At 38.6% G+C, this 72,089-nt stretch overlaps 3 protein-coding genes, 1 long non-coding RNA gene and 1 other non-coding gene across 9 annotated transcripts; 2 read left to right on the top strand and 3 right to left on the bottom strand.

Annotated features, from left to right (window-relative positions):
- Positions 1-16,323: 16,323 nt before the first annotated feature.
- Positions 16,324-19,143, bottom strand: LOC110866215 (aluminum-activated malate transporter 9). Its single transcript, XM_022115487.2, has 6 exons — positions 18,700-19,143; positions 18,451-18,591; positions 17,871-18,140; positions 17,651-17,790; positions 17,130-17,276; positions 16,324-17,043 (listed from the first exon to the last, which is right to left on the bottom strand). Exons 1-6 carry the CDS (start codon positions 18,968-18,970, stop codon positions 16,684-16,686), a joined length of 1,329 nt encoding a protein of 442 aa, XP_021971179.1. The 5' UTR covers positions 18,971-19,143; the 3' UTR covers positions 16,324-16,683.
- Positions 19,144-25,200: 6,057 nt separating this feature from the next.
- On the top strand, positions 25,201-25,272 carry TRNAG-UCC. Its single transcript has one exon. It is a non-coding gene; the product is annotated as a tRNA-Gly (tRNA).
- Positions 25,273-25,921: 649 nt separating this feature from the next.
- On the bottom strand, positions 25,922-30,320 carry LOC110867811 (CSC1-like protein RXW8). Of its 3 annotated transcripts, none has more exons than XM_022116821.2 (9): positions 30,157-30,320; positions 29,076-29,468; positions 28,820-28,963; positions 28,683-28,746; positions 28,392-28,601; positions 28,103-28,297; positions 27,154-28,008; positions 26,515-26,748; positions 25,922-26,400 (listed from the first exon to the last, which is right to left on the bottom strand). In XM_022116821.2, the coding sequence occupies exons 2-9, from the start codon at positions 29,351-29,353 to the stop codon at positions 26,158-26,160; spliced, it is 2,223 nt and encodes a 740-aa protein (XP_021972513.1). In that variant the 5' UTR covers positions 29,354-29,468; positions 30,157-30,320; the 3' UTR covers positions 25,922-26,157. The 3 variants fall into 3 exon arrangements, with proteins under 3 accessions (XP_021972513.1, XP_021972512.1, XP_021972514.1); XM_022116820.2 differs by having other exon boundaries at positions 30,130-30,320; XM_022116822.1 differs by lacking the exon at positions 30,157-30,320 and having other exon boundaries at positions 28,820-28,968; positions 29,076-29,162.
- Positions 26,282-26,864, top strand: LOC110867813. The gene is made up of 2 exons (XR_002551910.2): positions 26,282-26,437; positions 26,561-26,864. It is a non-coding gene; the product is annotated as an uncharacterized LOC110867813 (long non-coding RNA).
- Positions 30,321-32,572: 2,252 nt separating the features above from the next.
- On the bottom strand, positions 32,573-38,823 carry LOC110867814 (translation initiation factor IF-2). 3 transcript variants are annotated; one of them, XM_022116823.2, is made up of 8 exons: positions 38,698-38,823; positions 38,362-38,417; positions 37,247-37,346; positions 37,076-37,145; positions 36,678-37,005; positions 34,652-35,755; positions 33,755-33,904; positions 32,573-33,209 (listed from the first exon to the last, which is right to left on the bottom strand). In XM_022116823.2, exons 2-8 carry the CDS (start codon positions 38,386-38,388, stop codon positions 32,775-32,777), a joined length of 2,214 nt encoding a protein of 737 aa, XP_021972515.1. In that variant the 5' UTR covers positions 38,389-38,417; positions 38,698-38,823; the 3' UTR covers positions 32,573-32,774. The 3 variants fall into 3 exon arrangements, with proteins under 3 accessions (XP_021972515.1, XP_021972516.1, XP_021972518.1); XM_022116824.2 differs by having other exon boundaries at positions 38,504-38,701; XM_022116826.2 differs by lacking the exon at positions 38,698-38,823 and adding an exon at positions 38,509-38,649.
- Positions 38,824-72,089: the final 33,266 nt, after the last annotated feature.

The raw sequence follows: 72,089 nt of genomic DNA on the forward strand, positions 1-72,089 counted from the left end.
CTACTGAAAATTATGATTTCTAGAGTGAGAATTCGTTTCTGAAAGAAACTTTTGACACCACTGAACTGCTCGTAGCCTGCTATATTTATAGCTGGAATTTGGGTCTCTCGCGGCCCGCGTAAACCTACAGCTGATTCTTACGCGCCCCGCGTAGCCGCCTAGTCTACGAGTAGGTTACCAGGTAGTCGACACGTATCCCGGCATGCTTATCCGGTCAACTTTAAGTTGACGCGGCCCGTGTAACCTTCCCTTATGGTTTACGCGGCCCGCCTGAAACCTAAATTTCTTGTTTTCTTGATTTTTCAAGTGGATTAGGGTTTCAGGGGTCCTGGTTTTCACTTATGGGTCGATTTGGGACATTTTTGGGTGAGTCATTACATTCTCCCTACCTTGTTTAAATCTCGTCCTCGAGATTTATTGGAATAAGTTAGGATACTTTCGCTTTATTTCCGATTCGAGTTCCTAAGTATATTCCGGTTCTTTTTTCGAAACCTATTTGACTTTGACCAGTACTAATCTTTTATGCTCGAGAAACTTAACCTTTCGGTCTTCTATCTAAAGTGGTTTCTCAACTAATCTTTAAATTTTTCATTCACTTATATGTCTTGAAGAGGTACTACCAGCGATTCGCCAGATAGATATTTCTTAAAGTTAGATACATGAAATACTTAGGGAGGACTTAACCTTAGCCGTAATACTTAAAATGAATATTATAGAACCCAGTAAAGTATTGAGTCTTGCACTTGGAGTGAAGCATCGTTGCGGATCATTGAGCACTGTACAGGTTATAGTCTGGTTTTGCCAAAAAGCTTTTCCCCTTTTTAAAACCAAGTTCACTATAACCAATGGCTCTGATACCAATCTGTCACACCCCCAAAAACCCCACCCCGCCTTGGAGGCGTGACATGACCAGGATCATAGCCACCAATCATATTGAACAAGCATGTAAGAAATTTATAAAATCCAACACAATACAATTAGTGTCAAAACATAGTTTAAGTTTACAGCGGAAGCATAAAACCAAAACATAAGTTTAATATAACTTGATATGTTTTCCCACAACGACCACGCCTCCTCGTGTAAGCTCCTTAAGCTAGGGACCTAACGACCTGCAAGGCATGTCACAACGAGTCAACAACAAAGTTGAGTGAATTCATGGTTTGTTCACTGGCTTACTAGCCGTGGGGGTTACCCCATAGTTGTAGCTATCCTACCCAAGGAGAACGAACGTACGTAATCTACCCAAGGAGAATACGCAGGATTTATAGTGGCATCCTACCTATGGAGGATGGCCGTACATATCCTACCCAAGGAGAATATGCAGGAATTAATACTGTTGGCATCCTACCCACGGAGGATGGCCGTGCCTTGTAGAAAGTGTGAAATCACCTTTGCTTTGCTTGGTTTGTGTTTTGGTCAAAAATCACACAAGGATAATGTAACCAAACTATATGTAAACGGGGTATGATGCTTGGTTAGCTAGGAAAGTAAAGGATCACTTCTGTGATGAATATGCAAAGACACAACGATTTATACGAGGAAAAAGCCCTTGATCAATGTATGATCTCCGGCATAAAAAACCTCGGGTGATGGCAACTACCGATCACCAACTTCAATATAATAAAAATATAGTTACAACTTCGGATGATAATGAGCTGAGTACAAGGATCACTGAGTGTCTAAGTGTTGAGAGTTGTGTCGTATGTTGTGTGTGTTCTTCCGAATGAGGAAGATGGGTATTTATACATGTGTAGGTAACTTATTTTAGGTAGATAGACCACTAATCAGCTCATTACCCCTTTAGAAATAAAGATAATCTAGCCTAAATTGCTGCCCTTAGATCAAGCCATGTTTCCATATCCGGCACAACGTTCATCTTCAATTCAGCTCTTGCCATATTTGTAAAAGCGCGTCCCTGGATCATGATATGTAGGGCATATCCTGCTAGATATTCCTGCAAAATAATATTGTAGTAATCGAAAATGACCGTTAGTATAAGGATCACCTCAATGTCCCGTGATCCTGATCCTGAGGTCCGGCTGAGGATCACTGCCTGCCAAAGAAATAAGGATCACTGGTTAGGATCACGTATAAGGATCATTCATAGTAAAAATCCAGCCCTAACAATTGCCCCCAAAATATAAGGAGTTAAATGTAAATGGATGAGTTATATTTTGTTTTGAGCTTATCTCTAACGGACGATTCCGATTTACTAGCCGTTGCACATGGACTAGCCGTTATGATATTTACGTCACTGATGTGACAATCCCTGCGAATCATCATTATAAATAGGAGATAGGGTTAGGATCACTTTGTATTTAAATTCGAAGTATCTCCCTTTATAATCGTCACCGAAGGCTTTGATCAGGTATCATTTTCTTCTTTCTCTTCTTTGCTCTGTTCTTTCTTGCTTTTCTTCTGTTTTTTGTCTCGAACATGCTTCTTCGGAATTCACCGCACAAAGGCTCTAAGAAGGATAGTCCCTTGAAAAGCCAGGGGATTATCAAGGATTCCCCTATGGAGAGGTGCTGTTTTACCGATATCCAGATAGACAAGATTCGCCATTGCTTCCCGGCGAATGTTGTTTTTAAGCCTTTTGACCCTACTGCTTTGAGTGATTTTGTTTCGGACACCTGGGTGGCCTTTCCTGCTACCCCTTTCCTCATCGGGTACTCATATCCTTTTCCGACATTTACCCAATCCTTCTTTTCTCTTGCCGGCATCTCATATATCCAGGCTATGCCGATGATCTGGAGGGTTCTATATACCTTCGAGAGGATCATCGAGCAAGAAGGGATTGATTTGGGGATGTCAGAGTTAGCTGAACTTTATGATCTCACCACCTTTGGTTCTCACCGGTACTTGTTGAAACGGAAAGCTGGGGAGGATCATCCAATCTTCAAGGTTACCAAGAATGATACCAACTGGAAACGTCGATTTTTCTTTGTTAAGAGGGATTCCATCCCGGATGGAAAGGATCTGCCCAAGGAATGGGCCACTCATGGTAGGGTAGAGGATCCTTGAAGGATCACTATCAGTCCTGTCTCTTATGATGAGGATCACTGATGTCTTTTCTTTTTTGCAGCTATCTCTGTTGCTCACTTAAAGTTGACCCCTGCTGCCAAAGAAAGAGTGTTAGCCTTCAAGAAGCTTAATCCTGAAGTCAGAAGCTTCCAAATCATTATCCAAGATTCTCAAGAGATATCCTCTGCATCTGCCACAATGTCAAGTAAGTATCCTCATAGGAAATAAGTTTTATGTGAAAGTATTTAATTTAACAAGGGAACTTATCTTGTTTTTGAATTGTGTAGGTGCCGGAAAGTCTGCCAGGTCTGTTAAATCTGCCTCCATGTTTGGGATAAGTGACCTTGCCAATGTCACGTCTTCTAAGAAGAAGAAGGCTCCTGCTGCCAGCCCTTCAGTCTCAGCTCCTAAAGCGTCCATTCGGGGCAAAGGAAAAAAGAGGAAAGCTTCTGATGAACTCCAAGGATTCCCTCTCCTTCGCCAGCAGTTTCTTGATTACGTGAATGAGGTAAGGATCACTGCCCCTGTAGGTTATCCGCCTATCATATTTTATGTATCCTGCTTTTCTTGAGGATCACCTGAGTCTGAGCTTGTCTTTATTCTCTTGTTTGCAGAAACTTGCTGAGATCGAAACTTATCTTGGCAATGTTGAGGACCAGGAGAGCCAGATTGCTGATCTTCAACAAATGGGCGTGCTTAAGGATCTCAAGATAGGAGATCTTGAGAAGGAGCTCCGGGTCATGAAGGCTGAGGCTGCTCAGAGGTTGATTGATATGGATAACGAGAAGCAGGAGATCACCCAAGATGCTAAGGTCTCCGCGGCAATTGCTATGTATAAGATTCAACTTCAGATGGCCGATGAAGCTCAGGATCCTACCTTTGACAAAGGCTCGTGGGATGTTGAAGGTTGGAAGGCAAGGCTGGCAGACCTGGAGGACGAGGATGAGGCTGAGGAGATCCCCATGCTGGAAGGTGGTGATGCTGGCAAGGATCAGGGTGAAGCGAGTGGAGCTGGTGGTGATGGTGCAGCGAAGGTTTGAGCTGCAAGATTGGGCAATGATGGAAACTTCTAGACATAGCCGGAGCCCAATTTTTTTTGTTTAGTGGTTGTGATGTTTTTTAAAACAATGATGGTCTGTATTTGAACAATAGTTTAGGGTTGAGGATCCTGGATCCTTTGAACAATAGGTAGGATTACAAAAGGTGGAGGGATCCTCTGTTTGGGGGATGAAGCCTTTGTGATCCTGCCGCTTCTACTTTCCTGCAAAAATGCTAAGACCGCATAGACAATGGACACCCTTTGCCAACCCATGTGGACGGGCCACGTTTTGCTGGTAGAAATGTGGGTTGGCAATTTTGACAACTTTTTTGAAAGGGTTAATGATCCTTTGGTTTAATAATATAACTTTAATCTTTCTGGCTTATCTTGTGTTGTTATCCTTTCTGATTTTCAATTGTTTTGACACATGTTTGTTTGAAAAGTTTGAGCAAATTATGTTTAAGAAATTTAGGATATGATCCTGGATCAAATATCCTATAATCGAAAGTTTCCAAGATAGTTTATTTTAAGGATCATAGGTTCAGTTGTCAAGGTCTAAAGGTCATTCAAATGAATAATGAAAAAGTAGTTAAGGATCATACCTGAGGATCCAAGTTTGGATCCTAACCTTTAATTGGAACAACCGTAGGTAAAACTTTAATGGATAATAAGGATTAAGGATCCTTAATCGTTTAACTTCGAAAACCTGAAAAAATGGAATATAACTTGGGACTAAGCCAATATAAAAGATAAGTTAGTAACTGGGGACAAGCCCAAAGGATAACTGAGAATGATCCCGGAGGATCACTGGGGACAAGCCCAAAGGATAACTGGGGATGATCCCGGAGGATCACTGGGGACAAGCCCAAAGGATAACTGGGGACAAGCCCAAAGGATAACTGGGGACAAGCCCAAAGGATCGTATGTAAACTGGAGTATGGCCCTTTCTGGCAACTATCCAAACTTAGTGACATGAAAATGTCAAAACCTTAGCTAACGTGAAAACGTTAGAAACCTTAGGAACGGATGTATGGTGCGTCCACCATTATACGTAGGATCCCAAGTATAGCCAGTACGATGAGGTCGCCAGCCCCGAAAATGGGTACTGATCCCAAAGACGTGAACTATATCAGGATCATCGTGCGCTGCTGGCGGAAACTGGGGATAATCCCAAGGATAACTGGGGTTGTACCCAAGGATCTGTGATGCTTTTGGTGATCTTTGACAATTTGCTGAAGATACCTGAACTATCATAACTCAAATGGTTTGTGAGTAGAGGATGAAGGATACATGATCCTTATCCTTAGGCAAAAAGTAAGAAAATGCAATAGTTTTAGGATAAGCATATTACCTGAGTAAGGATCACCGATATCTCCAGGATCCTTCAAGGATACTTCAATGTAAGGATCACATGCAGGAAGGATCATGTTCACATGAAATATTTCTTTAAGTGAACAGCATTCCAGGCTCTTGGTAACAAGTTTCCTTCCATGGTTAGCAACCTGTATGCCCCCTTTCCTGCTTCAGCTTCAATCAAGTAGGGACCTTCCCATTTTGGTGCTAGCTTCCCGTCAGCAGGATTGATGGTATTTTGAAATGCTTTTCTCAACACCATATCTCCGACTTGGAACTTCCTTATCCTGACATTCTTGTTGTAGGCACCAGCCATCCTTTGTTGGTAGCTTGCCATCCTTATCCTAGCTAGATCCCTGTTTTCCTCAATAGTATCCAAATCCTGAGCTAGGATTGTAGCATTTTCTTCAGGATCACGAGCACTTGTTCTAGCAGTTGGGATCACCATCTCTGTTGGGATCACTGCTTCTGCCCCAAATACTAAAGAGAAAGGTGTTTGGCCAGTGGCATTCTTGGGAGTTGTCCTATCAGCCCATAGCACATAAGGTAACTCCTTTGCCCATTTTCCTTTCTTGGATCCTAGCTTCTTCTTCAGATTGTTGATGATGATCTTGTTGGATGATTCTGCTTGACCATTGGCTTGTGGATGAACTGGTGTTGATGTTATCATCTTGATTCCCCAACTGTCACAAAAGTTAGTGGTTCTGCTTCCAATGAATTGGGAGCCATTATCACATACAATTTCAGAGGGAATGCCAAATCTGGTTATAATGTTTCTTTTGATAAAGGATATAACTTCCTTCTCTCTGACTTGAGCAAAGGCTTCAGCTTCTATCCACTTGGAAAAATAGTCAGTCATGGCAAGCATAAATACTTTTCCACCAGGTGCTTTAGGAAGCTTGCCAACTATATCCATTCCCCATCTCATGAATGGCCAAGAGGATGGTATGGGGTGTAGTAATTCAGCTGGTTGGTGAAGGATATTGCTATGTCTTTGGCAGGGATCACATTTCTTAGCATACTCCGTAGCATCCCTTTTCATGGTTGGCCAGTAGTATCCTGTTCTAAGGATCCTTGAGAACAAAGCTCTGCCCCCAGTATGGTTTCCACAATCTCCTTCATGGAAATCCTTCAACACCTCTTCAATTTCAGGATCCTCGATACATCTCAAATATGGTCCTGCAAGAGATCGCTTATATAATACATTATTCAGAATTGTGAATTGAGATACCTTAATCCTGAAAGCTCTAGGATTTTCTCCCATCGGGATCTCCCCGTGTTGCAAATATCCCATGATCGGTGAGATCCATGATCCTGAATTAGGTTGGGCTTCTTCACTAGGGATCATTGCAGTATCCTCTTCTATTTCCATGGCCACCTGTTTTTCAATAGCAGGAGCTAGGATATGGATGATAGGGATACTTATATCTTCTGGAATCTTCAAGGATGATCCTAGGTTGGCCAATGCATCAGCTTCCGTGTTATCCTCCCTTGGTACCTGTGTTAAGCTAAAAGAAACAAAAGAGAGTGCCAATTCTTTGACTATCTCTAAATATTTGGTTAGTTTTTCACCTTTAACAGCATAGGATCCATTAAAGTGATTGGTGATCAATAATGAATCTACATATACTTCGAGATATCTTACCCCCATATCCTTAGCAATTTGTAAGCCAGCAATTAAGGCTTCATACTCAGCCTCATTGTTAGTTGCCTGGAACTCACAAGCTATGGAGTGGGGTATTATGTCCCCCTGTGGCGATTTTAGTAGGATCCCTAGCCCTGTGCCTTTGATATTTGAGGATCCGTCGGTGTGTAGTATCCAAGGATCCTTGGTCTCATCCAGCTGCTGGACCTCCAATTCTGCTTCCTTTTGTAGATCACTACTGAAATCAGCCACAAAGTCAGCTAGTGCTTGAGATTTAATGGCTGTTCTTGGTTCGTATCTTATATCATGGGCACTAAGCTTCACTGCCCACTTAGCCATTCTCCCTGACATATCCGGTTTCCTGAGGACATTCTTAATTGGAAAATTAGTTTTAACAATAATAGTATGAGTTTCAAAATAATGCCTTAACTTCGTGGATGCCATGATTAATGCAAGGATGAGTTTTTCGAGGTGTGAGTACCTGGATTCGGCATCAAGTAAACTTTTACTTACATAGTAGATAGGATATTGTGTACCTTCGTGATCCTTAACAAGGACAGCACTTACAGCGGTTGAGGATACCGCCAGATATAAGGATAACACATCTCCTTTTTCCGGTTTTGCTAGTGCTGGTGCTGAGGACATATACTCTTTTAGGGCTTGTAAAGCATTTTCATGCTTCTCAGTCCATTCGAACTTCTTATTCTTCCTTAGGATATCGTAGAATTCTTTGCACTTTTCTGAGGATTTCGATATGAACCTGTTCAAAGCTGCTATCCTGCCTGTTAGTCTTTGAACATCCTTGGCATTGGCAGGAGACTTGATATTTATTAATGCTTTGATTTGTTCTGGGCTTGCTTCAATGCCCCTCTGGGTTACCATGTATCCTAAGAACTTTCCTGCCTTAACACCAAAATGGCATTTTGAAGGATTAAGTTTCATGTTGTAACTATCAAGGATATCGAATGCTTCTTCCAAGTCCCTTAGGTGATCCTCAGCTTTCTTTGACTTGACCACCATATCATCTATGTACACCTCCATAGTTTTTCCAATTTGATCTTTGAACATCATATTTACCAGCCTTTGATATGTTGCACCTGCATTTCTTAGTCCAAAAGGCATGGCAATGTAACAATATAAACCGGTTGGGGTCATAAAGGCTGTGTCCTCTTGGTCAGATGGTTCCATCTGGATTTGTTGGAATCCGGATGATGCATCCATAAAAGTTAACAGTTCATGCCCCGCTGTTGCATCCACCATGGAGTCAATGTGGGGTAATGGGAAAGGATCCTTGGGACATGCCTTATTCAAATCAGTGAAATCGACACATACCCTCCACTTTCCGTTTTTCTTTTGGACAACAACCACATTGGCTAACCATTTAGGATACTTTACCTCTCTGATCATACCTGCTCGAAGTAGTCTCTCTACTTCTTCTTGGATAATGGCATTCCTTTCTGGTGCAAACTTCCTCCTTTTTTGATGGATTGGCTTGATAGACCTGTCAATGCCAAGTTTGTGAGTAATAATATCCTTAGATATACCTGTCATATCTTCATGTTTCCAAGCAAAGGTGGATTTTCTTCTTTTGAGGAAGGATATCATGTCTTCGTTCATTTTGCCAAGGATCCCTGATCCGATATAGATTTTTGATTCAGGATCACTAGGATCCAAGAGGATTTCATCTACATCTTGTTCCCTTGCCTCCAAGACGTTCCTCGGAGGATACTGTAATTGCTATTGCTCCCTTGGCTTCGAGGTTGGCTTCATGGATGAGGTATAGCAATCCTTAGCTTCTTGCTGGTCACTGTCGATCTTGATTATCCCCCATGGGCTAGGGAGCTTCACACATTGATGGTAGGTAGATGGAACTGCTTTCATGTCATGTATCCAAGGCCTGCCAAGGATAACGTTGCAACATGACAAACAGTCAATAACACAAAATTTTTGGTAATTATGTAATCCTTCCACGTAGATTGGGAGTTTGATGTCCCCCAGAGTTTTCTTCGTTTCTCCACTGAATCCTACAAGCACGGAGGATCTTGGTGTGATGTCTGATTCTGGGATTCCCATCTTCTTCAAGACATCAAGCTGGATTATGTTCACTGAGCTCCCTCCATCGATAAGGATCCTGCGGACAAAATGGTTAGAAATAAAGAGAGTGATAACTAAACTATCATGATGAGGATCCTGGATGTTAATGCGATCATCCTCATCAAATGTTATCATCTTTCCTTCTGAGACGCTTGAGGTTCTAATAGGCCTTTCTCCATTATCCATTTTTGATTCTTTTGCATGTCTTTTGGCCGCTGAGAAGGATGTTCCACAAATGTCTGATCCTCCGGATATGAAGTTAATCACTTGTGCGTTTGCCGGAGGTGCTGGAGCCTTTTCAGGGATCCTTTCAGGATCCTGGGTCCTTTGCTTTTTTCTCCCCAGCAATTCTTTTAGATGCCCCTTGCTTAGCAGGTATCCAATTTCCTTTCTTAAGGCTATGCAATCTTCAGTCAGATGGCCGAAATCCTCATGGTATGCACACCATTTGGACTTGTCTTTAGTCCCGGATGGTTTATCATTCTTCCTGGGCCACCTAGCTTTCTCACCTAGACTCTGCATTGCAAGGATTAGTTCATGATTATCAACGGAAAAACAATATTCTGAGATTGGAGGATATTCTTCATCATCCTCCTCTTGGTCGACAGCATGCACATTCTTGTTCTCGTTTCTATGGTAGGATTTGAACTTGTTGCTTTTGAAGGAGGATCCTTGCTTATCTTGTTTTGAGGATCCTACTTGTCTCTCCTGGATCCTCTTGTCATCCTCTAGCCGGATAAACCTGAGTGCTCGAGTTCTTACTTCATCTAAATTCCTGCAAGGTGTCATAACAAGATCATCATAGAATAATGAATCCTTAAGAAGTCCCATTTTGAAGGCTTCAACAGCCGTAGCCATATCCAAGTTGGGAATATCCAAGGATTCTTTACTAAATTTAGTTATATAATCCCTTAATGATTCATTATTATTTTGAGTTATCCTGTACAAATCACTGGTTAATTTTTCAAATTTCCTACTACAAGAGAATTGGTTGTTGAATAAATTAACTAAATTAGCAAATGAAGTAATAGAGTAAGGGGGAAGACTTAGCAGCCACTTAAGAGCTGATCCAGTTAGAGTGGATCCAAATCCTTTACATAGGCATGCTTCCTTCAACTTTTCTGGGATAGGATTGATCTCCATCCTTTCCCTGTATTGTGCTATATGCTCCTCTGGATCCGTTGTGCCGTCATACAACTTCATGGTAGGGATATGGAACCTTTTGGGTACCTCTGCATCACAGATTGGTGGTGCAAAGCGAGATACCTTGTGGCTCCCATCTGCAATCTCTGGGATAGGCTTGACTACCCCTGGAACACTTGAGATCATGTCCTTTAGTTTCTGTAGTTCCCTGGCCATAACATGATTGGCACCTGTATCCTGCATGAATCCATGGTTAGTGGTAGGATAATTATTTAAAGTGTTACCTCCCATTGGGTTCAAGTTAGGGAATCCATATTGCTGGGATTCTGGAACAACGGAAGGACCAGTGGAAGCAGTGGTCTGCATTGGAATGAAGTCCCCTTGATGGATATCTAAACTTCCTGTTTGCAAACTTTTTAGGGATCCTGGCATCTGTAAGGATCCTGGTATCTGGGATGATCCTGGAACGAAGGAGGATCCTTGAACCTGGGATGATCCTGGAACAAAGGAGGATCCTTGGCTCTGGAATGATCCTGGAATAAAGTAGGATCCTTGAAACTGCTGTGCCCCCGGATAGGCTCCCGGATTCATGAAGGATCCCGTGTACTGAGGATAGGATCCTGCTGGCTGAAAATACGGGCCCGATGTCTGAGTCATTGCTGCTGACTTGAGATGTAATCCTCTCGTCTCCCCTGTGATCTGTACGTCTGGGATCCCTGATGGCTGAGAGGTGGCCATTGGAGTCTCAAAACTCAAGGATTTTGGCATCAGTGGGGAATGATCCTCTGCCGCTTTCTTTTGTCTTTTGAGATCTCCAATCTCCCTGAGGATTCTGTCATTAGTTTCATCCTGCCGCTGCATACGATCCTTCATCTGCAAAATTAAAGCAAACACATCACTAGTACTGGGAATAGAAGAATTCATAGCAGAAGAAGATGGAGGTTTAGAGAAAGAAGGGGTTGGTCTCTTCTCAGCATTTCTCTGGGATCCTGCCGGCGGAGGAGGTAGAGTGGTTTGTGCTGAGGTGACTGCAGACATCGCCGTGGAAGTGTTCTTCAATGATGAAGCCATGTAACTCTTTGAAATGATTTTGAACAAAAGATTTTCTTTATGAATGAAGCACCAATTGCCCCACGGTGGGCGCCAAACTGTTTTGGTCAAAAATCACACAAGGATAATGTAACCAAACTATATGTAAACGGGGTATGATGCTTGGTTAGCTAGGAAAGTAAAGGATCACTTCTGTGATGAATATGCAAAGACACAACGATTTATACGAGGAAAAAGCCCTTGATCAATGTATGATCTCCGGCATAAAAAACCTCGGGTGATGGCAACTACCGATCACCAACTTCAATATAATAAAAATATAGTTACAACTTCGGATGATAATGAGCTGAGTACAAGGATCACTGAGTGTCTAAGTGTTGAGAGTTGTGTCGTATGTTGTGTGTGTTCTTCCGAATGAGGAAGATGGGTATTTATACATGTGTAGGTAACTTATTTTAGGTAGATAGACCACTAATCAGCTCATTACCCCTTTAGAAATAAAGATAATCTAGCCTAAATTGCTGCCCTTAGATCAAGCCATGTTTCCATATCCGGCACAACGTTCATCTTCAATTCAGCTCTTGCCATATTTGTAAAAGCGCGTCCCTGGATCATGATATGTAGGGCATATCCTGCTAGATATTCCTGCAAAATAATATTGTAGTAATCGAAAATGACCGTTAGTATAAGGATCACCTCAATGTCCCGTGATCCTGATCCTGAGGTCCGGCTGAGGATCACTGCCTGCCAAAGAAATAAGGATCACTGGTTAGGATCACGTATAAGGATCATTCATAGTAAAAATCCAGCCCTAACAGTTTGCTTATCTTCTTTAATTGTGAGGGTATGGGGTAGAGTTTTAGCTTACTGATAAGCCTAATAACCTAATTTAAACAATGATGCACACGAAACTAGGTAATTAACTTAATACCACATTTACGATAACTCACGAGATCAAACCCTCACAACGAATGACAAAGTGCGATACTTAAACATCCAGCGGATTCGCAATCAATGACAGAGTATAGCCCGAGTTCGGACAACACTCAAACATCCCGTCGGAATCACGACAAATGACAAAGTATAACCCAAGTTTGAGCAGCACTTAAACATTAATCGGATAGTTTCAATCGATCGAACATTGAATCGTAATAGCGATCGAATTAATACCCTGTTTCTGCGGCAGCGTTTCTCTACTAAAAATTATGATTTCTAGAGTGAGAATTTGTTTCTGAAAGAAATTTTTGACACCATTGAACTACTCGTAGCCTGCTCTATTTATAGCTGGAATTTGGATCTCTCGCGGCCCGCGTAAACCTACAGCTGATTGTTACGCGCCCCGCGTAGCCGCCTAGTCTACGAGTAGGTTACCAGGTAGTCGACACGTATCCCGACATGCTTATCCGGTCAACTTTAAGTTGACGCGGCCCGCGTAACCTTCCCTTATGGTTTACGCGGCCCGCCTGAAACCTAAATTTCTTGTTTTCTTGATTTTTCAAGTGGATTGGGGTTTTAGGGGTCCTGGTTTTCACTTATGGGTCGATTTGGGACATTTTTGGGTGAGTCGTTACATCCTGGTTTACATGTCCTAGATTTTTTGAATTCCAATAAATTTATTTCTTGTGATAAACGCAGTCGTTCAGTTTTTTGTGACTCTTGTCAAATTGCTAAACATAAACGTTTGCCTTTCAATTTATCTACTTCTTGCACTGTTTGTCCATTTGATATTGTTCATTGTGATTTGTGGACATCTCCTATACTTAGCAAACAGGGATATAAATATTATTTGGTTGTGATTGACGATTATACTCATTTTACTTGGGTATTTCCTTTGAAATTTAAGTCCGAAACATACACCAAATTTACCCAATTTTACAAATACATATCCACCCAATTTCATCACCAAATTAAGAGTTTCCAGTGTGACATGGGTGGAGAATTTGATAACACCCAATTCAAACAATTCGCCTCTACCCATGGCTTACAATTCCGCTTCTCGTGCCCTCACACCTCCCAACAAAATGGGACGGCTGAGCGCATGATTCGTCGACTTAATGAAATCATGCTCTCTCTCCTCACCCATGCCTCACTACCACCACACTATTGGGTAGAGGCACTGCACATGTCCGTATACCTTCATAACATTCTTCCTTGCAAACCCATTGGTTTTCGAACACCCACTGCGGCCCTCTACCTCAAAAACCCCGACTATCAACACCTTCGGGTGTTTGGTTGTGCCTGTTACCCTAACCAGTCTGACACCCGTCCTCACAAACTTGCTCCCCGCTCCTCTCCATGTGTCTTTCTAGGCTACCCTGTGGATCATCGCGGGTACCGATGCCTGGATTTATCCACTGGCAAAGTCAGTATTTCCCGTCACGTCACCTTCAATGAATTTGAGTTCCCACTATCCAAAATGTTTACGCCTAAACCTATGTCCTATAGTTTTTTGGAGTCGGACCCGTCCCCCTTAATTTTTCAACAACCCATGGCCACCACTCCCTCACCACCGATACAAACAGCTTCCGCACCCTCTAACACCACACCCTCCCAATACCCAATACCACCCATCCCACCACCGATTCCTACATCAAGACCCCCACCGACTTTTACCTATTCTCGTAGACCACGGCCCATCGCCCAACCTCATACCTCGGCCCAACCAAACACACACCCGACTCCACCACCCAATCCACCGTCCACGTCACCCCCCACCGCCCCTACCACTTCGACACACCCAATGATCACTCGGTCTCGTGACGGGACGTCCAAACCCAAGGCACCTCTTAACCTAAACGTTGAAATCATATCCCTTTTACCCAAGTCACATATTGATGCCCAGTCTGATCCACATTGGTCCGATGCTATGAAAACCGAACACACTGCTTTAATAGATAATAACACGTGGGATCTCGTGCCTCGGCCTCCCGATGCTCATATTATCAGGTGTATGTGGTTGTTTCGCCAGAAGTTTCACGCAGACGGACGTTTGGAAAGGTATAAGGCCCGTCTTGTGGTAAATGGTAAGGCCCAACAGGTTGGCATTGATTGTGATGAGACGTTCAGCCCGGTAGTTAAACCAACTACCATTCGCACTGTTCTTAGCCTGGCAGTGTCCAGGTCCTGGCCTATACATCAGTTAGACGTTAAAAACACATTTTTACATGGGGATCTCAACGAAACTGTCTATATGTTTCAGCCACCAGGATTTATTGATGCACGTAATCCTAAATATGTGTGCAAGTTGAATAAATCATTATACGGGCTCAAACAGGCACCTCGGGCGTGGTATCATAGGTTCGCCTCATATATCATTCGTTGTGGATTTCGGACATCCACCTCTGATAGCTCCTTGTTCATATATAAACGAGGCACTGACATGGCTTACCTCCTGTTATATGTGGACGATATCGTCCTCACTGCATCAAATGATCGGCTGCTTCATCATTTTATATCAGCTATGTCACGGGAATTTTCTATGACTGATCTTGGCAGGTTACATCATTTCTTGGGCATTGAAGTTACTCATCAGTCTGGAGGTCTTTTTCTCTCTCAGCGTGCCTACATTAATGACATTCTAAGTAGAGCAAAGATGGAAAATTGCAAACCGTGTACCACACCGGCAGATACTCATTCTAAACTCAGTGCTTCGACTGGCACACCCCTTCCTGACAGGACTTTATACCGCAGTCTTGCGGGTGCGTTACAATACCTTACGTTTACGCGACCAGATATTTCTTATGCAGTGCAGCAAATCTGCCTCTTCATGCATGCCCCACGGGAGCCTCACTTTGCTTATCTGAAACGCATACTTCGCTATCTAAAGGGCACTGCCGATCACGGTCTCCACATGTCCCCCTCCAGATCAACGAGTCTCACCGCCTACTCCGATGCTGACTGGGGGGGGGGGTGTCCCGCTACACGTCGCTCGACCTCCGGCTATTGTGTTTTTCTTGGAGACAACTTGGTATCATGGTCCTCTAAGCGGCAACTTACAATCTCACGCTCAAGTGCTGAAGCCGAATATAAGGGAGTTGCAAACACCACAGCTGAGTTATCTTGGATTCGCAACTTGTTGCTTGAGCTGCATCTTCCAGTTACGCAGGCATCCATCATTTAGTGTGACAATATTTCTGCCATGTATCTATCACAAAACCCAGTTCAACATCAACGCACCAAACATGTCGAAATTGATATTCATTTTGTACGAGAGAAAGTTCGTCTTGGTGTTGTACGCGTTCTACATGTTCCCACTGAATACCAATATGCTGACATATTCACAAAAGGCCTTCCACATATCTTGTTTGAACGCTTTAAGTCCAGTCTTTGCATTCGGCCGGCTACTGCTTCGACTGCGGGAGGATATTAGCAGATATATATTATTGTATTTATTGTGCACATATCTCTCCTTGATTTACAGAGATATAGTTTCCTTATTGTGCCTTTGTTTCCTGTATTTAAACCCATTTGATTAATGAGAATGATCATCGAATTTCTCAAGATTACACATCCTTCATTATGGATTTTATTCATCTTGCAATCGGTTCACGTTGGATCTTCATCAATATCATCATCTTGAAATGATATAGTAAGCATTCTTTACCGGTTCTGCCGAATAAACTGAAGAACAGTGCTTGGATCGACCTTTTTTATCCACCTACTCATCGGTGAAGCGATCAATATGGGTCACAAACATGAAAATTTCACTTGGTGAAGACAAAATCTTTTATGTATTACTTTAGATTTCCAACCTTTGGTTACTTTTTAATTGGGTATGTATTAATGACTTTAATAACTAGTTATTTTTATAAAAATAGAAAAGGAAACTATTCTTAATCAAACCATCTAATAACATACTGATTTGCAATTCCATTCATCAACTAAAACAATTTGATAAACTAAACAACCTATTGATTTGCAAAACATCATGTAAACAGTTTCCATCCATCCCAATTCAAAGTTCTAAAACTTAAATCATCACCAACAGAACTTACAAAATCAAGATGAATACTGGTTTCGATGAAGGTGAACACACTCGGGAACTTACATGAGGGTCCATGAGGTGGTATTCAACGTCATCGTTTTATTATGGTACCGAGCTCTAAGTGTCAAAGAGTAACAGATCCTGGAGGCTTTTAATCATCTGTTTTACTCACCTGTTGACTTAGTCATATAGCCACAACAATAACACATATATTTGAAGCAGGGCCTAGGTAAAATTCCAAGATTTATGTCAATTTGTTCTTTTCTTTGGTTTATTAAATCTGATGATGAATACTTTTATACTTTCATGTTACTTTATTCTATCTTCATTAGTAGGAAAGCCACAGGTTGTTCATAGACTCTGAGGTTTGAATTTGGCCATTTTGGAAAGCTCGTTGACAGCTTCAACCAAATGATCAAGCCGGGCCACAAACTCTATCAGCAATGATGTGAAAGTAACAAGTGACATTGACTGCCTTTGGCTTTGGTAATTTATCTCGGGTTCTTCTGTATTATAATCTTTGTTAAACAAACGCGCGTCTATCACTCTTTGGAGTTTTTCTGTTGAACTATGCGCGTTTTTCAGTAAAGAACACTTTCGGGTTTGTTTCATGTCATATATATCTTTTCCTAAGCATCTAATCAACTCTGCAGCCTTATTTGTTGCTTCTAGTATCTCTGTCTCAAATATGACTCTTAAATTATATGGTGCCTGTGAGGAAAAAAAAAAAAAAAAAAACTCAAAAATTACAAACTTTTTACAATATCAAGATTATAATAAAGTAGATGTTTAGGAACCTGAATTTGGGAGTGAAGAACACCATGAAGTCCCATGATCTCGTATGCACAATATCTTAAGACCGTGCCAACTTTGACGTATTCACTCCAAGGATAGAACGCTTGTCGGAACCTGCCATGTGGCGGTTCCCATTTAGCTGAAAGAGCCTTAAGAATTCACCATTAAGAGTAACATGTATTAGAATTCTTTTCATAATTATAGATCAACACAATGAAAGTTTTAACATTGTCGTTTGGTCACTTTAGTCCAAAATGGAAATAATTGTCATATCGGCCACTGTGGTTCAATTTATTAACCATTATCGTCCCTGACACTAACTCTGTTAGAATTTTTGTGTTAGTTTTCATTAAATGACCGAAATACCATGCGTATATTTACATAAGTGGTTAAAAAATTGAACCACAGTGGCAGATATGACAAAATTTTCATTTTCGACTTAAAGGGTTAAAATGGTCAAACCACAGGGATGAACAACGAACTAAAATCTTATTTTTTATACATAAATGTATAAATATATTACCAAGGACTCGAGTTTAGCAGACGAGTTTAATGTGGATCGGAACTTTTTGTAAGCAGGCTCATCTGGGAATTCGTCCATAAAAGTCTTGGTGAACACTGATTGATCTGATCCATCACCAGTCAAGTACTTTTTGATACATTCTAAAGTCAACCCATGTTTAAGTTGTTAGCAGTTATTGTGTGATTAAGGTATTTTAAAATGCACAAAGCTAGCTAGCTACCTTCAAGTGAGTCTGCGACTGAGTTAAAGTTTTTGACTAGTTCCATGTGCAACTGCTCACCAGCCCATATAGGAAAAATCAGAGTGTTCACTGCTACTGTTACAATTGCTCCAATCACAATTGAGTAAAACCGTTCAATCGATGTTCTAACTGGATTCCCCATCCGGTACCCCGAAACGATGATCAAGCAGTACGTAAATAGTATAACTCGAAAACCATACTCATATGGCACAAGGGTTGGCCATAACTTCATGAATGATGTTAAAGTCCCTGTGAATGGAAAACAACTTTTGCTTAGCAGGTTATAGCAGCAATATGGGTTTGGGTTTGGGTTTGGGTCGTGTGGGGTCGGGTTGACCTAGTAACACTTTATTATAAGTTATTCATTAGTTATGACTACGGAAACAATATGATTCGGTAATAGACTATAGTCAATATATTAACAAACTCTAGGTGACTTTCAGTTCGGCCCGTTTGACCAGGTTGAGATAAAACACAACTCCAACCGGCCCGTTCATAATAAATGGGCCAAAATGGCCACATCTAGTCTGGCATACCTTTATTTAACTTATGAACTTACCTATCACAAAAATACTGATGCCTATTATAATAGGTTCGGCAACTGGACCACCCATCAAAGCTAATTCAGCAACAGCAACGGCCAAGACTCCAGCAAACAAGCTTCCGAGTGCACGGTTGAATCCTTTATGAAATGTTGCCCCTTTAAAAAGTAATAATCAAAATGTTATCCGGTTAATAATTGCATTTTAACATAAATCCTTTTGTTTTAGTTATGTTTACATGGCATATAATATGATTATGTACATACCAACGGTATATTCAAACATGATCGCGACTGTGAGGATGGACCATATGATGGTGGTGCCAAACACTTTATAAGGTGCTTGAACTAGAATGAGTAGAGACACAAGGAGAACAGCAAGACCAACTTTTAGAGAGAATGTCACTCGGTTACGGTCTTCTTTAGCAAAATCCAAGATTGCATACATAAAAACCGCGGCTTTGTTTGAGGTTTTTGGGAGTTCATCTTTGGTACTAGACGATATTTCAACAACAAAACCGCCCTCCTTCCCGTTCATTTTTCAACTCTTGTTATGATCTTTAGTATTTTTTAGTAGGAAAGATATGAATGAATGAGTTTTGGGATGAAGAAAGAGCCATTTATATACGAGCCGGGTATAGTTTAGCTATGAAAAAGGAAGAATAATACTTCAAATAAGGTACAAGAAAATATGGGTGCGACTACACACAAAGACGGCATTATAACAATTAAGGTTTTGTTTTAGTTAATGATGTTTAACTTTGAGAATCAGAAGTATGTTGTTCCCTTTTGGCTGATGCAGCCTGCATGTTCTTCACATCTTCCATTTAGAGAAATCTTGTTACTGAAGTTTCTACTAGCACATTAAGAGGCCTGCACATCAGATGTGCTCATGCACTTATGTTTTCTGGTCCAAGCTGAATAAGGGGTCCTAAAAAACCTATGGAAAATAACAAAAATAAAAAAGTGCAATACAGATTTCTTTTTTGCAGCAGTGAGGGAATATTACGCTTCGATCTGTGCTAAATATGGTATCATCTTCGGCTACATATTAAGGTATGCATACGTATTCTATTAGTGCAATACCCTTAGTTTGTATCGTGCTTTTACTAGCATTTATCGAAGCATATTGCTCCTCATCCATAGATTTGATATCTTATCTTGTTTTCATTCTAGTGGTAAATTTTCATAAAAATGACTAATTGGTATCCATCCATTAGCAACTGTCACCATTATTCTGACTGTTTCTAATATTATACTTTTTTTCACTTTTTGTAGTTTAAGCTAATATTCCTTTCTTGGTTCTTTTCAATGCAGGGTTTCATTATCACCATTGGCTGCTTGTGTAAACTACAGTTGGATGTTCTATTCTTTCATACCAGTCTATTCAAACTCTTTTTCTGTACATGTGTTACATCTTATATTAGATAGAATATTAATTAAGGCTTATTGTAATTATCTCTATCAGACAAAATGTAATAGTATGTTAGTGTAGGGTTAGGAGTGTACAAATACCACCTCATTGTAACCCTCAAGGGCGGACCTAGTAAGGGTCCAGGGTGGGCGGGCGCACCCCCTGAAAAAAAAAATTTAGTGTATTTTATAAGGTAAAATTCTCCCCGCACCCCTTGAAAATTTGGTTAAACCCCTTATCCGCACCCCTTGAACCCTTGAAAAGTTGGTTAAACCCCTTATCCGCACCCCTTGAAAATTTTTTCTGGGTCCGCCACTGGTAACCCTAATTACACAATCTAATACAAACAATATTTACAATCTGATTATCTCTACCATAGTTATAAGATATGGTTTGATTAAGTTTTTGGTATGCAAAATCAATTGAAACACAGGTTTGTAGCAGGAATTTACAGTGGTTAAGAAAATGAGTATTTTTTTTTTAAACGGCAAACAATACTTTTATTCCACACCAAATTTTACATCAAAAATATATTCAAATGGTTAGTAAGAAACTAGCCAACTACCTGAAAATTCCTCACCAAAATTACATATAATTAAAACATAAAAACAGTCCTTTCCTAACCAACTTCAAATTTTAACCATTTATTCCAATCTAGGTTTGATTTTTTTCCCCTGCATTTGATCCATGAGAAGGATGTTGTCTGCATCTCTCCAAATGTTGCCTCTAAATTCACCCTTTCTCCGCTGAAAATGAGTTCGTTTCTCGCCTTCCAAATGGTCCAACACGTTGTCAAAATTATTGTTTTTATGAAGCTTCTTTTCCAGACATCAATTGTGCTTTGTTTGTAGAGTTCAAGTAAATCCTTCATGTTGAAAGCGAAAAGTTGTATTTTGCACCACGTACTCACTTTGTACCATAGAACTGAAGCCACATAACAAGCCGTGAATAAGTGATCCGCATCTTCTTCTTGTTCCCCACAAAATTTACATGTCGCCGAACCTTGTAACATTCCCCGCCTCTTAAAACCGCCCAGTGTTGCTAATCGATTTTGAATTCCTCGCCATCCAAAAATGTTGACCTTCTTTGGCACCCCTTTATCCGAATCGTAGGGATAAAAAGGCACAACGTATCTAGTTAATTCTGACCGAAGAGATGAAACGGAGAAAAGTCCGTCTTTTGCCGGTGTCCACACCCACTTGTCGGGGCCTGATGTCAGACTAATCACTATTAACATGTCTGATAGTTGCTGTAGTTCATCAAGCTCTGTTGTTGAATTTGGAAGTTGTCTCCATTCCCATTCCGTTAATCTAGCTTCCATTGTCACCCGTTTATGTCTCTCTAGCCCATATAGATCCGGAAATCTATTTTTTAAAGGCCCTTCCCCAACCCACCAATCCAGCCAAAACCTTATATTTTTCCCATTCCCCACCACACCTTTAAATAGCTGTCTGATATTCAGATTGTATGAACCAATTTCGTTACCCACTTTTACTATCCCGTTGCAGGTTCCGACAATTCCTTCTTCAACAGGTAAGTATGATGAGGAGTGCATATGCGCATGAATTGCCGTTATTGTTTTTGCCCATAAATTCTCTTTCTCGTGTTTGAACCGCCACCACCATTTTGAGATTAAACTGATATTCATGTCTTTGAGAGACCCCAACCCAAGGCCACCCTTTTCAGTGGGACCAATTACCTTTTTCCCAACAAACCCACACCATTTTTAATTTATCATCATTACCCCCCCCCCCCCCCCCCAAAGAACCTCCGATGGAGTGCCTCAAGCTTGTCCAAAACACCTTGCGGTGCCTTGAACAAAGAAAATGGGTATTATATAAGAACAAAGATTAGACACAAACCGAATATTAACCATATGGTTTACACAGACTTTGACCCTTTATATACTAACCAAACCGGCGCCATATCTAACTGTCATACCCCTTTGTTTAGCGGGTAATGAATTACCTAATAACTGGTATCAACATAGTAATTTTACGAACCATACTTTTGACCCATATTTACATAATAATAAAAATGGAGCATAAAATATATAGACTATCTAAGTTTTATATTCAATACAAATTTCCTTTGCTATTATTTTCATTGTATTTTTTCTTAAGTTCCTTTGTGATTTATTATTCTCATTAATTGTGTCGAATCCCTAAAAATCAGGTTGTTGGGTTGTTTATAGAGACTCGTCTACGTCCAAGCTTTTACCGTCTGAATCACTACAAAAAAGAACACCGTTAGCCTCATCACTGAGGGCCCCCGAGCTCCAGTGTGAAAATAAGAAAACTTGCCGGGATAATAAATGGAGCTTCCGACACGATGAATCTGCCGGAGTAAATGGTGTGGATTGTGACGAGTGTATTCAATGTTCTTCAGAGAATGTTTTCATAGTATTTAATGTAGTTAGTTTTTAGGGTTCTGGTTGCATACATGTTGTTGATCTCCTCCTTGGCTTATATGGAGAGATCGACTTATCAGATGGGACCCACCAGTACTAGGATCCGATGAAAAAACCATTGGGCAAAGGGAATGGCGGGAAATGAGCCAGACTTTTGTCCCCTTTGTCGGATTTAAGGAGATCCTTTCATTAAATGGTCGATATCCAACTCCAAGCAACATTGCCGCTCGAGACTCTTCTGTCATACGCACAATAAATGCCTGTGAGGAGTCCTGTCACCGGAACCTTTACCGGAACAGTGGCCTGACAGAAGTGCCATGCCTTCTTCCGGGTCTTCAGCTCAGCTCTTCATGTAAGCCCTTTTGTTAGGCGTGGGCCCAATTTGTGTATAACTATAGTGGGCCAATTGGTCATAGGAAAAGGGAGCCCAGACGAGGAGCCCAACTAGGGACCCTCGTCGTCAAGTTGATTAATAATACAAACAACTTTGCTAGGAGTGGGATTTATTGGATATGGAAAAGGTTTGCCTACATCCCGCACATAGCATTGCTAGGAGTGGGATATTTAATTTTTGGGTTCGGTTGTTGTTGTTGTAGTTGACTAATAATACATAATACCTTACAGGGTTTTCATTAATCTACAATGATCTGGTCGGATGGTAAATTAGTTGCATATATTCAAGGTGAGGTACAATATATGTTGTTTATAGTTCTTCTTGAGTGAATTTCAAGTATTGTCCTTTATCTTTATACTCATTTTCAGGCACTGTCTTTTATATTCAAAATTGACGAGTTTTGTCCTTTATGTTTTCATATCATACACGTTTTGTCCGTTAGGCCTAACCCAGTTAGTTTTTCAGTTAAATTTGGTCATGTGCTTTGCACATGAGGGCTTTTTGTCAATTCAAAGGTTGCAGAAGCTTCGAGCTGTAAATGTGCCGTTGAACTTACCTTTGAATTGACAAAAATGCCCTCATGTGCAAAGCATATGACCAAATGGTTAGGTCTAAAGGACAAAACGTGTATGATATGAAAACATAAAGAACAAAACTCGTCAATTTTGAACATAAAGGACAACGCTTGAAAATGAGTATAGAGATAATGGGCAATCCTTGAAATTCACTCTTTCTTCTTGGAAAGCAAGCCGTATGATCTGATAGCGCAACTTTTGTCTACTTGGACATGTTTTCAGTCAAAATCAGGGAATATATGCATAAAATTTCAAGCCACATCAATTAGTAATATGATAATGTTGACAGGTTATAGAAATTCAATAGAGATATCTATATGAAAGGAAGATATATGGTGGCACAATGAAACCTTGATGGACAGTGCATGCATTAGAAACTGTACTTAAATTCTTGAAGTTTTGGGTTGATTCTTGAAGGTGAAATGTGATTCTTGTTGTTTTTGATAGGTAAACTGAAATTTGAAGAAGGTAAAGAATACGATGCTACAAGCAAGCCATTAGCCATGAAGGAATACAGTACTATAAGGAGACACACCATCATTACAGTCCTACTACATCAAATCGATCATATTCGTAGAGGATCACAGTGCTTTCTTCACATTTTCTGTCAGAAATGGTGTACTGCCACGCATGCATAAGATGAAAGGTGATGCCACATTTGCCAACTTTTGTACCGTATATTGACCAAATACTATGACTATGTGCATGTGGTGCTTTTATTTCTGATAAATGTTAGTTAATATTCACACATCTCTCTCACCTCTATCTCTCTCTATACATACATAGATACATAGAGATAGAGTGAAAAGGGGTGTGAGAATAAGATATAGGAATGTGAGGACAATGAGAGCCAAATATTATTTAACTTATTATAACATGGGTTAAGAATTGTGAGAAACGGATGATTACGTGTATATGGCGTTTGAATGAAAGATGTACTATCGAAAAAAAAAGGCTTTATTTTGAAAGATGTAATATCGAAAAAAAGGCTTTATTTCTCTCTCCCTAATCTTTCTTTTATTTTATCTCTTCTCATTTAGAACATGCGTAGTCGTTGGGGTGAATAATGCCCCACCCTAGGGCATTTTGCGCCATATGACAACCTAGTCAGCAATGGGGCATTACTAGGCGTTTTTACAAAAGGGGTGTAGTGGGGATGTGTGGATTGTGAGGCATTATGTTTTGTAATAAAATAAAATAACATGAAACATTTAAAAATCTTATTGGCTACCAAATGGAAGCTTCAATGTGATTGACCAAGAATCCCCCCATTTGGCGTTATTATAAACACGCCTAAACCAAAAAACACCAAACACGCTCATACGTAGTGGTTACGCGACGTGATTAGGCGATATTGGGCAAAGAAAACTCCCCACAAGTAAACCACTACGGGTAGTCTTATCATTTAAAAAAACACATAAAAAAAGTACACATATGCATATAGAGTATGTACACATGTATTTAGACAAAAGACAAATATTAAAGTTTAAACTACCATATATTTTAGAAATAAATCTTAATCATATTAAAATTTATATTAGTATAAGATTAAAATAGTTCTCACAGTTTACAACTTATTGTTAGTTATGAAAAATACCTTCCATATATTAGCTATCAAATTTTCAAAAGCTATATATTTGTTAAATATCTAAAGTAAAATCATCTAGAATTAATTTCATTGATAGTTAAGAATATGTTATTTGAATTTTGTCATTAAGATAATTTCTATTTAAAAAATATATATTATAAGTTCTTTGATAGTTAAGAACATGTTATTTAACTTTTGTTATTATTTATTTCAATTTTTTTGATAAAAGTTAGTTGATTACTTTTCTTTTATAAGAAAAGACTAAAATTAAAGTTTTTTTTTATGATCTCTTAAATTAGAGTTAATGTAAAAGTTTAGTATAAATATTGATTAAAATATATCGGAAAATAATATACAAAGTATTTCTTCTCAAGAAAAGATAACCAAGCGTTTGTAGTCCAACGGTTAGGATAATTGCCTTCCAAGCAATAGACCCGGGTTCGACTCCCGGCAAACGCATATTACTTTTTGTTTTTTTTATATAACAAACCTTAATCACGCAGCATTTGGAATCATTTTCGCAGGCGAAATTATTATTACTAATAACAATGCTGTAAAATAATCACGCTACATTTTGGAACAAAAATAATATCTAGCAAGGACCGTACTTTTAATAAAAATAAAATTGCCCATCTAACGAACTAAGAGGCTGTTTGACAACTTCTGAATGGTTAAATGCTGAACCAGTAAGATTTCTGAATCATTAAGTGCTAAACCAGTAAGAAGTCAAAATCATTAAGAGCCTATATAATGCTTAACTGTTCAGAGACAAATGTCTGACCAATTCAGATTAGAAATGTCTAAACTATTCAGACATCTACTTGCGAAACAAACAGTCTGAACCATTAGGTGCTGAACCAGTAAGAGGTCGTCTGAACCATTAAGAGCTAAACAAACAGCCCGTAAGATAACGGCTTGCGATAGACACAGAACGTGCTCTTGCACAGAGTAAACTTCGTCTATAGTTAACGGCTTTGTTAATCAGCTAGAATAGTCCAGCAGATATAGATGGCCAGGTTACACTCAACTGCATTAACATTTGTTTGTTTTGGATGCATTTTCTAACTAACAAATGAAACTGAAAATATATATAGAGAGCAAGAATAACTGAAAAACCAAATATTTGTATACAAATGATTTAAGTAATAAAAATCCTAAAACATGTGACATATCTACCTCAAAATGGAATGCTAGGATGATATTATAATTAATACATACAAGTTTGAGGTATATACAATCTTCTGTACAACAACAAACAACGCACGGGATTCACGATCCATTTTTAGATACTTGGGGATTTCTAGTTAATGGATACTATTTTTCTTCAGCTTCCGATTGAGTTAATTAGGTCCCCGGCAAATTCTCCTGTTGCACAATCTCCAACTCTTCGAGACCGTTGCTACTGCTGCTGCTGCTGCTGCTGCCGCTCTTCTTGGGTTTGTCAGAATGCTTATCGTCGTCTTCTTTTGGCGGCAGCTGCATCTCATCACCACATAACTCAAACTGGTTATACGCTTTAGGCAATTTCTCGACAAGCTCTTGTAGTTTTCCAGATTTCTCATCGTCGCGATCCATCTCAATAGCTTCCTACGCATCAACAAACACGCAACGTGAAGAAAGAAAGGTTATGTGTATTGGTGTAGGATAGATTATTATAAAAAAAAAAAAAAAAAAAAAAAAACTTGTTACTTAGTTACTTACTTGTGCAGCGCGGTTTTTGAAAAGTGGTAGAAATCGGTTCTTGCAGAATACGTTAAAAAGGGCGGTGCAGATGATCAATGGGATGGTGCAGGTTGATGCAGTGCTCGACTTTTTCATTCCGAAAAGTATTCCGGCAACTACTTGTGTTAGTATCAAAGAAAAGATTGTGGCATTGTGTGCAAGAGTCCAGTAACTTCCGTCTGTTTGGTATTTCACATAATAAACATTCATGATCTGCAATCGATCGAAATATTATCATACCATCATGTAGAGGGCGAGGTTCATTACAGAACATTAAACTATTACGAAAACAAAAAGAACAAAGCTACATCGTTTAACGTTTTTATTTATCAATAGTTCATATTTAAAAAAAAAAATAGTTTACATACAAATGTGAATGCTATGTACATAAAAAAACAATTAAACACATTTGTTCATATGTTTTATTAATTTTTAAACACGTACGTATACATGTGTCGGTTCTATAGATAAAATGAAATTTGTTTATTATTATTATTATTTTTTTTTTGAATTTCAGGAGTGAAGAATAAACATTGCATTTCTAAAATGTACTTGTAATTTAAAATTTTTTAAGATTGAAAAATAAATGATTTATTCTGTTCTTGGGAAAAAACTGACCTGATTTCGGTAGACAAGAAAAGCGAAGCAAAAGTAAACGAGCAAGAAAGGCAAGATCAACGGTGCCAAGATGCAAAACGTGAAGCCAAGGAGTCCAAACAGAAGGACCCTCGTAACCTCGGTGTGGAACGAAAAGGTCATGGGCCGAACAAAATCATCTTCCTTCATCAAAACACATTTAAACAACCAATTACCAACAAGGGGCACGGGCTGCAACAGTTCAAACGTCAGCCCCGACCAACCTGACGTCATTACATACGTCATAAAGAACGAAGCCTGTCTCGGTATCAACTCAGCAAGCAGGGTAGCCAAGTCTTTAGGACTAGTAACTGTAAGCTTACCCATTCGCTCAATCCACGAACCCGAAAGAATGTTGGAGAAGTAAACGTTCCAAAACATAAATATCAGGACTTTCACACACGCGCTTCTTTTCCTTGTACTCCGAGACACGCGTCCCTCAAGTGTGGAAAACAGCATCATTAGCGGTGGGACGATTGTTAGAAACACTGTTAGCACCAAACTAGGTAGATATCCGGTAATAAGGTTGATGTAACTCCTGTCGGATACGCGTCTTAGAAACGGAAACGCGTTTTGGAGATATTGTATTTTGGTCAGACCTTGAACAAATGTAGTAGGTAGTAGGAACAGTACGCTGAACACGATGGACGCAATGAATACTGATATTTTACGGATCCATAGCAGATTATAAGGTACGCAAAGGTTTTGCCAGAATACGTCGAGTGGTTCTGGCGCCAGTTCTGTCACCCATAACATAGGATCTGCCGACTGGATCGTTTGTGAAACCACTAAAGCGTCAAATCTACTCCTGAAGAACACCAATGCAGCTTCACACTCCTGCATGCAAATTTTATTTTGTATATATTATAAAACAATTGAGTGTATACAAAATAACAAGGATGATAGATATAATAAGCAGTACGAAATGGACCTTTTCTCTGAGTTCATCATTCACGTTGCGATTTGCGAATGTACTTCCTCCATCGACCTTTTTAAACGAGTTTGAACCTGCTCCTGCTCCGCAAAGCCCGCACCTTTCAGCATTCGGTTCGCAGCATTGCTTATCGGGAATCGTTGCCATTACGGGGACGGTTGTCATAACTTTATACATCTTCTCTGCATCCTCCTACGGAAACAGACTCTTTTTTTTTAAATTTATTTTAGAAGAAAACTCGACGTATCGTTGTTAACTGTTATGATGAAGTATTTTTTTTTTTTACCATAAGTTGCTGAACTGCACCAAACCGATAGACTATTTGGTGGGAAATGTAACTGGATGCGTAATAATTGCTGAAGAATTTCCCGACAGACTCGCTGTAGGACTCTATTGAAGACCATGGGATGCCACGAACGACAACTGTGAAGTTACTTGGTCTTGTTGGAAACCTTTGTACTTGCTCCGTTCTCATCCTAGCTACGTTTTCATACTCCTATACATACATAATGGATGTTAGAACTTAAGAACAATGATATACAACTAATATGTTAATGATGTAAGATGAGATCCTTACAAAGTATAGAAGAGTGCAAGCGCAAGCGGATATAACATACAGAGTGAAGCAGTGAGCCCAGAGCCTGAGAAAAACATAAGAAGATGTGTAGATGGATTAACGCATTAGAACGAAATTTGCAGGCGTTGAATGCATACCATCTTGAACCTTCTCGGACGTTTCCAATAGTCAATAAGTCCATGGCTGTAGGATCTTCGATCCCTTCCATACCTTCCCCGAAATAATTCAATGGAAGCACAAGAAAAGTGCAAAGGATAGTAGCAATCGCGAAAATACGGATACTGCACTTTGAATTACAAAAATATTATAAGAAAGAACTAATAATAATAATAGGCGATGCAACCACTGCCGGCATAAAAAAAAAAAAAAAAAAAAAAAGTGAAGTGTACCTACCTAAAAACAACAATTCTAAGAAACACAACGGCGTCTATGCCACCAGAAGCAAATATGTCTTCTTCTGTCGCTTGCCAAGCTTTTAAAATCCAACTTGCGGACGGAGCAAATCTTTCAAAACAAAGATTCTCGTTTCGTGTACGCCCCTGAGCAATCCGCTGGCCAAAGTAAACTTTAACATTGAGTGGTTGCTTTCTCAATATGGAATATAGCGTGAACATCCCCACCGAAATGCCTATGTTCATACCAGCCGAAGTCAATAAAGCTGGTATGTCCATCTTTCTATTGTATCTTTCACTTCACCTTCAACGTCACCTTTCGCCTCACCAATGTTGCCAATCAACCTAAAACCTTTTATACTAACCCCCTAACTACCAACACTTGCTTTTAAGCCTGTAACATCATCATGAACCAAACCAAATCAAATCATATTCGTTTCAACATTTTCAAAAAATGTAAGTAACAAAAACATACTTGTATAGTAGCCTTAGATATCTAAGTTGCACATATTGTTATTATTTTTTTTATACTGCACTTAAGATTTATAAATATTATAAATTTGTATTCACAAGAAATCAAACTTTGCTCTCAAGATTTCATGATTTTTAGTCAATGAAGTCAAGATTAAACTTCAAGTAAATATATCATAAACAACCCTATTCAAATTTCAAAAAAAAAAAATAATAAATAAATAAATAAATAAATAAATAAATAAAAAACATAAAATCATACGAAAATCTATGCAATCTTTGTCTCTAACCCCATCATCTGTACATTAACAAAATAACCGCACATGGATTTATTTAAAATAGGATTTAAATTTCATTCTTTTTATGGATTAAACAAATACAGAAAACCCAATTATAAGCTTTTGAATGCATCGGCCATGAAAAACATGCAAAATTACAATATAATAACACAAATAAATCCTCCCAATTCAAGAAAGATTAAATAAAAATCATCGTAATGTTGATTGAAGCAGCCAAATTGTAACCAAAAGATGACGATCACATGAGAAAAAAAAAAAAAAAAACAAGTGGGATGAAGAACATACCTTTAATTCAAGAATGAAAGAAAATACCTTGGGTTGAAAAAAACATGAAATTGGAAGAAATGTAGGGTTTATCTGTCTGGGATGAAAGATGATTGAGAGGGAATGTAAGAAGAAATTTGAAGAATGCCGAAGTATTCGCCTACAATAAAGCCCGCCCAGGTTTTTAGATTCCTCAGGGATTTTCTTTCATAACGGCAAAATATATAATAATCAGGAAAATAATATTATTTGATGGTATCAAGTATTTATTTATGTGTCACAAACTTTACTAATTTATATTCTTAGGAGTGGTATCAATGGTTTAAGCGGGACATAACGACTTGTACTATGTATCAACGGTTTAAGCGGGACGGAACGACTTGTGGTTTTTAAAAGTTATGTACCACGTAAGTGGTTGCGTATCTAGTCATACTACTTATTGGTAGTTTGGGCCACTCCCTCGATGAATCCAGAGAAAATGAAGTAAGTGACTCGTATTAATAAGCGGGACAGAATGACTTGTGCTCGGGCATGTGAGTGCACCACATATGGGCTCAATTAAGATGACTTCTATAAAGTAAACTTATTAGTAAATATATAAACTTTTATAATATAAGAACTAATAAAATTTTAATTTTACAAAACTTTTATGAGTTTTTAGAAGGATAGATTTTCCATAGTATTTATAATTTTCAACAAACGTTATATAATATTTTTTTTTACATCTATACGTATATATATATGATATTTCAACATATTAATACTTATAAGTAATTTCTTAAGTTTAATTGCACGATATTAAAAATAAATAGTTTATTATAATAAATAATATGAATTACTTCATGCCCAATTCCAATTCCAATTTCAATTCCAATCAATCCTTGTGAAGGATCATGATTTGATCTGGAAACATGATGTGCGCATTCGTAATTCTACACATTGCACGGTATCATTACAACTTTGTTCTTTATTAAGGTTGGATGGTGTGGTGTGACGCCCCACCTCCACATCAGCCAATAACGCCCTGAACACCGCCCACTGGACGTCTAAGGGGCTCTTTTGAGTGTAATGATGGGGGTTAAAGGGAAGGCTCTTGTGGACCCCATTTTGCAAGCGAGGAAGCCAATCAAACCCCCATTTGGAGGGGGCTATTTATAGTCAAACTACACCATATGGTCTTTAAGACTGAGTGTAGTGGGGCAACCTTTTGAGTGGGCGTCTTGCGACACGTGGCGACACGTGGCGCCACGTCACATAAGAGGATTTTGACCAAAAAAGGGGTAGTGGGGCAACCTTGCTGGGTGGGGCGTCTTGCGACACGTGGCACCCATTTAATTTTGATTTTTTTTATGTTAAAAATATAAAGTGTTATATTTTTTTATAAAATTATTGATACTCATTAAATAAAATAACCAACATACAACTTATTCATTAAAAAACATACAACAATACACATCTACTACTCATCGTCACTAACGTACTCGTTTAGGTCGAGGTCGACTACATTGTTATTATCTTCATCCTCGTTATCTCCTTCATCCTCGTTAACGAGTTCCGCCTCATATACCGGCTCCTCCCCGAAATAGTCTTGCATCAGCCGTTGTTGTCCTGCGGCACGATCCCGCATAATATAATTTCTTCTTCTAATCAGTGGGTCATCCGTTTCATTGTCCTCGCTAGCAACGTGAACCATTAAATTGATCGTTGTCATTACCGCCTCGTTGATGGCTTCTTCAAATTCATAAGAACTAGATGAAGTTGTATCGTCGTCGGACGAGGATGACGAAGGGACGTTGAACTCCATTTGTGGTTCCAAAAAAACAAAATGGTTATGTTGAAAGAATGTAGTTTTAGAGTGTGTTTTGTTGTATATTTTTAGAGTGTGTTGTGTTGTATGGTAGATGTGTATATATATATATATATATATATATATATATATATATATATATATATATATATATATATATATAGTAATTTGGTTAAAAAAAAAACATAAAATTTAGTCAATATATCCGTTGGAATACAACGGCTATATGTTTGAATTGTGTGTTGAGTGGGCGACGAGAAGAGGTTGGGCAAGAGGGGGTCGCCACCCAAGTCGCCCCCGGGGGCGGTGTTCCAGGCGATACCAGACGACCTGAGGGTGGGAGTCGCCCCACTACACTCAGTCTAACTAATCTCTTATTAGTGTAAATTGTTATCAATTTCACCAAGAATCACTCATAGGTCAACTTAATACACCTTCTCTCTTGTTACCTTTATCAATTAGTGTAATCATTCCAAAAAATCGATAGAAACCTTTAGCCAATTCTATTCGTATTGTTGTTTAGTCGTGAAATAACCATTCACTTCATAGTCGTATCTTGCTTAAAATTGAATGTTTAACAGCGGATCACGCAGCCATGTAAGAAACATTATATAGGTGTACATTGAACCAAAAAAACGAGCCACTCAATGTTTTTAACATAACCGTTTTTCCTATCATATTTATTATGAATAAACGTAATGGTATAATATTTGTTCTCAAGTCCCAATTATGGGTGTACAATAACCAAAATTATGATCAAAATACATAAATGATTAGTTATAGATAATAAGTCACAAAATTCTCACAGGTTTCAGTTCCCAAACCTGCCAGTTTCTTCACATCATTAATAGTTATCCTACTAGCATTCGATACGAACCGCTCCACTTTCCGAAGAAATAAACTTAGGTTTCTTGTTAACTTGATGCAAACACTGAATAACATCTCCAATCTGGAAATCGAAACAATCACGAAGAACAAGACCACACTCGTTTCCTTTCTGGACGGTTTCAACATCTTGAGTCTCTCTTTTTAACGAAACACAACACCCTTCGAACATAACTTCACCGCTTCGTAAAAGTCTCATGGTGCATGACCTGCTGACGTGGCCATCCATGACTCTGCAACCGGCAATCTTGACATCGGCTCCTCTGGCTTTGCTTCTTCCTTTGAGCTCGAAGATGTTGAGTACTTGTGCCTCACCAGCCACCTCTGTTTCGTATGTTCCGGGAGCTTTTTCCACTATGAAGTTGCCGATATCCTCTAGAAGATGGTAGATCACTCTATGCAATTTGATCTGCAAAAGAACCGAATGTTCAGCAAATATTTTGTGAATTGTTCGGTGGGAAGTTCGTTTGTGTTTGCTCACTAAAATAATAAATATATAAACGAAAACAATCAAAAAAATTCATCTGTTTAGTTAAATGAACGAACATGAACAGAGGCCTTGTTCGTTCATTTATGTTCGTGAACGTTCGATAACGTTTTTGTTTATGTTCGATAGTTCGTTAGAGTTTTCAGTTTCTATATTTTATTTCAATACTTCAAAATTTTTACAAATAAAATATTAAATAAGTATTAGTGTATTATACATTCGGTTCATGAACGCTTCTTTGTGTTCACATGTTTTCATTTGTGTTCATGAAAATAAAGTTTGTGTTCGTTTGTGCTCATGATTATTAGTTTGTGTTAGTTTGTGTTCATGAACGTCGTTTGTGGTTGTTATACCTAAAATTAACAAACGAACATGAACACATTCATTTCCTTAACGAACGAACACGAACAAAAAATCTCGTTCAGTAAGTATTCATGAACAGTTTGTGAACACATATAAATACAGACCTTTATGTTCGCTTGAGCAGCAGCCAAAGTGAGAGATGTTGGTGGGGCCCGTACATTAAATCCAACAATACATGCACCGGTAGCTTGTGCCATATCAAGATCAGACTGACAAATTGCTCCGACTCCAACATGGATAACATTCACAAAAACCTGATTAAAGGAAAAATTATGAATTTGATATAATTCTGTAAACGCAAAATATGAAAACATGAAGCATGGTAAATAACTTCTCTTATGTGGGTGTTCGGCATAGTTGTCAATACCGAACAGCTTTAAATAGCAACAAGCTACCTATATGCTACGTAGCGATAGCGACCAAATAGTGTGTGTGATTTCATGTTTAGCAACAAAGTAGTAAAAAACTTAAGAAATATTTTACATGTATAATTATAAAAAAAAAAAATTAGCGAAAATATGCTATCACTAATCATCTAAATACGCTTCTTTTTTCAATCGTGAAACAAAAAAAAAACCCTAATGGGAATCACTATTTATCTTTATATAAAAAGAACTACAGAAACGTCGCTAAACAATAAACACCCTATAGCGCGAGATGGGCGCATCGCTACGTTGCATGCTATAGTGAGCGCTATAGCCGCTGTTGACAACTATGGTGCTTGGATTTGTGTTTTGGAGCTGATTATTGTGAACTGAAGTTGCACACCCATTTCACAAAAGGTTTCTTTTATTTAAAAAATATCATTTATATTAATCCTTAATTAGTCAGAATTTAGCACACACAAACCTAACTACTTTATTATTATAACTTCAAGCACCAGAAACTATCTTCTACATCCCATTTTATATGAAACTCCAAAACATTTAAAACACATCTGAATATTGCTTGTTATATGTCCAAAAGCAAAGTAAATTATTTTTAAAAAATATACGACATACCTGGGGACTATTCAATGTTTTAAGTGAATCAGTGACAGCTTGAACCGTCCCTTGAACATCCGCTTTTACAATAATCGGCAATTCAATCCGCGTAAACTCCTCCTCTTCCGTTTCTGAATCCGAAACCTCTTCTCCATTCAACCTCCTAAGCCTATCTTGTTCCTTCTTCTTTTTCTTTTCTGCAGCCGCAATATTTTCCTCATTCAACTTCCTAAGCCTATCTTGTTCCAGTTTCTTCTTCCTTCCCGCACTCAGCATCCGCGCTCTCTCTTCCGAATCCACAACCGTAATATCATCACCCGCCATCGGCAGCCCTTTAAGCCCCTCAATCTCCACCGGCATAGCCGGTAAGGCCTTGTTAGTCAATTTACCCGCTGTATCCCGAATCGCGCGTATCTTCCCCCACTCGGAACCAACTACAACATGTTGACCGCAAACCATAGTCCCGGCTTTCACCAAAGCCGTAGCCAACGGGCCCCGCCCACGGTCGAGTCTTGCTTCAACCACGTAAGCTTGGGCCGCTCCGTCTACTCGGGCTTTTAACTCCATTAACTCGGCTTGAAGAAGCAACGCTTCTTCAAGCTTATCGAGCCCTTTTTTAGTAACCGCGGATACTTCAACCACTTGTACATCACCACCCATTTCTTCAAGCGGTAACCCTTCAGCAGCGAGTTGGACTTTGACTCGTTCCGGGTCGGATGCAGGTTTATCGCATTTGTTAATAGCGACTACTATCGGGACGTCTGCTGCCTTGGCATGTGACATAGCTTCGATTGTTTGCGGCATCACACCGTCATCAGCAGCTACCACTAGCACCACTATGTCGGTGACTGCTGCGCCTCTCGCTCGCATGGCGCTAAAAGCCGCATGGCCCGGAGTGTCGAGAAAGGTTATCGACGCGCCTGATGACATGCTTACAACGAATGCACCGAGGTGTTGCGTTATGCCACCAGCTTCTTTGGCGGCAACTGACGTCTGGCGGAGGGCATCTAAAAGAGAGGTTTTTCCGTGGTCAACATGACCCATGACGGTTACCACGGGTGCACGGGAAAGAACTGTCGAACCTTCATATGAGTAGAGCCTCTTAACATTTACTCCAACTTCCTGCAATTTATTGATTAAAATAATGGTTTAAGATGAATAATTGTGTGAAAAGAAATCACGCCAATTTGGACGAATTTACTTATAAATGGACCAACTTGGGTCATGTTTCATCTCATTCGGGTCCAATCAGAATACATCATAGCAAAAAGAGTAGAATGTCAGTTTCGTCCCTAAGGTTTGGCCAATTTTGCAAGTTTCGTCCAAAGGTTTGTTTTTCCGCATCTGGATCGAAAAGGTTCAAAATTTTGCCATTTTCATTCAACTTGTTATTCGTTAACTCCATCCATTTTTCTCAGTTAAATGAGAGACATTTTCGTCTTTTTCGACATTTTTGTGATGATTAAAGGGTTTGAATGGGAAGAAAGCCAACAGAGGTGGATCTTTATTTCGTATAGTGTTTTTTGTTTTAATAAAAATGTCTAAAAAGACGAAAACGGCCCTCGTTTAACAAAGAAAAATGAATGGAGTTGACGAGTTGGATGAAAATGGCAAGATTTCAAACCTTTTGGATCCAGATGCGGAAAAACATACCTTCGGATGAAAGTCGCAAAAGTGGCCAAACCTCAGGGACGAAAATGACATTTTAGTCATATTAAAGACACGAGGCGCACTCAGGGCGATCTGTTGGGCCCGGGGATTTATTTGCGCCTAGGCGCGCCTGGGCGCTAGCTTTGATAACATTATTGGCATACATGAACTAACCTGACGATTAAAGGCGCGAGGCGCACTCAGGCGATTTGTTGGGCCCGGGGCCTTATTTGCGCCTAGGTGCGCTGGGCAATCGCTTTAATAACTATGATTTTACTCAACATTACATGTATCGACCTCTTACCCAACCCACTCAGTTTTTCACATCTAACTAAAATAATAGAAAGAATAATGCATAAAAGAAAATAGACAAGTAAAATATATATACACATACCATTGCAATTAGTTCAGCGATGTCAATGCCCAACGGGTCGAATTCTGACGCAACTTTTTCCCCAACGTTTACAAGAATATTTTGCAAAGTGGCCACTGATTGACCGCATCGTTTAGCAAGCTCTACGGTTGTCATTCCGTCAAATATTTCGATGGTTTTCTCTGAAGTTGACTTGCCATTCGTTTGTAGTTTAGGTGGAACGTATGGAGCGTCAACCGGTGGCGTTCCTTTTGCAGGTTTCTTTTTAAACTTCCCTTTTTTCGGTTTCTGTAGACCAACTACGTCGTCATCTCTGCCCTTAAGTAGTTCTGGGGTCGCGTGGAAACGCCTACAGAAATTTGAGATTTAAGTACAACATTAACTCAGTGGAACATTAATCCTATACAACTGACATTTACCTTATTAAGAATCGGTTTTTCAAGCAACTTAAAGTGTCATCACCAAGTAAAGCTGAGTTGCTGGTATACCCTGCATTAATGAAAATCCATAGATTCAAAAAGATGGGATTTTTATCTCACAGAAATACCGCACATTAATACTGCAGTACTTCATATTAAACTTTCAATTACCTCTAACGCGTCCAACTGAAGCTGAAAGCAAATTTGAAGACAAAGCAGTGTCTCTAAACGCTTTTGAAGTCAGAATCCTTGAAACGCTAGCATAAATGCTCTGTTCAGAAAGTGTGGAGCACGTTTATCAATCCACTAGTTATAACCACTTAAATTAATTCAGTTTACTAAAACATAAGTTAGCAAAAGCAGACGGTACACTTAAGTAGCGGAGTTTACATAAGTGGTAAGACTCCTTTATATCAACAATCAACATGCATGCATATAGCCCATGGCATTATAGCCTAGTGGCATCTTGGGGGTGAGATAAAGCTTTGGGACAATTAGGTCCTGGGTTCGATTCTCACAAAGGGGGTTTTTCCCAGATTTATTGGGTTTCCTCCTGAATTGGTGTATGGGCATTATAGCCTAGTGGAGATGGATATGATCGGGTGGTTCTGTTGGTGGCACGATGATACTCCAGTGGTCCGTCAGTGATCCCCTTATTTGCCGTTCAAAAAAAAAAAAAAATCATGCATGCATATAAAATCATATTTGCCATAGATTAGGGAAAAATTTTATGTAGATTTTTTATGAAAACAATGTAATGATGACCATACCCCAAATTCAAATCCATCAGTTGTGCTGGCTACGTATATGTGATCCCGCTATCAACGGTGGCAACAGTAGAAAGTTGACATATGTCTCATGAAGTGACTATTAATTATAATTAGGTTTGTTTCCATTTAACTAAAAATAAAAATACAGTTGTGTGATGATCAGTGAAGTGCAGAAGATGCAAAAAGATGGTTAGCTTCGGTGCTACACCATCAACTTCATCGAAAATCAACAAAACCCCTCTACAAATATATGTATTTCGGAGGTAAATCCTTAATTCAATATCAACAATCGAATTACAAACGCAACTAAGACATCATCTAAGAAGTAGAATGGGGAAGCTTTAAGCTAGTCATTTCATCAAACACCTGGTACGCATCCTCGTTAAAATGGGGAAGCTTTAAACTAGACATCATAATTATAATTTACAGCAGCACATAATACTCATTTATTTCAAAGCAAAAAAAAAAAAAAACATTAGGTGAAGAACAATAATAATCTGATAACAAAAGACCAACCTTTCTCCCAAGCTCCCTCCACGCCATTCATAAGTATAATTCACAACTTCTGCAACCTGAAGAACAAACAAAGATAAAAACCAACATCAAACATTGTGCTTAAAACCAAATTAACAACTACATAAGAACCCAACTAAAAAACCTAACAAATTCGTCGTCACAAACAGGAGGTTAGAGTGAAACCAGCAGAATTGCAATTGCAAATACGACTAAAGATGAACGAACACACAGGCCAGAACGTCATCAGAAGATCAGGGGTTTGAAGGGGTAAAAGTGAAAGAGGAAGATAATAATAAGTAAGATAAGTAAAAGGTATGAATGAATATTAATTATTACCTGCAATTGATATGTGTTTGGGTGTTGCCCTAGATTTCAGAGTGGATGGAGGGGTGGAGATCGGTGGTCGGTGAACGGAACGGCTGTGAAGGGTTGAGAGATTTTTATATGTGGAAGAAAAATATATCGTGCATTTCTTTTTCTTTTTTTTATTATTATTACTAGTAGTAAAACCCATATCCAAACACATGTGGTTTTTAGAAAACTATGCATAATTTAATAGAAAGTATAGATAGGTATATATAGATAGTGTACCAAAACGTGTTATCTATTATAGCTAATAGACAACTATAAATATAGATCATCGGTTAATATATCAGTTACATACGACTATTTCCATTCTCATATCCAAAAAAGGAGTACCGACCCATTGACAATATTTATAGACATAAGTACATATAAAAGATGTCTACGAAGCTAAATTAATACCACCGAGCAATCAAATGTACAACCACAAACAACCATCACATCAAACATTGTTTATAAAGATCCAATCAACACAACACTCATGAACAGGGCTTAATCTTTGTCAAGAAATGCACAATTTTTTTTAGCTTCAACAACTGAGCAGACTTGTGAAATTCAAATGAAAGTTCATTACCAAAAACAATATTTTGGTTCTTCATATAACAAGGTCATCTAACAATACCGTAGTTAAATCCAGTATTGGTTTTTTGAGATCTTGTAAATAGTTCCTGGACTTCACCTTTTAGATTTTAGATCTTAACAGGCTTAAGATTATCGGTATCTAGATCCAATGCAGATGATACATCTGATGGCAGATGCTAAAAAACAAAAAATTGAATAATGAATTTTATAAAATATTGATATATAACTGATATTGTTGAAATAACGAAACAAAGTAAGAACTGCAAAAACTTACAAGCCTGTGTTCAGCTTGTGTGGTGAAATGTAAAACTGGCTCTAAAGTAGATTATGCTAAATGAACCTTTTGAACTTTACATGGTCTATCAACAACTTGTTTATCCTCTACAATGGTCTTGCCACGAAGATTGTGCATCTTTTCAACCTAAGTAAATTAATTTAGTCTAACAACTCTGAATTCTTGAAATTTTGTAACTTTCTTTATCAACACAAACTATCTTGTTAACTTAGCTTTGAAGTTTAAGACTCAATCATACAGAAGAATATCAACATATCGAGACAATAATAAAATGGGCAGTGTAAAACTAATAAACGCTTACATTAGATACAACACTTGGAGAGGCAGGAGTGTCATCAATAGAACAATCTTTAGAGTGAAGTTGAGGATCATTAACATAAGCAGCTATTTTTACAGAATGATCTTGAGGCTACAAAAAATTTTAAAAACCTTTTTATACTTATTGTACAATAAAATATATCTGTATATGTTTATATACAATAGATAAGAAAAGTAGGAAAATTTAAACTTACAACACTTTTAACATCTGACTCATCAACCAGAGCCGCTACCTTTGCATCGAATATGCCATCATCAATAGACTATATTTACAAGAATGGTCCTATATAAGAAACCGTATTTTAAATCATAATAATAAGTAAATATTACATGTGTATATATACATTAAAAATATCTTCAAAACTCGTAAACTGCATAGAATTACCAACCATGGCTCCTGTGACAACTCGAGTTTCCGAGATTCCACTTTCGCATTTATTGCACGTTCACTGCTTGTTTAGTGTTTATTTGCACAATTGGTTTACTTTGTAACTGTATACGTTTGGTTCAATAAAGTGTATTGTGATTGTGCATGGTTATGTGTTAAGTGTTGACAAATACATGAACTTGGTGATGAAACTGTAAAATTATATTGTGATGGGTGTTTTATGTAAAAGATGATACTTAGGGATGTATAGAGTAATTAGTGAAATTCTAATCATTCGTAACCCTAATCCTCTCCCTAATCATTCACAAAAATCATCACACGTACTTTCACATTCTCCTCTCCTCTCCTACAACCATCTCCTCATCATGCTTGGCTTCACAAGTTCTTTTGCATCAAGTTTGATTTTCCAATCCATCTAGAAGCAATCCAAGGTAATTGTTTAATGATTGTTTATTGTTAATCATCGATTGATTGATTCATGCTAAAACCCTAGTTCTACATGTAATGATTCTGTGTTTATGGAATTCTGATTATTGTGAAATGATTTTGATTAGTGTGTAATCATTGCCTGATGTTATGATACAAGATATGTTAGAATTACTGATTGATAATTGGATTACTGCAATGCATATGAATGAATTAGGGTTTCCTGGTCGTATGAACGTAAGAATGTAACTGTTCCATTGATTCTGTGAATTGGCTTTGGAAATCACGTATGTTGAAACACGGAGTTAACAGTCAGGGTTTTGTGAAGTCACAAAAGTCTGAGTTTTGATTTATATGTTTGTCTGAGTTTTATTATGAGCATGATCTAGTCCGAACTTTATTAATGTAACATGATCTGAGTTTTTGCTTAACATGTTGTCCGAATTTTTGTATGTAACACTTGAGGTCCGAGCTTTCAAACATATACATGATGATCCGAATTTATAAGGGACTTGGAGTCCGAATTTTGTGAGCTTTTACATGTGTCCGAGTTATAACATAAGGACTTTAGTCCGAGTTTTAGCATAAGGAAGTAGGTCCGACCTTTATAAACTAGATGGGGGTCCGACCTTTTTGAAGGGCACAAGGGGGTCTGAATTTGTGAAGGGGAAACCCCCCTTGTCCGAATTTGTGAAGGGGAACCCCCCCTTTTCCGAGTTTTGTAAGGGAGCCCCCCCCCCCCCCAGTCCGAGTTTTGTGGGGGGATAGCCCCTGTCCGACCTTTGATTGAGGGATAGGTCCGAACTTTTCACAAGACACATGGGTCCGAGTTTTGTTGATGTGTTTATCCGAATTTTTGTGGTTGATTCTTGTCCGAACTTTATGTATGATTCGGCCCAAGTGTTAACTCTATTGATTAGTTAAATCTGCTAGTTTGTTGATACTGTTAACTACCAACTATGCTTAGTCTGTTAACTGAGTCAAGTTTATTAATTCTGTTAACTATATTAATTATGTTAAGTTATGCTACTCTAATAAACCTGTTAACTCAGTTGGGTATGTCAATGGATAACTATGTTGGAATTAACTGAGAAAACTCTTATGTGAAACAAGAAGTTGCATGAATTTGATTTACGGTTTACATGAATATAAGATGCTAACTGCTAAGCACACTCTGTGTTATACTGTGATGTTACTTGCATGCGAATCATTACGAACATGAACTGACTGTGAGTAAATGCATTACCTTAGGCCTTGATTGATTGATTGATTTGTTACGAGCACATAGTTAGCATACCGAGTAAACCAAGGTGAGTTCACACTTTCACTAAGGCATGGGATTCCCAGGGTTTGGGAATGGGATTGAATGAATGAGGTTGAATAGATACCTGTACTTACACTGTTACTAGACTATCTACCATCGTCCTCGGATGCGCAGGACACATACGTAAAACCTACGTATACTTGTACTCATCACTGTCCTCAGGTTGCGAAGGACACTCACGTAAAGCCTAGGTGAACTTATACTCACTACTGCCTCGGTTGTGTCAGGCACTTACGTAAAACCTACGTAAACCCCCGCGTACCCTGTCCTCGGTTGTGAAGGACACTTACGTAAAACCTACGTAAACTTTGTACGTACTACTGTTCTCGGTAAGATGAACACATATGGTTACAAATAGTCTAGTGTATATACAATTATGGGAAGCCCCCACCAATAGATCACACTATCGGCCCAGTAGAGCCAGCTTACTATTACGAACTTACTTACTGTGAACTCGCTCAACTAGTTGTTGATCCGCTGTTACATGCCTTGCAGGTCGTTAGGTACATGGAGCTTGCACGGGGAGGCGCGGTCGTTGTGGAACAAGGATCGTGAACGCTTTGATTGAACATTATGACATTTTATACATTACTTATGATTGGGATTTTATTCATACGCTTCCGCTAAACATTGTTATTACACTTATGTTTTGAACACCTTTCATATGGATAGGTTTGGTTAATTTACATTTACTTTTACTATATACGTTGTTCTATATGATTGGTGGCTTGATCCTGGTCAGTCACGCTCCCAAGCGGTGATACTCCGCATGTGGATTTTGGGGGTGTGACAGCTCCAGTCTCAGCATCATCTAAAGCAACTTCACAAGAATCCAGATCTTGTTTGTGTTTAGTCTACAATATGGCATTTCAATAGTTATTAGCATAATATAATAAAAGTTACTTATCAACATCGTGTTATCAAATAGATGTATATTAACGTCAAATTTTTATACCGCATCCAATAAATCAAACTCATCATCTCCATAAACCGAATCATCTAAAACAACAACATCAGCTTTCTTGAAAGAAATTTCAGTTCTTGTTTCGGGATGGAAAACATAAAGCTCAAACGTTTTAGATGCAATCATGGTGAAAACCAACCAAGATTCAACTGCTATCGTAACTTCTTCAATCACTTTTAACCATCCATCAATAAAACCGCATCCATCGGTCCATCCTTTCATCATCACATTCCAAAACCTTTCGCCAACATAGATAGTTGCAATCCCATACTCGTAATTTTTACCATAGAATTGTTTCCAGAATTTGTCAGCAATTAGCTATAGAAGAAGTAAAAAAATAATTAGTGCAGACTTACAAAATTGATATGAACTAATGATCAGCTGAAGTTACAACGGGTTAGTCAATAGAAGTTAAAAGGAGGGTTAGTCAACAGGGGTTCCAATATTTACACACAACCTAACCACTGTTGTCTGTCAATGGTTACATACCTCTGTTGCTTTCCAACAGAGGTTTCCTAAAACAGAGGTTGCAACGTGGACAGATGTTAACTATCAGATGTTAGTCAAATAATGTTAAAAGAGTTAGTCAACAGAAGTTAAAAAGGTTAGTCAACAGACGTTAAGATGATAAGGAAATAGATGTTAAAAGGGCAAACAGATGTTAGCAAGTTGTTGAGCTAGCAAAGTCAACAGAAGTTAAAAAGGCTAGTCAACAAACATTAAGAGGATAAGGAAACAAACGTTAAAAGGGCAAACATATGTTAGCAAGTTGTTGAGCTAGCAAAAAAAGTTTACAGTAAGTAGCAAAATAATATATAGTTACTTACAGTCATGTCAAGTTTAGGTCTAATATTTGCTGAAATGTAAGAATTCTCGTAGACATTTTCTTTAAAACATGAGACAATGAATGACAAACTTCCAATAGCTTTTATCAATACAACATCTTTGGTTTTCAAACAATAATCTCTAACCAACTTTGTCCATCCATCCGTAAATATACAATGATCATCTCTCTTCCTTACTCGTACTAACCATGTTTTGTCAACATCAAGTAGTTCTACAGTTTGACCATAGGGGACCTCCTTCCCCCACAACGAATTCTCAAAATCAAGTGGTATAGTCTGCGACAGTAATTATCAAACATCTTACATTAAAAATTAATGTACAATCCTAATAGTAGCAACAAAGTAAAAAACATACCAAAAATATAAAATCATCTTCATTAAGAAATTTTAAAAAGGATGGTGTTTGGTTGGATGGATTCATATCTGCAAGAAAGGATTTAAACTTACAAGTTATAAAGACGAACAAAATCCAAGAAAACTTACAGACAAACATCATAAAAAAACATCACTAAGTCCAGTTAAACTAAATCAACACTTAAAAAACAAAAGTACCAAATATTAACAGGACTATTTGTATAATCACACACTTAGGGTTTTATAAAAATAAAGCATAAAACGAAAATCATCATCTCTCACAACAGTTAAGCAAATCAACAACAACCAAAAATTAAATAGTTGATTTATCAATCGTAATGTAGAAGACAACATCAAGAAGATGCATGCACAAATTGTCACAGAGAATGCTACCAATAACTTCAATTAAGTTAATGCAGTACTTAATCAATAAAAGTACAACAGATTATAACAGCTATTATGAGCGAAACAAAGAATACGAAACACCATTTATGAAGAATACATACTCATAACATCAAAGAATGATAATGTAACGTTTATAATACAAACAATAACATCAAAGAAACAATACTTGGTTTATAGTGTCTAATCTATATTATGCAATAAACCCTTTCCGATTTTGATAAGAAGTTTATGTGAGAAAACTTCCGAAGGTGTTTTGTGATGCTTATGTTCAATAACGGAGTTGAAAAGAATATTAAATGGAGTGAATATAGATGCTCCATTTACACTGGTTGGATGCATTTAAGTTTTGTAAAATTTATACTTTACCCCCTTTTCTTTAAAATAATGTAATTTTAGCACATTTTACACTACTTCAATATAAATTTAATGCTAAATAAGAAAAGCTTATGTATTAATTAATTATTTACGTAATTAAAAATAGGTTTTTAAAATCCCAATATTTAACAATCCCAATACAATCTTTTCTCTTCTTCTTCTCCGGTGAGAAAACTATTCAATTTCTTCTTCTTCAGACTTGACTATCAGAAGTTTAAAGTTTTGGATCAGGTATTTTTTTTTGTTTTCTTCTGTATTTTACAATTATGTTTTGACATGTTCGTTTCAGTTTCTTCATTTCAAATTATATAGACATCAAAATCATAATTTGCTGATGTTAAAATAGATAACTTTATATGAACTTGTTTCTTTGTTTTATAATAAGATTTATATGAACTTATTTAGTTACATTTCGATACATTCCATCTAAATAAGAATATGAGATAATGTTGTTTCATAAATATTTGATGGTATATTTTCCCAATGGTTTTAGAATTATTGTATGAACTGCGATGTAGTATTGATATATATCTTCTATCAAACTTAATTTTGGTAAAATATTCTGCAATCGGTTTATAGTACTCATATGTCCGATTTGTCAGGGAATATAGTGTTGGTTGCTGAAAAAAATTGAAGTTTGAAGTTGACACCAACATGGATCTTTGGAAAGTTTAGTGTCATATAATATATTTTTATTATACAACAGTATAAATTTGGTCCTACAGGGTCTTAGACTCATATTGTTGGTTGTAGGGACCAAATTGAAGTACACAACATATAACTTTGGTACTAGAGGGTGTTAGATATTTTTTATGGCTTAGCTTAACTTGGTGTTTGGTTTAGTTTTTTAAGCTTATGCTTATTAGCTTATATAAGCTAATTTGAAGAAGCTTATTTGAAGATGGTTTTTTAGCTTATTTGAAGAAGCTTCTTTGTGTAAGGCAAATGATATAAAATAAACTATAAGCTAATCCAAACACTTAAAAAGAGCTTATCAAATGATAGAAAATAAGCTATAAGCTACTTTAAAATATAAGCATAAGCCAAAAAATAAAAGCTAGGCCAAACACCCCCTAAATAGCATGCTTTTCAGATACAATTGATTTTATGTTTAAGTATTTAATTGTTATTGTATTTTTTACTTTCAGATGGAGTTTATGATAATTATCAATGTCTCTGAATTTACAGAGCTAAGTGAGGGGATTAGTAAGCTATATTCTTAGAACAACTTAACTCAAATCACGATTGTATACTAAAAAGTATGTTTATAATGAAAATATGAAATTAAATGTCAATAATATATACATAGGTACTTCCAAGGATAATGAGTAACCAATTACCAAGAGAATATCAAGTAATAAAGCTTGTTGATTATATGGGGTTTAAGTATAAGGTTGCGGTACAAAGCATGGGTCGTAAAAGTAAAAGGATAAACGGGCCATAATGGATTCGGTTTGTTGAATCTTAAAAAAATAAGAATATAGAGAAGCTGTGTTTAAAAAAATTGAAAGAAGTAAAATTTGAGATAAGTCGTTTGAACAATGAGGGTTTGGAGGTTAGAAAGGATGCCTCGGGGAGAGATTATGTTCATGGTTGCTTGATACAGGCTGAAGAAGAAACATACTATAAGCATGTTAAAAATTGCTACCTTGTTTTTAAATATTGTCGGTGTCTATTTTCTAGAAGAAAAACTTCTAATTTATATTTTGTATTTTGTATAGGATTTATCGCAGGATTTGTTGTGGCTGTTGTCAGAGAGGAGGTTAAAAATTGATAACTTGGTTGCAAAAGTACACGGACCAAAGCAGAGTTGTAAAGTTGATGTGTGTTATGTTTTCCCTCCTGAAAATGAAAACGGATTGCCTGCTGGTTTTATGGGGTCAGGATGGACAACTTTTTGCTTTGAAAATGACATTGAGGAAAGCTACCAACTGTTGTTTCAATGGATGGGAAGTACTTCTGAAGACCACTTTAACTTCGCTGTCAAGATTTTTAACAAAGACGGGATTGGACTTCACATGGGGACTAAACATCACTGCAGCCGTAGCAACCACCGACACCGCAAAAGGCGTCCACATTATAAGAAACAATTTGAATACCATGTTATAAGGACACACAACCTGGTATTTACATATCTACTTTTAATATGGCTTATTTTACTTATAATGTTGGATTTATCTGTTACTTAAAGAATATGTTATGGAGAATGAATAACCAAAGAAAGAATTTACTTTTATAGACGATACCGAAGAAGTTTGTTCGAGAACACCAACTAAATAAGTACTGTAGTGTTGTGTTGTCATTTGGTTATGTGAAGTTTCTGGTACAACTGCTTGTAAGGAGAGATCCTAGAAAAGCTGATGATAACACCCATCTAATAATGTATTCGAACTGGCAGCTTATCATGGATGAAGCAGGGATGTCTATGGGCAAAGTGCTGACGTTTGAGATGGTCGAAGAAAAAAGTGTGCCAGGATAAAGTACACTTTGAAGTTTGTTGATATGGTTTCCGAATATCTTTTTAGGGTTTAATGATTTATATTTTTGTTGGTATGTTTGATGGACAAATTTCCTGTTCCAAAACTAATTGTATGTAGGATGAAGTTATGTGGTGTTAGTGGGTGAAAGTTATATATTTTCCAAACTTTGTGGATTTAGCTTTTTCTATTTTGCATCTAAACATTACTATATGGGTATCTTGTAGTTGGTATGTGTTGTGTGACATCTGTGCTTGTAATCATTGTAAACAGTTCAATTATCAATGAAATAAAGTTATTTGATCCCAATGTTTGTTTGTTTATGTTTGATGTTTTTCATGTTTTGACTTTTATCCATTTTTAAACTCTATATCGCTTTCTGGAGAATTATACGCAAACTGGTGCATGAACGTAATCAGTTTAATGCGACAAATACTCTGGAACATCAATTTATGCTTAACATACCTTAAATAACCTTTACATAACTTAGAAATAAGTTTTGAAGGCTTTGGTATGGCAAAATCAAGTTAATTCGCTTATAGGGACTAAAATTGACAAACTGTGAAAGTATGCCAATTTGAACTGTAACGAACATTCCATAACATGACCATAAGTTAAACACACCTTAAATATCCTTTACATAGCTTAGAAATAGGTTTTGAGGGGTTCGGTGTGCTAAAATAAACTTTATGCTCATTCAGGGACTAAAAGCGTCAAAAGTGCATAAGTTTGCATTTTCGCGCATAACTTACTTTCTGAATACATCCGGACATCCAAAAATTGATGTAATCATTAAAATATTATGTTTTAGTGATCGGCTTGTCAAAAATCCATTCGTCGCGCAATTTGGACCGTTTTAGCGTCCGTTACGACTTCCGTCGTAATTAACCGAACAACGCAACCGTACGGCCAAACGAACCAACCTCCGTCATATTTTTGAGCATGTTTCATGTTCCCTATGCTTTAACATCCTTGTAGAGCTTAAAAATAGGTTTGACGGGTGTTAGAAGTGCCAAAACACGACCATACGCACACAGGGGCCAAAACTGTCAACTTTGAAAGTTGCTGGTCTGCAGACCAGCATACGGTCCGTAAGGGGAGGACCATACGGTCCGTAAGGCTTCCCCAGATCAGCAGAAATGCTTTCCAGCTTGATCCAGCTGTTCCTCACTTGTGCACATGGTTTTTGGGTATCTATGGGCTGGTTTGGAGGCTCCCCTGGTTTTCTAAAACTATGGGCTCGAGGTGTACGGATGAGATTGAATCTCGGGTAAAGAGGGACGATCTTAGCGGTTCTACTACACCTATAAATACCCCCCCATGCCTTGCTCAAAACCCACAATTTGATCTGATTTTATACTCTCTAAGTGGAAGTATATGCTTCCTACCTGAGAGTGAATCGGGTCAAATCTTGTGGGGACCTTCTGTAAGTATTCTTTCGTGTTAATCTTTCGTTTTTGCGTTAAAGTCAAACTGTGTTTGACTTTCTGCATTGACCTGTTTTTGGTCAACACGAAGTTCATTTGAACTTCATAACGTGAGAGTAATCACGATGGTTATAGTCCCTAGTGACTATACCTACTGATTACCACGTTATCAAGGCTCAGTGACGAGTCGTAGTTTCGGCCAGAATGCGTTTTCTCGCGTATTTTGTAACCAAACTACTCTAGGGTATTAAAACCGTTTGTTTTAATACCAAACCTGTTTTAAACATCGTTAAACATGTTCTAACATATTTAGCTCGTCACTTTTTATATTGTGCTTGTATAGGGTCGTAAAGGTAAGCGATCTAATCAATCGCTTGTGCTTTCGAACCCGACCCATTTGGTCGATCATTAGGATCTGACCAAACAATTTAGGTGACCATAGTTGTATAGGGAATAACCTTTCGAGGTTATACCTTATGGTCACATCGTTTAAGTAGTTGTATGATAAGGGATTTATATGCCTTAGGAAAATTACCAAAATGCCCTTTTTGCACCAAAATTCATTTTAAGCCTATGTAACATAATTTTTGACACCAAAACTGATTTAGCAACAATATTAAACATGTTAAGGCCTATCTTGCTTGTCATAGGGCTAGTTAGGCGTTCCGAACGCGTTTTACGCGAACGACGTGTTAAAGTAGCATAAGCTACCTAAACGGGTCGTAACGGGTCAAAAGCACGTAGGATAGGTTTCGTTTTAGTATGTGTAGGATCGGTTTCGCGACCTGAATGTGTCGTTCGGAAGAGCTCTCGTACGTTTCAGAGGCGGAATACTAAGAAACGCACTAGAAAACAACTTGAATACACTATAAACCTCTTTTCTATTGATATAACAGTAATTACAGTACAAGAATCTACCGGTAGCACCTCGGTATCAAATTTCCCTAATCGTTACTAATGACAACCGTTTGAGGACTATATATAGGTGATGCATGACCGTTTGAACATGCTCAAATGGTCAGCATAACATTCAAACGAGCAGTCTTCAAACGGACAGCTTCTCTTCAAACGGCCAGTTATCCTCTCAAACGGCCAGCCTTCAAATCTCTTGATTTCTTGCCCAATCTGATTTGCAACGAACCCGAGACTCGACATAAGACGAAGATGACAGATGACTGCACCAACAGACTCCCCCTCAGATGTTGACGAGTCTTAAGTGTCGAGTCTTCACAATCTTCAGTCTTTATCAGTCCTCTGAGCTTCACTCTCTCTCTGTCTTCAGACTCCCCCTCTCGATTTGCTGGTATTTCTTTGTTCTTCAGCAACATCTTCAGGATCGTTGTCTGGCTTCTCAAAATTTGATTTTCAGGATCGAAACTTGGCTTTCTTCAACGGATATTGTAACCTGGCTTTCTATCTTTAGATCCAAGATTGAAACCTGGCAATTCCTGCACATTCTTAACCCGGAAATACATTTTCTAATTTTAACAATTTGCATGTACCAACTCTCTCTTAAATCACACACACATGATGAACCATTTGTTGATTTAAAAACATATATTGACAATTTAGACACACTCCCCCTCACAATAATGTCATCATGTTTAGCACTCGGAATTTTGATAATCAGCTTTCCAACATCAGTTTGTCGAAAATCTTTTTGAATTTTTCAAAATTTATGCTAAAACACACACAAAATCTTTTTGGATTTTTCAATGTAAAGAAATGAAATGCAGACAATGAAATATTTACAAACAGATTTTTGTGAGTTCGTGTAAGAGGATCATATCAGTTTATGAGACATGTCACTAACACCGTTAAGCTGATTTCATTTTCAGTTCTAAACAATTTACCTAGATTGTCAGTATATATGTCCACTGAAATTTTCACACAAAGTTCAATTGATCAGAGATACGATATTAATGTTTTAAGAACTTAAACTTATCCGTGTGTCCCACTACTTGAATATACTCCCGTATCCAGATCCTAATATTCAGTCTTACAGGTGAGTATACCACAGCTGATATCTGTATATGGGTTAGATGCGAGGGCCGTGAGAGCTCAGGTCGATACTTCCGTATACGCAGAGAGATGACGGCTTCGACTTTTGGTGTGTCCCCTTTAGAGGATCTTTTTGTTTCAACAGCAGCGACTATCAATTTTATTGTTTCATCAGCATGCTGAAGGTGAAGCTATGTTTCAAGCTTTTTGCGGAAAGCATTATCCGGGGACTAGGTCAGTACTTCCATACAGCAGAAGTCCCGGGATAATACCCCAGATATCACTGAGCATAAAGACCTAGTATCTCAGAATAAGGGACCTTTCAAACAAGATTTCAGGGGTTACATATATATCCAAGTTTGTGTTAACCCACAGAATAAGCAAGTTTGAACTTTAGGTTTATATCTCGTCACAGTTTACTAAATGTGTAAAAACCTACTGACATATCCACAGTAAGACTATTTATCACATATTAACGTTTCAAATCTTTAGCATGTTGTGACAGTCCACTGATGTACCATCATTTCCTCTTTTCACAACGAAACTCATTTTTAAATTTTATCATGTTTTTGTCTTTTTCAAATTTTCTAATGTTTTTGGATTTTCTGAAAATTTTCTACTCCCCCTAAAATGCAAACACATTTCAAAGGAAATTTGAAAACTACTAGACTATTGACTCACTTGAAAACATAGAAAACAACACAAACTGTACAGAAACTTGACAACTGATATCGAATCACATCAAATCTCCATTCACTAGACATAAACAATCTGAACTCCCCCTTTCAACAAACCATTTTCTCATTTAGATTTCAAAACACTTAAGTTTGTTTTAATCAAAATGATTTTTCCGGAAAATGAGTTTGTTTTCACCACTAGTAAGTTTACCACTTGTTTAAGTACGGGGATATGGTTCATCATCTTGTCAGTTTTATCAAATGTAGTAAATCAAGTACAACTTAATGTCCTTGATTTATCATTTGCAATCAAGCAACCTCTAAACCAATTGTAAACACAACCACTTGTAAAAACACACACTACCACTTGTAGGAATATTACATCTACATCACCATTTTACCAATCAGGATGCCGATTCCTGCTTCACACTTACCAACCTGGAAGCTCCGGCGTAGTCCTTCAACCTGTAAAATTCAAACACTATTCAACATCTTTCAAACAAGCTTTTCAAACAATAGAATGATGCCGATTCCTGATCCACGATATAAACTTGGGATCTCCGGCATAGTCCTAAGACTTCATGGGAAGCAGACTTCCATCCAAGTCTTCTCAGACTTGGTGGCTTATAGCTCTTGAGCAGTAGGGTTGTATGTTGCCTTTTTAGTCGCGTAAAAATCTTTTACCCCCTTAGCTCTCCCACTCAACATTTTCCCAAAAATCTTTTTAACATCTCCGTTGAATGTTTTCTCGACATCAAATTCTTTTTCTTCATTGTAAAATTGATTTGAAATTTCTGTTTTACCAACTTTCTTTTTAATCTCCTCAAATTTCAGTGATGGAAAATCATCATCATTTACTGAAATTTTCTCCTCAACCTGTGGCTCTTCTGGCTTTGTGGAACCAGATTCATCGCCGACATTCACATCAATCTGCTTGGCAACCCATACTTGGTTGTCTTTTCCTTTCTTTTCATACCTCTTCTTTGTCGAACACTCACCAACTTCAAAAGTTGAATTTTCAAAAACTTTAAGTTTTTCTGTTGGTGGTTCAGTATCAACAACCTTTTCTTTTAGTTTCTGAGAAACTCCCTGTTTTGTTTTGATATTTTTCGGACAATTCCATGCAATGTGACTAGCTTCATTGCATTTGAAACAGGTTCGAGTTTCTCTCGGATGAAATACTCCAGTACCATTCCTTCTCTTCTCAGCAAGAAACTCTTGATTCGATTGTTTCCAGAATGGTTTCTGCTGTTCATCTTCCGAGCTTCCACCTGACACAAATTCTGTTTTTGTTTTAGAATTTTTCTCATTTTTATACTTTTCTGGTGGAACAAAACCTAATCCTTTCTTTTTGTAGCTACGATTTTGGTTAGATTTCCTTTGAAAACCAGAACCAGAATTGTAACCCTTTTTCTTGTTTAATCGTTGTTGAACTCTTGAAGTATACTTTTTAGATTTTTCAAAATTTTTTAAAACTTTTAATTCAGGAATATTAATCTCTATTAGTTTGAAAGTTTTGTTAATCAATTCTGTTTTAATACTCATAATAGGAAACTCTTTGTTGTAATATAGTTTGTCAGAACCATTCAAAGTATAAACAACTTCGAATGTTTCATCATTCAAATCTGCCTTTGATAACAAAAATTCTTTATTGTAAGACCGTTTGACCGACGACTTTTCACTGTTGACTGACAAATTTGACCCTCCAGACCCAGACTTTGACTCGGACTCCTCATCAGTATCCAACACCTGATCGACCACCTTTTTAATTAACTCGGACTCATGATCAGTATCGGACGAGGTAAATGTGACATCAATGTTATCTGGTAAGACATCAGTTGTGTCGGTTTTAAGCTTTATATTGACTGCTTTCTCAAGTTGATCCTCGTTTGTTTTCGTAGGAGAATACCCATCCCAAATCGGAGGCGGACACTTGTTATAGCTAACAGTCGGTTTCTTACCACAATCTTTTTTCTTCTTTTGATTCTCGTCTTGAAAAGCTTCCATACCTGCAACAGTTGGGTAAATACGATCAATGAGATAATCAGAACTAGAATAACTTTGCAGTAAACGTCTAATTCTCTCATTCTCAATCTTTTCCGTTTCCAACTCTTGTTTCCATTTGGCACTTTCTTCGATGTAGAAGTTTATCGCCTTCTGCTTTGACATCATGACTGCATTCATCATCGTCAGTGCTTGTTCTCGTTCTGAGTTTGTCTTTTGGAGGCCAGTTACTGTTTTGTTCAAGACATCATAAGATTCTTTCACATAGTTGAGATTGAACAGTAACTGCTCCTTCTTCTTCTCGTACTCAGCAATGATGTCGTCTTTTGCTGCACAGTCCTTGCAAGCTTCCAAACACTTCTCGCAAGGCTTGACGACTTCAACAATCTTCTCAACCTCGATTGTTTTCACAACTTCAATCACCTTTTCAGCTTCAGTCACCTTTTCTTCATCTTTCTCAACTTCGGTAATCTTCTCAGCATCACTTTCAGCATTTTGAACATCACCTTCAGATTTCTTTTGTTGTTCTTTAGCAGCTCTTTTCTCCTTCAGTTTCTCCATGCGATCTGCAAAATATAAATGAAAACTTTCAGGAGAAAGATGAGATTTTGCAACATTTATATGTTTTTCTTCCTCATCATCACTGCTACTGTCAACTGGTGATTGATCAAATTGTACAGATTTTTCAGAATCAGCATCTGATATACCAGAATCAGACGGTGTTTGATCAAATACAACTGCTTTTTCTGAAATAACCTCATTCTGTACACTCTCACATGAACTCTGTAAACTTTCATCTGAACTCTCCAAACCTTCATCTGAACCTTCAGAAATTTCTCCAGATCTTTCTGAAAGTTCATCAGAATTTTCTGAAATTTCATCAGATGTAACAGATCTTTCATTCTCACTAGATACATTCACACCAATAGATTTCATCCATGTAGCAAACAAGTCTGGCTCTCGGACGATCTTGGCAATGAAAGCTTTAAACTCTCCCTTCTCATCAACAAACATATCCCAACTAAAACCTTCTGGTAGTTTCTCATCATCTTGATCGATTATGCGTGCTGCTTTGCCTTCAGATGATATGTAATCACTCCAGCTGAAATCTACCAAACATGCTCTCTTGGGGTCTTCAATCTTCCTACCATGAGCCGTCTGTGGTTCTTGAGATTGACCAACTTGCTGATAGATAGCTTTCCGGTAGTAGTCGTCTTTTCTGAATGGATTCTGAGCACCGCTAGCTTCTCTACCCTTGCACTCCCGTTTGAAATGGCCTTTCTCCCTGCATCGAAAACAAGTAACTTTAGATTTATCAAAACCTAAAGTAGAAACATGAGCATCAAGAAAGTCATTTCTCCCGGTGATGGTTTTGAACTTCTCAGCACGTCGAAGAACACTTGCTAGACACCATTTGATATCCATGAGTTCCATCTCTTCGGCGTCTATTTGATCGTAATCCTCTTTAGTGAGCATAGGATTTCCGATCCGACCAGCAACCAGTCCTTCATAGGATAACAGAACAGAACCCAGAAGTGCCATATGATCTTTTGCAGTGTCTTCAGAGAAGCTTTGACCTTCTGGAAGGTTGAGAGCTATGTTGCATTGAATCACATATCCATTTCCTGTCTTTGTTCCGTGAGACTGAAAACTTGTCTTCGACTCTTTGGGATTGACACTCGGAAATGATGAGAACCCACTACTGCTGTTGTTCGAACCCTGATCAGCTTTTTCAGATGAATCTCCAACACTGAATGCAGTTTGTATTTTCAGACTTTTCTCAGCTTCAGGAGCAGGAATACTACCTTTGTAGTACATTTTCACATCCTGTTGACCACTCGGACTGTTCATCCTAGAGATCTTTTGCTGTTCCAGATTCTGACTCTCAATCTTTTCGATAAACTGTCCAATTGTTAATCCTTCATAAACACCTGTATTCTTTAGAATCATCAAATTCGTTCCCCATTCTTTCTGTGGTAACGCATCAGCTAGCTTGTCTACCCACTTATCTCTATCCTTCTTTATACTCAGCATCGACATGGATCGTACTAAGTGACAATACCGTTCAATAAGCTGCTTTGTGTCTTCTCCGGGTAAACTACTAAAAAGATCAAATTCTTTCTTTAGTAATGCTTTCTTGCTCTTGATCATGTTTTCACTGCCTTCAAACTTAATACGAAGAGCATCCCAAATAGACTTTGAAGTTTTATCATGCTGAAGTAGTATAAAGATATCTTCTTTGATGGCTTGTTGAAGCAAACTAATCATCATCTTTTCAGCCCGATACATAACACGCTTTTGATCCGTGAATTCTGATAATTCCTTTTCAACATGCATATCAGTACACGGTAACACATATTTCTTAAGTATGCACTCCCACGATCTTAGATGGTTAGCTTAAACCCAGTTTTCAAAGCGATCTTTCCATCCATGATATTCTTCGATACTCATCAATTTTGGTGGTTTTTGAGTAGTTCCTGTCTCGTTATCTAAATTCATAGCTTGAACAACTGCAGCTGGACTCGTTGGTGTTGCAAATGCGTTGTAGAACTCGGTACTCATATTTCACAAAGTGAACAACTTTCAAATGGACAACAAGGTTTCAAACGGTAGACTTTCAAACGACAGGATGCTTTCAAACGGAATGATATGGTTCAAACGACAGGATCACTTTTCAAACGGAAGTGTGATTTCAAACGACAGGATCTGATGTCAAACGATAGATTTAAACGGAAGGTATTGTTCAAACGATTGAGTCCAATTTCAAACGATGGGATCTTGATTCAAACGATTGTTTCAAACGATAGACCTTGTTTCAAACGACAGAAGCTGATTTTTCAAACGGAAGGTCTATGACGTCATCATTTTGTCGAACAATTTCAAATGGACAGGCAAGTTTCTATCTGTTTTTCTTCGATTTTCAGTCTGAAACTTTCAAGGCTTTGTCAGTTATCAATTCCGAGCATAATGTGAAGATTTGAGCTGATTTTGACCGTAAAAAGTATCGGTTTTGAACAGAAGGTGTAGAAAATCAGATTTCCAAGCTGAATATGGCAAGAACTCCTCGTCCTGAGCTCTGATACCAATTGTAGGATCGGTTTCGCGACCTGAATGTGTCGTTCGGAAGAGCTCTCGTACGTTTCAGAGGCGGAATACTAAGAAACGCACTAGAAAACAGCTTGAGTACACTATAAACCTCTTTTCTATTGATATAACAGTAATTAGAGTACAAGAATCTACCGGCAGCACCTTGGTATCAAATTTCCCTAATCGTTACTAATGACAACTGTTTGAGGACTATATATAGGTGATGCATGACCGTTTGAACATGCTCAAACGGTCAGCATAACATTCAAACGAGCAGTCTTCAAACGGACAACTTCTCTTCAAACGGCCAACTATCCTCTCAAACGGCCAGCCTTCAAATCTCTTGATTTCTTGCCCAATCTGATTTGCAACGAACCCGAGACTCGACATAAGACGAAGACGACAGATGACTGCACCAACAGTATGTAGGCTTTGTTAAACCATATTACATGAGTTCTTACACTCATTTGGTTTACGAGCCCTCATACTACCCGATCCTCCGAATAGGTCCGTTTATTAATGTAGATACCTATATTAGGTGTCGTTTGAATCCGTGATCTTCTAGCTTTGCTTGGTGGATATCTAAAGTCTATTGAGCTATCTCAAGTGAGTACATAGACCCCTCTTTTACTGTTTTTCAAACGTTTTGGGGTGAAACACACGTGCCTACTTGTTACTTTCGTGCTTTCTTGTTTTCACATCATATGCTTGCTAAGTTCCTTAGTACACATATAGTTCATGATTTCATTACATTATTTTGCTATGTATGTTAACTTAGCATGCTAGCACATTGATTTACATTACATTGTTTTGCTATATATGTTTACTTGGCATATTAGCACATTGTTTTACATTACTTTTTTGCTATGTATGTTTACTGAGCATGCTAGCATATTGATTTACATGACTTTTCTGCTTTGTATGTTAACCTAGCATACTTAGTACATTGTTTTCATATAACATGTTTACATTTGGTATAACATTTGGTTTGTACAAACGGGACTTATATACATTCATTAACATTAGCTACGCCGCTCGGTAGTAAGTAATGGTACCATAGGACTTGACAAATCCCGTTCCTGACATCCTAGGTTTGTTTGGGTGTAAGGAATGACTGAATCCGAAAACATTTCTTTTGATAACCTTGACTTAGGGTTATCTGTCTGTCTCAAGGCTTGAATGTATGCGTTAACTTACCACATAAATGTCTGTATCATTAAAACATGCATTTACTTTGCAAAACATAACTTTTGATATATTCAAAATACTTTGTTTGTACATTTTTACATTTGGTTTAGGTGATTACACTTTACTTACCATACATAACATTTGTTCCACATTACTCGACTACATTTTGGACTTTTAAACATTTGACATTGGTTTATACAAGCACATTTGATGGTTGGTTTAAACATGAACATTATACATTGGTGGTTTGTTTAAGTGACTTAAGTAACGAGACGTGTGTAGTATGATACAAGCATGGTGGATACGCTGCTGGTACTTCCTATATATAAGTGCTTGTATTGTATTACATGTTGTAGCGCTATTTAAATCATTCAATTTGGAGTTATACATTTTACACAAATAACATATTTTTCACAAGACTTTGTTTTACAAAACAGTTTGTTTTATACAACTTATTTTACTTGGTTATTCATTTAACCATTTATTCTTTTATTAATACATATCATCTGATTTTATCGCTTTTCAAATGATTTACAAAACAAAACAATTTACAAGGTTCATGACTAAATTTTATTAAACATTTTCTTAAACTTGAGTCATGAATCCCATTTTCATAATACCTATGTATCTCACAGGCATTTTTATGCTGACGTACCTATTTTCACATGTGTTTCAGGAAGTAATGCATAGGACGTTCGTGACATGCTAGGGTGGACTTGGGCCTTAGTGACATAAAATGAAGATAGAACTAGTTTAAATTATGTTATGTACTTTTGGTTCTTGTTTTGAGACAATGTAATTCCACCTTTAGTTATGAATAAAATGTTATTTTAATTACCATGGTTGTGGAACAATAATTCTGTTACAACACTCCCCGACGTTTCCGCCACGTTTTGCTGTTTTACGTGGTCGGGGTGTGAAAGAAGAGTTGGTATCAGAGCCAATGGTTATAGGGAATTAGGTTATTAGTAATGCTTTGACCTAGATTATAACCTTTCTAGGACCCCAACACAAGTTGTCTTGTGTTTAGATCTTAAAACATGCACTTCACCTATCCTTAGGTGATCACCAAAATGAGAACCCAATTTTCTGAAACGATTTTTGAAAAACAATCTTCTGTTTTCAAATGATTTATTATATGGTTTGAACCCTTTTGATTTTTCAAATTGATTTTGAAAATTTATCATTTGTTTTTGAATGATTCTTTTGGGCCTTGTGCCTTCCAAGTTTTCAAAATCTCCTCAAAGTCTTGTGTTCTAAATAGTGTGAACACATGCAAACTGGAAGGGTGAATGCCTGTACCCTGGGTTTTCTGTCTATGGCTAGAGTGTTCGTACAAATCCACATAATCGGACCAGTCACTCTTACCTGGGAACTCTTGGGGTGAGTGTTCACTTATAGGCGAGCGTGTCTTCGCTAAGCATTATTTTTGGACCCATTTACTTTGATTAGTCACCGTGTGTCATTTGTTTGCTTTGTGATACAGACGAATGACCACCATCTTTGCCTTTATTGATTTTGTTTCCTCTCGTTCTTTTCATCTAATCATCTCACTCGTTTCCTCTCATGTTTCCTCTTTTCTAGCATGCCTCCTCGACGTGAAAACCCGTTAACAAATGCTGAAATGGCAGATATTCTGGCACAACACATGGCTGCCGCACTCCCAAACATTATCGCTCAGGTGAACCAAGCCAATAACAATTAGAATGCTCCTTGTAACTTCAAGAGTTTCAATTCGGCTAAACCACTCAAGTTCAGTGGTACTGAAGGGGCAACTGGGCTCTTTCAATGGTTCGAGAGTATTGAGAGTACATTCCACCACGTTCTATGTCCTGAAAACCGGAAGGTCGAGTTCGCTTCTAGCGTATTTCAGAAGAGGGCTTTGACATGGTGGAACGGGGTTATGAGAGATCGTGGTGCTGAAGTTGCTTTAGCACAAACATGGGCTGAACTAAGAACTCTTATGATGAGGGAGTTTTGTCCTCGTCATGAACTGCGAGCGTTGGAGAGGGAGTTTGATGACTTGAAACAAGATAGTGGTGAGCACCGGGCGTATAATGATAGGGATGAGGAGTTAAGCTTACTTTGCCCAACAATGGTAACGCCACTCAAGAAGGCTATCGAGAGGTACATCGATGGTCTACCTGACTCAGTGCAAGACATCGTTACTGGTAGTAATCCTACCACTGTCCGTCAGGCAATCGAGCTATCTGCGACGTTGACTGAGTCGCAGATTCGAAAGGGTAAGTTGCACAGGAAGGGTGACAAGAAGGGTAAGAAGCAGGAGTCTGACAAGAAGGATAGCAAGAAAGGTAAAAACAAGAAGGGAAAGGAATCGGGTTCTGCAAAGGGTTCTAGGAAGCGAAAGGCTTCCCAAAACTACGCCGTTACTGCACAGGCTCAAGCTACACCTAATCAGCCTGCGCAACAACCTGCCAAGAGGCCTTATCTTGGCAATGCACCTTTGTGCAACAGGTGTAACGACCATCACCTACCCCACCTCCAGTGTCGTCATTGCACCAACTGTGGAAGAAATGGTCATCTTGCTGCCACATGCCGTGTTCGTGCCAACCAGAATCAGGCAATTAAGAACTCGGCTCAACAAGCTGCTCAGCAACAAGGTCAAGCTGCACGACCTCACTCCCCACCAGGATCTTGTTATAACTGTGGGGATCTGACCCACTATGTGACAACTCGAAGTTTCAAGGTTAGTATCTTCGGTTTTGTGACTTCCCCATTCTTTATTTAATTTATCTATTCGAACCGTGACTCTATTATACGTGCTATCATATTAGGTAGATGTGCACTGTGTGTGTATTTGTTTGATTCCAAATCACTGTTTGGTTTTGTAAATATAATCGGCCCACATCACTGTTTGTTTAACAAACCACCACCGGCCCATTTATTTGGATTTTGGCCTTATAATGCAATTACACGTACACATTCCCTTGTCTCACAATTGCAACACAACAGCCCTAAACCCCTACGTGCGACGGCAGTGAGATAACCCCCCCCCCCCTATTCGAAGCCATCTGATTCGGATCAACTGTTGATTAATCGAGACCCTCTTGGTTAGTAAGATTTATTTTATGAAATCCTTGTTTATGCAATCTGATTATAATGGTATTGTTGTGTTAATTACATGATGGTAGAATCTCGATGGGACTGTTATATATGTTCACTGTTGAATTTGAAAGCACAATTATATGTTAAGTGAGATAATTGATCAACCACTAATAGCTTTATAATTTTTCAAATCTTAAACCGAATGGTATGTGGCTAGGGATTGATGATCGTTTTCTATACGCATGATATGTTTTGATAATATTTGCATGATCTTGTTTAATGTGCACAATCTGATCCTACTCGGCTATGTGTGATTGATTGTCTTATAGTTCTGGATGTTGGGGGTTATCAAAGGTCAGTTGTTCATGGATCGAGTATATAGAGAGTTATTATGATAATTGTATGTTGTTTGCTAGGGTGTGTGTACATGTGATCATTAATTGATTTTAAGGTAAAAGTACACATCCAAATCACTTTTGATGATTGATTGGCAGCCTTATCAACACATTAAAGCTACACTATGATTTGATGTAAAAGTAGATAGGACTTGGAAAAATGGTGGCCCATGTGCGATCAAGCCAAAGCACGTGGACATCTAGTGATTACGTGTAAGTATCTTCAAATCTTCCATATCTCCTTCTCTTTCTCTTTGGTTAAGCAAGTATCTTCAAATCTTCCATATCTCCTTCTCTTTCTCTTTCTGCAATGTAGTAGAAGGATCCTACCATGCATCTTCACACATTCTTCACTTCACTCTCAATCTGCACTTTACTTGTATTCTGCACTTCATTTTGATAATTGCATCAATCGGTTTAGCAACACAAGCAAGTATCTCGAAAAACCATTAGCCTTTTTCACATTTAAAGATAAACCAATATTTTATCTTAATTTGCAAAAACAACTACATGTCAGTTCAAAATGGGAGATCTTTTAAAAGAAAATGTTTTTGGTATTTTTGATATTTTCAAAACAAAACAAACTAAACTAAACTCAAAAATATTTACAGTAACATATTTTTGTGAGTATCATGTGCAAGAAGATCATATCAGCACAATCAAACTGTTTTCACACTATTAGAAAATTCTTTATTTAATTTTTCGTGAAAAGCAGTTCAAGACGATTACCAGTATGTTCGTCCACTTAAACAAAATGCATGAACATTTCAAGTACCATTACCGTATGATACGTTAAGGTAATTTTAGAATACCGAAATACGAGCGTGTCCCACTCCAGGATGTACCCCCGCGATCAAGGTATGCGCAAAGATTCATCGTAGTAGGTGAGTATACTGAATTCATCCGTTTTGTTTTTCAACGATAGATAATTGGTGAACAGGTCAGTACTTCCGTACAGCAGAGAGACCAAAATATCTTATCGAGGGCTAAGACAGATACCATTTTTGGTACGAATTGTGCATTTTGCACTTATTGAGTGACTCTCTTTGAGAGCTTTTTCATTTTCAGGGTTTTGGCATTTTTAGCTCTTTTAAGATATCCTGGGTGTGTCTAGGTCAACATGTATCTGGATGCAGCAGAAGGACACCCATGATATCCCCGGATGAAATAACAGTATAAAGACCCAAAACTTCAGATTTTGGCAATCTATCAACGCAAGATTTAAGGTCATTAAACCATACACCACTGATGTGTTCCCCACTCATACTCAGTGCATTTAGGTTTATATCACTTTGGTAAGTTGATTATTTCATGCTTTTTGCCTACTGGTACATCATATGATGAAGCTGCTATCGCACTTAAGCAATTTTGGTTCAATTTCAGTGTGACAGTCTAACTTGCTGATGTACTATCATTTCTTCTTTTTCACACGGTGAACTCATTTTTTTTGATTTTCTATTCTATTTTTTTATGTTTTTCTTTTTTAAAAATTTACAACTTACTCCCCCTAAACTCACGCACTATCTAAACTCTTTTTGGCTTAGAGGAATTTCTCCCCCTAAATTTTTGTTTTTATGGAGTAAGTTTAAAAACACAAATTTAAACACAAACAGACTCCCCACTTTAAATCTGACTAAAGTTTTTCCACGTTTAACACATCAAAACTATCACAAAAGTAAATAGTTCGTTACCCATGTTAACCGACTATTCACCTCAGATGCTTTACAGGAATAACCACTGTCGAACACATCAACAGTCCTTCTTGGTCATCCTGCATTCACTCAACAACTCAGTTAGTTTTGAGAACCCAAGCCCTGATGGTCTTGGGTTTTCCGTATTCATCCAATACAGGAACATCCATCCAATATCCATCACTCCCCAATGGAGTCTTGGATTGGTTACCCGTTATAGAACAAGATTGATAATTTCCACTAGGTCTTTGATTGCGAGAGTTCCAATAACCTCTCTGATTTTCTGACCTTTGGAAATTATTACCTTGATAACTTCTTCTCCCATTATTATACCATGAATTTTGAAAAAATTTTGGATGTTGCTGAACATTTGAGTTACTAAAACCCATATGTCCATTTCTTTGTTGAAAATTTCGAATACCAGAACTCTGGTATCGATTTTGATATCCAAAACTTTTATGTTGACTTTGAAAACGATTTGATTTTTCATTATAATGACTAAACTGTGGAGAAATACTTCTTGGTCTATCAAATCGTTTCGAAGTTGAGGGTTTTGACTGAGATTCAGGTTTCTTTGTTTGACAACTAGTTCTTACACTAGTTCTTACACTGTTGCTTGACCCAACCTGATTCCCATCCTTAACCTCATCAACTTTTTGTTTGCCTTTCTTCAAAGGACAACAACTCGCCACGTGCCCTTTGTTGTGATATTTAAAACAGGATCTTTGCTTACGACTTTTCTTTTTATTTGATCCCTTTTTAAATGTTTTGATCTTTTCGTCTTCAGTATCCTCATCCACTTTATGAGGTGTACTGTTAGACCCAACAGATTCTTTCAAAGAAACTGGACTATTTGGCAAGTCCACAGCTATCGGATCCACTACTACTTGTGCAGTGGCAACAGAATCAGTTAGCTCATCTTCAGTGAGTATTCTTGATTTCCAGAAGATGAAGCTTTTGTATACCCCACCCCTGTTTTATCATTACTCTTTTTTAAACCTTTTTGAATTTGAGTTCTGACTAACGAAGAATTCCCAAAGTTGTGTAACTTCCCCTAAAGTTCTACAATTTTGGCTTGTGCATCATCCAATTCTGTGCACTTTTCTGAAAGCTCGTTAGTCTTTGCTTTCACAGTTTCACGAGCCAAATCAATGACCTGTAACAGTTCATTGACTTTACTTGTTAGACTGCTAATTTCCTGTTCAGTTGATTTGAGTTTATTTAAACAATCTGACTCTCGTTTAATCAAAAGAACATTTGACTCTTTTAATTTTTGTAATTTAGCTAACTGAATTGTGTTTTGCTCCGATAGTCTGTCAACTTTACCCTGTAGTTCAGTGCAATTAAGACATGTATGACTTACAGGTTCTGATGTTACCTTCACTTCTGTTGCAAGTTCATTCACATCTTTCAAGCCCTTTGAAACTTCTGCATCCTTCTTCTCAGCGTTCTCCTCATCTGCTACCTTCTTCTTTTCTTCCTTAGCAGCCTCATCTCCTATCTTCACAGCTGCCAGCTCAGCTACCAATACTTGATCACAAGTAGTTACCTTTGAAGAGATCTGATAACGTTTTTCTAAAGCTTCCCACAGCTCTCTAGAAGTCCTATATGTCTTGAAAGTATGTTTAACACCCTCAGGCAAGGACATCTTTATTGCTGCGAAAGCTTTCTTCTCAGCATCAACCAGTTGTTTCTCAGATTCATCCATCATGTTATAAGAAATCACTTTAACTCTTCCTTCAACACGACGTGTGGGAGCAACATATCCATCAATCATACAGCTCCACATTCTTGTGTCTTCACTCTTCACAAGTGCCTCAAACTGCTCTTTCCAGTCAGCATATTCTTTGACGTTTTTAAGCTTAGGCCAGTTTTTAACAATAACACTTCCAGTTTCCATCTTAGCCATCACGCAGCGTAAAAGTTTAAATGAATTTTGGTAACCTGTGTCAAAATCCAAAACTAACTTCTCTACTGGTCCTTTTCAAGCTTTTACCGTAAGCGAACTGATAAAACCGTACAAATATTTTCCGAAATCTGTTTTTACCAAATTATACCGTTAGACTCGTCTCGAGATTACGATTCTAACGATATATAATGTCAAAAATCTATTCTAACGATATATAATGTCAAAAATCTATTTTCCGAAATCTGTTTTTTTTTGTCCTAAAAGTCCAACGAACTCAACGGTGCAAACGGTTTCCTGAGATGAGCTACGGTTAATTTCCTAATCACGAAACAGTAAAATTTTTCTTACGCAAGCCAAGAAAAATTCCACCCCTTCCGAAATGGTCAGAAATGTTCCGTAATGGTCCGTAATCAACACCTTCTGGTTCAAAATGGGAGACTCTGATCCGAAATGAGGCTTAATGATCCGTAATGATCACACCTTAATCCGAAATGATCAGTAATCCTTTAGTTTTCTCCGAAATGCAGGTTAACTGATCCGAAATGCAAGTGCTTTATCCGAAATGGTTGATTTCTGACCCGAAATGTTTGACTTCAGATCCGAAATGGGTTGTTCTGGTCCGAAATGGATCAGTCCAATCCGAAATGCTTATCTGAAGATCCGAAATGGTCCGTAATTGCTTGTTTCCTATCCGAAATGCAAGTATTCTGGTCCGAAATGCTTGTTTCTGGTCCGAAATTGATCAGAAATGCAAGATTTCTATCAGTAATGGTCCGAAATGCAAGCAGTTTATCCGAAAACACCAGCAGAACCCTAGAACAGCCGTCAAAAAACATCCAAATCTTCGATTTTTTCTGCAGAAAACGATTCTGAACCGAGCAAAACACGAGCCTAAGGCTCTGATACCAATTGTAAGTCCCGTAACGCGTGCGGATCGTAACAGAATCGTCGATCCAACCTAGAGTGCGGAATCCTCTAGATCAGATTTCACAGAAAACGAGTAGAACTAGAATCAAGAACATGATGCACTTTCAATCCGGTCTTCTATTGATTATCCAACATGAAGTTTACAATCAATTCAAGACCCACAAGAAATCTCTCAGCCACTCTCTGTAGATTTCTCTATCTCTCTCTCTATTGCTCTCGATGTCTCCAATGGCTAACCTAAACCCTAATGCCAAGCCTTGTATTTATAGGAAAAGCTTTGCACATGGGCTTTGGTCTGGGCCAGGCCATTCTCCAAGCCCATAACACTAAATAACTCCCTAACCAATACTGCTAAGCCCAATACAAAATATCCAAAGACTAAATAAACAAACTATTAAGCTATTGACACAAAACATGCACCAACAGGAACTAATTGATCAACTTGGAATACGTGCATTGTTCTTACCGAGCAAACCAAGGGTGAGTTCACTACTTTGAGCATGCGTCCCGGTGGTTGGGACAGTCATTGGGTATCCCGGGGAGGGATAAATCTTTTGGGTAAACTGGGATGTTGGATAATATTCTCACTCTCTATCTTTTAAGTCCCATCTTTTGCTATCGTGGGTGGTATGGGCGGGGTATTAGTTGGTAGCGCTACTTAGGTTTGGCACCCTCACCCCGTTCCTAAGAGAGGGCGGGTGTGAACTAATGACCCAGTCAGGCCCAGTGCTTTGATAGGAGCACTGGGGAACGGGCAAAACATACATCAGGAGCCGTCTTGTTCAGTATCGAGATATTATCAACATTGCTTTTGTATTTGTTAAATAAACTGGACTAAACACTTGGTAATCAACGTTTTATTAAAACTGTGAACTCGCCAGCTTTGTCTGATACACTTGTTGCATGCTCGCAGGTCGTTAGGTATCCTTGTCTGAGGAACTTGCTATCTGAGGAAGCTGGAGTGGTCATGGGTCGACAGAGGAGATTCATGGGATGTTCTTGATATTATAACTTGGTTTATTGATACTGTTTGACTTTAGTTTTCTATTTTGCTTCTGCTGAACTTATTGGGATTTATTAAACTTATTATTGGTATAACTCTTTAATATTTGGTATTTATTTGCGATCTTATCATGAGTTCAATATGATTGGTGGCTCGTTATTGGTTTGTCACACGCCTAGCAGGGACACTCCCTAGGTGGTATTTTGAGGGTGTGATAGTTTGGTATCAGAGCCACTGGTTATAGTGAACTTGGTTTTAAAACGCTTTTATAAAACTAGACTATAACCGAACAGATCCGAAATCGACCATGACACTCAGCTCTAGATGGCAAGGTTCGTTTCTTTTTTACTATGCATAGTATCTATAGCGTTTGCTTATAGACAACACCACACGTGAATACACACTTGGCACTACAGTATGAACTTATATGTTATCACCCCATGTCATGTGTGACACTTCTTGAACTTTCATGCTCTATGTTGTGATGTCATTTGTCTTGTTGCTCGAATTCGGGGAAACCTTTTAACATGAGTTGGGAGGAACTGAGACAAACATGCAAACTGGGTTATTATTATGGGTGCACACATAATAATAATGTGGGGTGCATGTGAGTCCCAGTGAAACTTGACAAGTGTAAGAAGGGTTCTGCTCTGTTGGTTGATGTTATGTTAGAACTCAGAAACTTGTCTAGACCATAGTAACGCTTGACTCCTACTTGAACTTGCAGTTTAAATCATTCCTTTTCTTATATATAGAGTCATGAGTGGATGTGGTGGACGTGGTGGAGGCCGTGGAGGTGGACGTGGCCATATTGCTATGACTCAAGCTGAGTTAACCGATTTAATTAACACTCGCGTGGCTGAAGCCTTAGCGGCTTATCAGGCTGGTACGATATGTACCAAACACTCTTATCCCTTGTGTCGTATGCTTGAGTCTTACTTGTTTGTTATATGTCATTTCGTTGATAGGTCAACCGGTGCAGCAAAATCCGCACCATTTACCTTTTTGCACGTTCAAAACCTTTATGGATTGTAAGCCGCAGACCTTCAGTGGGACTGAAGGGGCTGTAGGACTCATGCGTTGGTTCGAAAAGGTAGAGTCCGTATTCGCGATGTGTAACTGTCCTGTTGGGGACAGAGTGAAGTATGCTACGGGCACACTTGAGGATGGTGCCCTGACATGGTGGAATGCCCAGGTTCAGCTGTTGGGCATCGAGGCGGCGAACGCCACTACTTGGGACGACTTTAAGGAGTTAATCAGGGAGGAGTATTGCCCTCGCTATGAGATAAAGAAACTGGAAAATGAGTATTATGATCTGAAGATGGTGGGATCCGAGATTGAAGCATACGTGAAGCGGTCTCATGAGTTGGCTATCATGTGCCCGAATTTGTCCCGACCTCCGCATCGAAGAATTGAATTGTTCATCAAGGGATTACCTTCACGAGTGAAGGGTTTGGTTACTGCAGCAAACCTCAACGACTTGACTCAGATTGTCTGTTTGGCTCGCAAGATCACTGATCAGGAGGTGGAGAGCGGGTCACTACCACCGTGTGTTTCTACTGCTACTACTACTGCTACCGCTACTACGGCTACTACCCCCGCCACTGACAGCAAGCGCAAGTGGAACGATGTGGACAAGGTGTCTAATTCAGTGCAGTCACAGAAAAGGCCGGACACTGGCAGCAATTGTAGTTTCAGCCAGTCGTCTTCAGTGAATCAGAATCAGGGTAACAGTTCAGGTCAGGGTTCTTATGCGGGAAAACTACCAAAGTGCAGTAAGTGCAACTATCACCATCGGGGGCAGTGTACTCGAGTATGTCACAGGTGCAACAAAGTGGGGCATATGGCCAAGGATTGTAGGGTTTCACTTCCGAGACAGAAGCAGCAGCAGCAGCCACATCAACATGATAAACAGCAGCTTCAGCAGAATCAGGGTAATCGCAAGAGTTGCTTTCAGTGTGGTGACGAGGGTCATTTCAGGCGGGATTGCCCTCAGTTGAATCAGAATGCGAGTAATAACAACAACAATGGGAACAACGGGGGAAACGGTGCGCGTGGGCGCGTGTTTACTATTGGAGCTGGGGAGGCTCGGAATGATGGCAACGTAGTGACCGGTACATTTTCAGTAAATGGTATATTTGCTTCTGTTTTATTTGACTCTGGTGCCGATTGGAGTTATATATCTTTGGGATTCAGTCGTCAGTTAGGGTTGAGTCCTACACCACTTGTAACCAAGCACATAGTAGAGATAGCTGATGGTAAAACAATTGAAGCTTCACACGTTCTTGTTGGGTGCAAACTCGACCTCATGGGTCAAGTGTTCGACGTTGATCTACTCCCTATCACTCTTGGAAGTTTTGATGTGGTTATTGGCAGGGACTGGTTGTCCAAACATCAGGCGGAAATTCTCTGCAAGGAGAAAATCGTGCGTGTTCCTCTCCCTAGCGGAGAATCTTTGTCGGTTCAGGGTCATCGTAGTGGTGCCACAGTGAGCATTATTTCGGCAATGAAGGCTCAGAAATGTCTACGTAAGGGCTACCCTGCTATTTTAGCTCTTGTTACTGATTCGCAGTCTGATGAGAGGAGGATCGAGGACCTCCCGGTAGTTCGTGAATTCCCTGAAGAACTTCCTGGTTTACCTCCACACCGTCAGGTGGAATTTCAGATTGAACTCGCGCCAGGAGCAGCCCTAATTGCTCGTGCTCCTTTTCGTCTTGCGCCAGGAGAGTTACAGGAGTTGTCAAACCAACTCCAAGAGCTGTTGGATAGGGGTTTTATCCGACCTAGCTCTTCACCTTGGGGAGCCCCTGTACTATTTGTGAAGAAGAAGGATGGGTCCTTTCGGATGTGTATAGATTATCGCGAGCTCAACAAAGTGACGATCAAGAATCGTTATCCCTTGCCATGTATCGACGACCTGTTTGACCTGCTGCAAGGGTCAAATCATTATTCCAAGATCGACTAAGGGTCGGGCTACCATCAGGTACGAGTTAGAGAGGAGGATGTTCCCAGAACAGCTTTTCGGATGCGGTATGGCCACTATGAGTTTTTGGTTATGCCGTTTGGATTGACCAACGCACCAGCGGTCTTCATGGATCTCATGAACCGCGTGTGCAAGCCCTATCTTGACGACTTTGTTATTGTTTTCATCGACGACATCTTGATTTACTCCAAGAGCAAGGAGGACCACGAGCGGCATCTACGTCTTATCTTGGAACTCCTGAGGAAGGAGCAGCTCTACGCGAAGTTTTCTAAGTGTGATTTCTGGATTCGGGAAGTACACTTTCTTGGGCATATTGTTAACGAGATGGGTATACATGTGGATCCTGCGAAGATCAATGCTACTAGGAATTGGGCGGCACCAAAGAATCCTTCAGAGGTGCGACAATTCCTGGGTCTTGCAGGGTACTATTGTTGGTTTATTCAGGATTTCTCGAAGATTGCTCAACCTCTTACCTCCTTGACACAAAAGAACGTCGTTTACTCTTGGGGAACGAAACAGGAGGATGCTTTCCAGCTTTTGAAACAGAAATTATGCAGCGCGCCGATTCTATCTCTACCAGAGGGTACCGAGGATTTTGTGGTTTACTGTGATGCTTCGATTCAGGGTCTCGGTTGCATATTGATGCAACGTGAGAAGGTGATAGCTTATGCTTCTCATCAGCTAAAGGTGCACGAGAGGAACTATACGACTCATGACTTGGAGTTAGGAGCTGTGGTTTTCGCGTTGAAAATTTGGAGGCATTATCTGTACGGTACCAAATGCACCATCTACACCGATCACAGAAGCCTTCAGCATATCTACAACCAGAAAGAATTGAATGTGCGGAAACGTCGTTGGATAGAGCTTTTGAACGATTATGAGTGTGCGATCAAGTATCATCCCGGGAAAGCTAATGTTGTGGCTGATGCACTTAGCCGAAAGGAGACGAAACCTAAACGTGTTCGCGCTCTACAACTTACTGTTCATTCTGGTTTACCTACTCAGATTCGTTCCGCTCAGATCGAGGCTTTGAAGGAAGAGAACATCGAGGCTGAGTACTTGCGAGGCATGGAAAAACGGCTGGTGGTGAGATCTGACGGTATTCATTATTTCATGGAGCGGGTATGGGTTCCTTTGTATGGTAAACTTCGAGAGCTTGTGATGGATGAAGCGCACAAGTCTCGGTATTCTGTTCACCCGAGCTCAGACAAGATGTATCGGGATCTCAGGGTTGTGTATTGGTGGCCAAAGATGAAGGCCCACATTGCGACGTACGTGAGTAAGTGTTTGACTTGTGCTAAAGTCAAAGCAGAGCATCAGAAGCCCTCGGGTCTACTTCAACAGCCAGAGATACCCACGTGGAAGTGGGAACAGATCGCTATGGATTTCGTTACAGGGTTACCGAGGACTCAGGCTGGAAACGATACTATATGTGTGACACCTGTGTCACCACGAACACCAAACAAATGCCAAACCTATTAAACATTGTGTTTCATACCTGGGATTTGTATAAATATGTGTATCCTTTGCACATATCAATTCTTGTTCAATTCCGAGCTTTAAATCGCTTTCTGGAAAGTTAGATGCGCACTGGTGCGTAAACGTAATCAGTTTTAGCGCAACAAACACTCCGGAATAGTGAAATAGGCTTAACATACTTTAAATGACCTTTACATAACTTAGAAATAAGTTTTGGAAGGTTTGGAATGGCAAAAACAAGTTTATTCGATCGCAAGGACTATTTGCGTCAAACTACGAAACTATACCGATTCGTATGGTGTCGAACAGTCCGGAACTTGATCATAAGTTAAACATACCATATATAACCTAATCATAGCTTAGAAACAAGCTTTGAGTGGTTCGGTGTGCGAAAACATGCTTATATGATCTTTCAGGGACTAAAAGTGTCAAAAACGACGTAAGTTTGCATTTTCGCGCATATCTTACGTTCTGGACACATCTGGACATCCAAAATTTTTGTACACACTAAAATATTTTTATTTTAGTGATCGCCATGCAAAAATTCCATTCGTCGCTTAATTTGGTTCGTTTTCGCATCCGTTTGAGTTCCGTCGTAATTAACCAAACAACGCGATCGTACGACCAAACGAACCGACATCCGAGATATTTTTGAGCATGTTTTGAGTCCCCTATACTTTAACTTCATTTTAGAGCCTTGAAATGAGGTTAACGAGGTTTAAACGCATCGAAAAAGGCTTTAAACGCGTGCAGGGACCATTTCTGCCATTTTTGA

The sequence above is a fragment of the Helianthus annuus genome, chromosome 7 (assembly GCF_002127325.2).
Source record: "Helianthus annuus cultivar XRQ/B chromosome 7, HanXRQr2.0-SUNRISE, whole genome shotgun sequence".
Classification (NCBI taxonomy): domain Eukaryota; kingdom Viridiplantae; phylum Streptophyta; class Magnoliopsida; order Asterales; family Asteraceae; genus Helianthus; species Helianthus annuus.

What these genes read in the sequence shown, in the direction of transcription:
- LOC110867811 (XM_022116821.2), bottom strand. Translation starts at nt 29,353, where the DNA reads ATGGACATACCAGCTTTATTGACTTCGGCTGGTATGAACATAGGCATT. An exon ending in GTCCGAGAAGGTTCAAGATG is followed by an intron (nt 28,747 to 28,819) that starts GTATGCATTCAA and finishes TGTTTTTCTCAG; the next exon opens with GCTCTGGGCTCACTGCTTCA. An exon ending in ATGATGAACTCAGAGAAAAG is followed by an intron (nt 28,009 to 28,102) that starts GTCCATTTCGTA and finishes ATTTGCATGCAG; the next exon opens with GAGTGTGAAGCTGCATTGGT.
- LOC110866215 (XM_022115487.2), bottom strand. Translation starts at nt 18,970, where the DNA reads ATGAACGGGAAGGAGGGCGGTTTTGTTGTTGAAATATCGTCTAGTACC. An exon ending in CATGTTTGAATATACCGTTG is followed by an intron (nt 18,592 to 18,699) that starts GTATGTACATAA and finishes TACTTTTTAAAG; the next exon opens with GGGCAACATTTCATAAAGGA. An exon ending in TTCTTCACTCCCAAATTCAG is followed by an intron (nt 17,044 to 17,129) that starts GTTCCTAAACAT and finishes TTTTCCTCACAG; the next exon opens with GCACCATATAATTTAAGAGT.
- LOC110867814 (XM_022116823.2), bottom strand. Translation starts at nt 38,388, where the DNA reads ATGGCGTGGAGGGAGCTTGGGAGAAAG. An exon ending in TTCAGTTGGACGCGTTAGAG is followed by an intron (nt 37,146 to 37,246) that starts GTAATTGAAAGT and finishes TCATTAATGCAG; the next exon opens with GGTATACCAGCAACTCAGCT. An exon ending in TCGCTGAACTAATTGCAATG is followed by an intron (nt 35,756 to 36,677) that starts GTATGTGTATAT and finishes AATAAATTGCAG; the next exon opens with GAAGTTGGAGTAAATGTTAA.